Source organism: Electrona antarctica, assembly GCF_951216825.1.
Source record: "Electrona antarctica genome assembly, chromosome: 11".
Classification (NCBI taxonomy): domain Eukaryota; kingdom Metazoa; phylum Chordata; class Actinopteri; order Myctophiformes; family Myctophidae; genus Electrona; species Electrona antarctica.
This window is the reverse complement of record NC_136792.1, coordinates 10,605,331-10,660,520: the sequence shown is the minus strand read 5'-3', so window position 1 is coordinate 10,660,520 and position 55,190 is coordinate 10,605,331. Positions and strand designations below refer to the sequence as shown.

The 55,190-nt window shown below is 42.1% G+C and overlaps 1 protein-coding gene across 2 annotated transcripts; it reads left to right on the top strand.

Annotated features, from left to right (window-relative positions):
• Window positions 1-20,395: 20,395 nt before the first annotated feature.
• On the top strand, window positions 20,396-46,426 carry tmprss4a (transmembrane serine protease 4a). Of its 2 annotated transcripts, none has more exons than XM_079514538.1 (14): window positions 20,396-20,465; window positions 20,511-20,732; window positions 28,175-28,229; window positions 32,400-32,543; window positions 33,458-33,610; window positions 33,898-34,024; window positions 34,532-34,645; window positions 37,000-37,043; window positions 38,268-38,430; window positions 39,662-39,828; window positions 42,170-42,265; window positions 43,490-43,632; window positions 45,223-45,375; window positions 45,685-46,426. In XM_079514538.1, the coding sequence occupies exons 4-14, from the start codon at window positions 32,432-32,434 to the stop codon at window positions 45,694-45,696; spliced, it is 1,284 nt and encodes a 427-aa protein (XP_079370664.1). In that variant the 5' UTR covers window positions 20,396-20,465; window positions 20,511-20,732; window positions 28,175-28,229; window positions 32,400-32,431; the 3' UTR covers window positions 45,697-46,426. The 2 variants fall into 2 exon arrangements, with proteins under 2 accessions (XP_079370664.1, XP_079370663.1); XM_079514537.1 differs by having other exon boundaries at window positions 20,511-20,736.
• Window positions 46,427-55,190: the final 8,764 nt, after the last annotated feature.

Here is a 55,190-nt window from a genome sequence, read left to right as displayed (position 1 = left end):
CCTCCTGGGGGATCCCGAGACGTTCCAAGGCCAGTGAGTCGTTTCCTCCAACTGCGCCTTGGTCTGCACCAGGGTCTCCTCCCAGTGGGACGTGCCTCGAGGACCTCCCTAGGGAGACGCCCGAGAGGCATCCTAACCAGATGCCCAAACCACCTAAGCTGGCTCCTTTCCATGGCGAAGAAGCAGCGACTCTACTTCGAGTCTCTCTCGTGTGACTGAACTTCTAACCCCATCTTTAACGGAGATGCCAGCCACCCGTCGAAGAAAACTCGTGCAGTGTATTTATTTAGACATTATCTGATCAAGTTTGGTATTAAGCAACACAAATGAGTCACGATAAGATAAATAACACACATGCATTTACAAATTGCTAAAGACATATAGAAAATATCTGTTCCACCAATCAATATCTCCCCCCCTCTCCCCCTCTCTCTCTCTCACTTAATGAAATTACACAATATATTACAGAACATTATTTATAAAACTGTACAATTATGTTTTTAACTGGGTTGCATGTTTATTAGCTCTGGCCCATAGCCTAATGCACTTTGCTGCCGTCGCATTTAGGCTATGGGACTGTTCTCACTGCCGTCGCATGAAATGCAGACGAGCCTCTCCTCTTATAGCGAAAATATTAAGAACGTTTTACCTCCTCACCAATACAAAGTCGGCTTGTGTAATTAGAAAGCCTACTTTCCTTAGTGGACACACTCTGAGCCCCCCCACCACACGTATAAAATGTACTTTTTGGCCAGAAACTAAATACTTTTAGTTTACGTGTGGTGGGGGTCTCAGAGTGCTTCCACTAAGGAAAGTAGGCTTTCTAATTACACAAGCCGCCTTTGTATTGGTGAGTAGGTAAAACGTTCCTGATATTTTCGCTACAGAGGAGAGGCTGGTCTGCATTTCATGTGACAGCAGGAAGAGAACAGTCCCATAGCCTAAATGCAATGGCAGCTAAGTGCATTAGGATATGGACCAGAGCTACAGTACATGTTTATGTGCATGTGGTGAGACATACACACAGTAATTAATGCCTCTTTGGCCAAAAGTGCAGATCAGGTTATACTCATGACATAAAAAAAAACACAATAAGCTACAGTATGTGGAAAATAAAAAATAAAATAAAAAACACATGTAATAAGGGGTAAATTCTGTTTCCCCCCCAGCCACATGGTGAATAAAAAAGATGCACAGCGAAAGCATAGTGAGATATCATGTAAACACGATGTGCGAAAGACATGCAAAAGCGAACAGCGGTTAATTGATGATGCAGTGTGGGTAAGTGGCAGCAACCAGTGTGCTGCTGTGGTTGTTGGCCACTTCCTTTTACGATTTAACCCATTTTGGGGCGGAAACCCCTTTTGGTGTTTTAAGCATTATGTTATGCTTTAGCTATTGAAAGATAGCAGATCTACAAGCTCATGAACTTTTAGGTCTGCTATTTTTGAAAAATCGTGAAAATGTGGCGCAAATCTTTGAATGTATATTCTTTCAGAACGTTTTTAACTCAAATCCAACCCCCATCTTTTCAGATGGGGGTTGGATGCCAATTACATATAGTTTTGGGGTCCTTGATATGAAATATTGAGCGTCACTGATACAGAAACATAGGTATTTCAGAAAACAATCGACGTCAGGCCTAAATGGCTTAAATGCTATTTCACGGCACGCTGCTGCTGATGGAGAAGAGGGGGGGAGCTTTCTTCGCGCCCACTTTGCTGCTGATGGGGAAGAGAGGTGGAGCTTTCTTCAGGCCCACTTTGCTGTGAATGCAGATGTCAGTCACAACACAGAACACAGTGGTGTTAAAAGTACTCACATTTTGTACTTGAGTAAAAGTATACTATCAATACTGCGATATAGAAATACTCTGTTACAAGTAAAAGTCCCGGAATTCAAAATGTACTTGAGTAAGAGTATTAAAGTATTGGTATCAAAATGTACTTAATGTACCAAAAGTAGAAAGTGCTCATTATGCCAGAATGTCCCATTTCGCAAGTTTTCAAATGTTTAAATGTCTTTTGAAAATAGATCAGATCTACAAGCTCACAATGCGTCGCATCGCATGTTCGCAACGCATTGTGAGATTGTATATTTAGGGCTGAAGTGCAGGGTAATGTATATATTTGTAGGCCTAATAATAATCAAAATCTACAAAGTAACTAGTAACTAAAGTTTTAAAAATAAACATGGAGTGGAATAAAACAAGTATACAATACTTGGATCAGCGATGTAGTGGAGTAGAAGTGAAAGTATTGGGAATTGAAAATACTCAAGTACAAATACCTCAAAATTACAGTACTTAAGTAAATGTACTTAGTTACTGCAAACACACCATGAGAACCGTATAAGAAAATGCAGAGGAACAATGTTTGCAGGACTTGAGGAAATGAAGAGAATGACTCACGTGAGCACTTTGTTTTTCATTGTGGGCTCTGGGGAGAGGAAATGAAAGAGAGAGTGAGGGACGGGAAAATTCAACTTATTATTTATAAAGTCCAACACACAATCACACACAATGTCATTTGATGTTTTATATTTAAAGATATATTCAGTGATTTCACTTAATTCAAATATCACTTATTGTTTCTTATTTTTTGGATAATCCTCCCTACTATAAAGTGTGCTGACCATATAAGGAGTTCCTCCCTGTCCCCAGTGAGCCCCTGGGGTCAAAAAAACCTAGTTTCGGTTTGGGCTTTGGGTGGCAAAGCCTTCATCCAATCAGGATGTGAGGGGCCTTCCTCCAATCATTATTGAGTGGGGCGGGCCTTGGTGCAAGTGCGGTTGGTCTGTTGTACTTCCCCCACTGTAGAGCGTGTGCATGTGCACATCTTGTTACCGGGGCGGACCGGGATTTTTTCCAAATCACTGAATGCTCCTTTAAGGCCTATTTTATTTGGATGCATATCTCATTAAACACAGACCTTAAGGGAGCAAGATGCTTCTGTAAATAAATATCTACATACTTTCTTTTTCTTATACATTTTTATCCCACGAATTTGTAACCCTTTTTTTTTTTCACGGCCGGTGCCAATTGCCTGAGGCTGTAATCCTGGGCGCTACTCTCACTCTGCCAACCTGGGGAGAGCCCCGAACTGAGCTCATGCTTCCTTCAATGCACGAGGAGTGAGCAGGCCGCTTCTTATCACCCGACGGGGCGTTCCAGGCTGACCAGGGGGAGGCAGTATAGAGACCAGGATTACTGCATGTTTTTGTGAGGGTCCCTATCCTATAGGGGACACAGGGAGAACATGCAAACACACAGAAAGGCCATTTCGCCAACCAGACCTATAGGGTATGGGCGCTGATGACATGGAGGAGAGAACACGGCCTTAGTGTTCCCGGCAGGAATCGAACCCGGGACCTTCAAGCTGTGAGGCGACAGCGCTATACCAGATCTACATACTTAATATGTGTTGCAATGGAAAGTGTTGTGATATTGCGGATCTGCTATTTTGTCTCTTTGAAAATGTTTGAAAATAGGGGTGCACGATTATGAAATTATGACCGATATCCGATCTCCGATTATTTGCATCTGCCGATACCGATTCTGACTGATTCCGATATTATACCACGAAGAGGACCGCAATGAAAACAAGCCTAGGCCCTATAGAGGGCCTTGGCCCAAAGCCTGTTAAAAAGTATTCAATCAATAAATAAATAGCATATACTCTTTTCACTGTTTTCACAACTGAATGAGACGAGTACACAAATTAAATGTAGAATTATGTTTTTAATTAAAAAAAATTGGTGAAAACAAATCTGTATTATTTTGAGACCGTTCCAATACCGATATGGCATTTTTATGGCCGATTCCGATTATGCTACCGATTAATCGTGCATCCTTATTTGAAAACCTATGAAAATGTTTAAGAATTCTGCCTATATATGACATGCCCAAAATATAAACCCCATGGATGCAGTTAAATGAAGAGTTTTAACAACTCCACTTACGCTTTTTCTTGATCTTTTTGCAGCATTTTTTGCAGCTCTTGCATCTGTACTTTGTACAAAATTGTATGAATGCAATAGCGAAGAGGATTCCCAGGACACTAAACCCTACAGCAATTCCAACCGCAATTCCGCTTCCTGTAAACATAGCAGACAGGAAGAGAAATTATACTTAAAATATGAATGAGAGTGTTATGCAATACACACGTCATTTGAATGACAGCAAAATCACTTATTCTTGGCTTGGCACTAGACAAGACATTGGTTACACAATTGAAATAACAGTCTGGCAGACTTCGTGTCCGAAATGGTTTCTTCAAAGTGCTCTTTAAACTGTTATCTAAATGGTAAATGGTGCATTTATATAGCGCCTTTATCCAAGGTGCTTTACAGAGATTGTGCATTACATTCACCCATTCACACACACACATTCATACACCGATGCCGGAGGAAACCATGCAAGGCTCACAGCTGCACATCGGGAGCAATTAAGGGTTCAGTGTCTTGCTCAAGGACACTAACTCTGGGGGAGCCCGGGTTCGAACTGGGAACATTACGGTTGCCATCCGGTCACTCTACCCCTGAGCCACTGTCACCCTATGTCTCTATCTCTTATATTGTATCAATATCCACTGTGAGGTGCATGGGATTGAAACATCTCTGGGAATGTCTGACTTGGATTCACAGCTCATTCTTATAGCTAATAACTGTCACATTGGCCACGGGAGAAAAAGTCAGCAATCCCATCAAATTTTAAATCTCCTGCTAATATAGCATTTATCTTTTATTGTATTTCTTAACCCATTTTGGGCGGGAACCCCTTTTGGTGTTTTAAGCAGTACTTTAGCTATTGAAAAATAGCAGATCTACGAGCTTGTAGGTCTGCTATTTTTGAAAAGAAACTTGAAAATGTGGCCCAAATGTTTGAATATATTCTTTCAGAGCGAACGTTTTTAACTCAAATCTTTGCTTCTGGGTGGGGGGGTCCCTGGAACAACATATTTTCAGATGGGGTCGGCGGCCAATTACATATATTTTTGGGGGTCCTTGAAAATGTTTTAGAACCACTGATATAGAAACATAGGTTTTTCAGAAAACTGTCAGGATTTAGAAGACATTTGTAGAATCGATCTCAGGTCTAAATGGGTTAATTCACAAGATGCCTGGCAAAATACTATGTCCATTTGTTTGTCTTATTGTTTTTTGTGCTTTTTTATACATTTTTTGGTTGTTCATTATTAATCAAATTTAAGTTGAATGTTTTTTTTTTAAATGCTCTTCAAAGTGGAGTCAGATGAACTTTGTTTGATTTATAAATAAATCAATGCTCACACACTGAACACTGTTAGGTTAGATGGAGCGTGTGTGCGCTTGGACATTCATATAGTGTTAGTTTTAATGAGCATGACCAGAGATCACACACGTCTCTCAAGTGAAAGGTCAAAGCCATCTCAGTATATAGAACCCCCACATGAAGTGCCATGTTTTCATTTTTGTGATAGTCAGTGTGCCATTATGCCATATATAATTATGACGCCACATCAAAATTAAATATTCCCAACTGATTTTGATTGTCCATAGAATACACGTAACAAGCTTAGAAATATGTTCAGGATGTAAAGATCATTAAACTCAGAGCAATAACCCACCTAATCCCTCCCCTGCAGTCATGAGTTAGGCGTTTGAATGAATGTACAATTATGTGCAGGAAATTATCATGTAATTTGTAGATGTGAATGGACTTAATTTAACTGACTACACTTTTTTGGAATATTCAATTTTAAAAGAAAAACCTTCTCTCTCTCTCACACTTATGCCAGTGATCACCTTCCCCTGTGCCAATGTTGGCACCCGTGCCTAAGGTTGCCTACCACTGGTTGATGGTACTCCAGATATGCTCCTTCTCACATAGTGTTGCTAAAGTATCCTCAATCAGTGTTCCAAAAACGTTTTCATTTCAAGGACCGCCAGTTTGGATTAGGCCATGCACGGACCGTCAGTTTGGATTAGGCCATGCACGGACCGCCAGTTTGGATTAGGCCATGCACGGACCGTCAGTTTGGATTAGGCCATGCACGGACCGCCAGGTTGGATTAGGCCATGCACGGACAGACCGCCAGTTTGGATTAGGCCATGCACGGACCGCCGCGTTGATGCCTTGTTTTTCTTTATCCTTACAGGTCCATTTGTACAGTATACTGTCAGAGTTACAGACCCATCAGGGTCCATTTTGGTTCCTAACTATCAATCCGTTAGCTGCGGGGACCACCCTGGAACTCTCTCAAAGACCCCTGGGGGTTCTCGAACCCCACTTTGAGAACCACAGCCCGAAATAAAATAAGAAAATCAGGGTGAAATGCTTGTGTATACAATAGGCCTATGCCATTATAAAGCACAAATTAAAATGCAATGACTCACTACAACACGCAATGCATTTTGCGTTGTTGACTACAAATAACAACCTGTCCATTCTAAGTGCCCTCTCCATCCACTTCAGAAGGCCTAAAACTCATTGTCCTGCATACGAGTCAAGACAGCTGTTGTGACAACACTGTATAGAGAACAAAGCACTAAAGGGATTATTTCATAAGTGAAGTAAAGTAATAAATAAAACATTCATTTAACGTTAATTATTATCATTATAATACTAATCCTACTAATAATCCTAATTATTATTATAATATAGCATGAAGACAACATTTTCTTTTGTTGAACTGTCCTAAACATTGCAGTGCAGGCTCAAGATCAGAACAAAAAACGTTATTACACTTCAGTAAAACGTTATTAAAAATGTTATATATATATTTTTTAACTTTAGTATGCCATATCTGAATCAAAGTTGTCAGTCACAAACTTACCATTGTTTCCCATTGCCGAGTAATAGCCAGGGATGATCCCTAATTTATTTTTAACGAACCCTCTCCTTGTCTTCCAGGTGGTATTGTTGTAGATGTAAAGTTGCTCGATCTCGGTCAAACGTATATGCGTAATATCTGTTACAGCGGTCTTTATAAAACACACGTAGTGTATACAGAAGCACCAACACATTTATGCTCTGCTCTTAGCTGTTCCTCATAAGTGAAAGTCTTTAGTATATGTCTTGCTGCTCATGCCATGTCCTCATACCCAGCATTCCTTTAAAAACAGGTCAGTCGACTCTTTATGTCTCCCACCCATGTTCCACTGTGTTCTACCTGTCTAAATACTTCCTTAATGTTAACGCCCACAACACCCACAACACCAGAGGGAGTGCAACAAACCATGTACAACCCAGATTCGGCACAAACAAGGGACTAAATTATTTTCGCTCCTATGCCACCAAAATGTGGAACTCCCTACCAACAGTCATTAAGACATGCGAATCCCTTGACTCCTTCAAAACCGCTCTCAAAGGGCACCTACGGACGGCTGCAATTCGAAACTGGCCCCCGTAAAATCGGAATCCCCTCACTGTATATGTTTCTTTTCCCTTTTTACCTCCTTTATGATGAATTCCTGTTCTGTTCTTTGGCTATATAGAAGTGTCTATTTGTACGTCTCTAAATGTTTTTGATGAATTGAACAAGGTGGACCCTCTTGTAAACAAGTGTAATGCTTTATTGGGTCGTCCACTCACAGTTAACAGTCTTTGTATTGAGTTTTGCTTGAAATGTAGCCTACTGCAATTCTGCAAACTGTTAATAAATATTTCAATCAATCAATTCTAGCTTCCCTTTGGGCTACTGACATTTACCTGTAGAATGACCATGCAGGGCCCTCTCTAAATATATATAAAGTATAGGATATAGGCCAAAGGGCTTGTTTGAAGCTCTGTGCCTTTTGAATAAAACTAATAACTGATATTGAACTATATTATAACATTTGAGGTGTAGCACATCAATATGGCTTCTCCTTTTCATTACAAATCACAAAGATTGAGGTAACTACAGTACACCTGACTCAGTTACACTATACAGTATAGCGACCTCAAGTGGATGCATGGGTAATTACACTTCTTGTTCAGAAAAATAATACTTGCTCGTGCAGCTTTTACTGATGATGAGGCAGAGGCATAGCCAATGCAATGCACCGTGCACAGTATATTTGATTGTCGTTCTCGGTGGATTGAGCACACCTCTAAGCACTAAGCAAACCAAATATTTGTGCCTAGCCCCAGTAGGTTCCCTCAGCAATACTTTTTGCCCTGCATTTTGTACAATGTGTTGGGTGAGAAGTCTCTCTCTCTCTCTCTCTCTGATTGTTACATAATAATAACAATGGCACAGCAGACAGGGAGCGTGAAGGCCCACGCATCCTCCACTTTTAGGTGAATAACCTACTCATGGTTATCACCGTAACATTTAGTAAAAAATCACACCCGTGTGAAGCGAGGGGCGCTCTTATCATTATACATCATCATACATCATCTCATGAACTGAATTTATGTTGATTGGTTGGTTAAATTTACGTCATATTTGGCGGACATTTGACCTAATTTCTCCTTTCATTGTCAATGGCAAATATTGAGACGTGTGGGGACAGAAGCTGTATATAGGGCGCCCCTCGAAAACAGAAGATGTGAACATGGGGAGAGCGGTGAATCGCTTATCACCGCGGCTTATGTTTAGCTCAAGGTCCATAGCAGGGCCGTGCAGAGAGCACTAGGGGGGCAGGGGCTCAAACTCCAAAAAAGGGCACATGTGTGGGTGCGCGTAGCGCGCGCCGATTTTTGGGGGTGGTCTTTTTGTGGAGTCCTTCACTTGTGCCATTTCATGTCATTGGACAGTAAAATAAGAAATATGTTGTCATTAGTCTGAAACTAAAACTGACTGATGGCAGATTAAAAGATAATTCATTATGATAGTGGCATTTATCATTACTTGTCAAATGTTCGTCTTGAAGGGCCAATGGTACTTATTGGCCCCCCACACAAGCCCTTATTTGCCCCCCACACAAGCCGTTATTGCCCCCCACACAAGCCCTTATTGGCCCCCCACACAAGCCCTTATTTGCCCCCCACATAAGCCCTTTTTGGCCCCCACATAAGCCCTTATTGGCCCCCCACACAAGCCCTTATTTGCCCCCCACATAAGCCCTTTTTGGCCCCCACATAAGCCCTTATTGGCCCCCCACACAAGCCCTTATTTGCCCCCCACACAAGCCCTTATTGCCCCCCCACACAAGCCCTTATTGGCCCCCCACACAAGCCCGTATTTGCCCCCCATATAAGCCCTTATTGGTCCCCCACACAAGCCCTTGTTTTCCCCCCACACAAGCCCATATTGCCCCCCCCACATACGCCCTTATTGGCCCCCCACAAGCCCTTATTGGCCCCCACATAAGCTCGTATTGGGCCCCCCCCCCCCCCCACACACACACACACACATGACTTTATGTGGCAATAAAAAAAAATAAAAAAAACTTTGTTTTGCCCTTTCCCTCGGGAAAAAAATAAAAAAAATAAAAAGAAAGGGCAGGTGCTCAAGCCCCCCTAGCCCCCAGCTCTAATGCCATTGCATTTAGAGCTATGTTACTGTCGACTTCCGGGGCTCACATAAATGCAGACCAGCCTCTCCTCCTCTCCTCTGTAGAAGAAAGAGTGCGTCCACAAGCCTACTTTCCTTAGTGGACGCACTCTGAGCCACCCACCACACTTGTGTGGGCCAGAAAGGGATTATTTTTTTCACCCGAAGGAAAAATCTTCTCTATGAGGGCTTTCTCTTGGCAATATCGATAACTAAATGTATTTATTTTTTCTGGTGAAAACAAAATCGTCAAATTTTCGCCAAAAAGTGCATTTGCAAAAAGGGCTCAAAGTGCGTCCACTAAGGAAAGTAGGCTTTCTAATTACACAACCTGTCTTTGTATTGGTGAGTAGGTCAAACATTATTTGTATTTTCGCTCCAGAGGAGAGGCTGGTCTGCATTTCATGCGAGGCAGGAATAAGCCTATCTCACAGAATTTCCCCGCCCCCTTAATACGCCCCCTTTCGGGGTTAGTGGTGATAGCGTGACGTCACTCCATAGACGCTACATGTTAACAGAGGTAATTTAAGAAGTCTACAACTTTTGTTTTTTCAAGGTAAGGTTTGTTCTATCTGTTCGAGCTGATTTACCATCTTGTTTGCTTCATAATAATATTGGTCTGTCACATTTTTACATTAGAAAATGTACTTAGATTCTCCAGAGAAAAAAACGTGTAAATGTTAATGTTAAATGACACCACTATTTACCGGAAGTGGGCGTGGAAAGCGGGCTGTGAGATAGGCCTATAAGGAAGCCAATTAGTTCCATAGCCTTGATGCAACGGCAGCAAGGCTATGGACCAGAGCTACATCATGTTGTAGTTTTCCAACCACCGTGGTGAGTATGGTTAACCCCTCCCCCTTGAAATCACGTTGCATTTCTTGAAATGAATGAATTTCAAGGGGGAGTGGTTAACCAGGCTAGTGAGTATAGGTTTGCACCTACAACTGGAGTATGCACATGGGCCTTAACCCATTTAGGCGCGCTATGTAGAGCTTGTAGATCTGCTATTTTTCAATAGCTAAAGTAGAACATAATGCTTAGTTAAAACACCAAAAGGGGTTCCCGTCCAGAATGGGTTTTTAACAAGGAGGTAGTCCAATAATTAAATGGCAGAGGTTGGACAAAATTGAATTATTTTGTTTCTCACCTGATTCTGGCCAAATTTAGTCCAAGGAGTGTTTTTCATGCAACACTAATGCTTGGAATGGATTCAGAATCATGAAAACCCCCTAGATTGACACGTCACATGCTACTTAAAGCATAATGACATTTAGAAAATACTGCCTTATGATAGGTTGTCAATGGTGGCATATTGGATTAAGGCAAATTTAGGGTATTAGCAGTGAGCAGATTAGATTTTTTTTAATCTTGGCTAGTAGACCTAATGTCCTGTCAGAATCAGTTGAGAAACAAAATGTTGTCCAACCTGAGAGGATTTTTTTTACTTTATTTACTGGACTGAGGAGGAGCTGCAGCACAATGAAGCAGGTGCTTGTGAATGACCAGTGGCAGACTGGTGAGGCAACACTTGACCGTTTCTCTAAACAAGCTGAAAACCTGTATCATTAAACAATGGGTGCAGTACTTAAGTTTAGACAGTTAAAAATCACACCCGTGTGAAGTGAGAGGGCGCCCTTATCATCTTACAACATCGAGGATGGGTTTTAGGTGATGTAATGATGATGTAAAACAAACGGTGTCAAAACAAACATTGCATTCTCTTTATTGTCAGCGGGATTTAATGTTTGTGTTAGGGACGAGAGGACGTACATTTTCCCTTCATTGTCGATGGCGTTTTTAAAACAAACATTGAACTAAAAACAAAAATGAAACCTGTATATAGGAGCCCACAAAAAGAAAGCAGTTTACAGCATCATCCATCCCTGTGTCATATACTGTATACCACACCCAAAGACAAGCAGCTGGCCTCCAGCTGTGAGCTTCAGAATCCTCTGGCCTGTGGCCCCAATCAACAACGAACATGATAATCATCTTTACACATGAAACCTTTTTCTCATCAAAGAAAAAGCAGCCTGATTGCTGTCGGGCAGAAGCCGATCACAGGCCCGCCACCAGGCATACAATACGCACAGTACGCACTGTACGTAGGGCAACACGCTGAGGGGCCCATGTGGATCTGCAGTGCCCGCCCGGTATAGCAGTGAGTTTTTAGTGTAATTTAGCACCAACAATTAGAACAAATCAAAGTCATAATTCATGCCCTACTTTGTCATACTAGCGTGACATCCAAAAGTAGCAACGATTGCGATCTACAAGCTCACAACAACACGCTGTCGGATCGGTTTGTGTGCACAATGGAAATTATATCGTATACGTATGATATCAAATAGGTTCACGGGGCGGATGCTTCCTTTAGTTATTACATCACACAATGCTTCCTTTAGTTATTACATCACACAAGGAAGTCAGTCCACTTTGCTTGTCATGATTATGTCGAGTCATTATTGATCACCGCGGTGTACTTACTTTATTTGTTTATTTAGAATGGACACCACATATTAATGAACAATACATATCAATGTAACGTAAAAACACCGTATTTAGCAAAGATGCTAATTTGCATCCGCATCTCGCATCTCACACACACACACACACACACACACACACACACACACACACACACACACACACACACACACACACACACACACACACACACACACACACACACACACACACACACACACACACACACACACACACACACACAATATTACAGAGGGAAAACATATAGCATAATACATAAAAACTAAAACGAAACCCCATACAAAAGTGTTCATGATGTCTTGACGGTCATGGAATCATTGATGGTATATTAGTTACTCTCTTGAATCGAAAACAATGAAGCTGACCTAGATTTGTTGCATAACTTAAGTTGCTCCACTTCTTTACATTTAATACCATCCATCAGTTCAGTGGGTGAGGGCGAGGTACAGTGACACAGTATACTATAAAGAAGGATTGTGTTTCCCCGAAGGAACGCGAGACGCATGGTTATTTCCCAGAGCTTTATTACTTAAATCGAGTTTTTTCCTCTTTCCTTAATCCTTAAGGAAAGAAGTGCCACTTCTGAGAAGACAAAATGTGTGTAGTAGGCGTGTCTGTGCAACCCGTGGTAATGGGGTCACCATGAGGTAACAAGATGAAGTAACACGCGCGCGCACACACACACACACACACACACACACACACACACACACACACACACACACACACACACACACACACACACACACACACACACACACACACACACACACACACACACACACACACACACACACACACACACACACACACACACACACACACACACACACACACAATACCATCAGTTCAGTGGGTGAGGGCGACGCATGGTTATTTCCCAGAGCTTTATTACTTAAGTCGAGTTTTTTCCTCTTTCCTTAATCCTTCCCAAACATACCATATTTCGGACAAAGGGATAAAGCTTGGCAAAGTGCCACTTCTGAGAAGACAAAATGTGTGTAGTAGGCGTGTCTGTGCAACCCGTGGTTAACTAATGGGGTCACCATGAGGTAACAAGATGAAGTAACTTGGTATGGTATACAGATTGGGAAGGGGTGGGAGGATGATTGGAAAATGGGGGCCATGTATGCAGACACATGGTATTTGTCCTATGGGTGTGTACTATCCTGTTTAAACAAGAGGGAGAGCAAAGATCAAGCAAACTCAGAGAGAGCGAGAGAGAGCGAGAGAGAGGAGGAAAAAGTGTGGAGTGGATAAGCAGCTGTACAATGTTCATGACATTTTTGACTTACTATAGTTGGATCATTTGGCATTTTGGGAATCATTATTGTATTATTACAGATGTGCGGTCATAACACTGGACTAACAGACACACCAGGAGTATTTCCATCTACAAAACCAGTAAAGGATTTATTCTCTATACCTCAAGTGATGAGACCATCAGCTGACAAGGACTGACAGCCACACACACACACACACCACTCACGTGAGTACCATATTGATAATGACCAATAGAGATTAGTTTAACTTCACATTTGAATTGTCCTGAATCCATTTTTATTTTTCATAGAAGTTCACGTATATGGTAGATTGAGACATGAGCATTACAGCATAGAAGACACAAGGATCTGATTATCAAGGAAAAGTCAATACAGCACAGTACTGTACTTTACTTGTGTATTTCCATTGCATGCCGTTTCATATAACTACTCCACTGCAATTAAGAGGTTAGGTTGTAGGTTACTATTTACTCCGTGACATTTAGTTGACAGCTATAGGCTACTATAGTAACTTTGCAAACTACAATTATGATTACAAATTATAACTCAACTAGCCTAATACATTGTGTTAATTATATGGGTTATTGTAAGTTACCCAGAATTTCATCTAAAGTCATTAAAATTAGCTTCATCTTAACGAGCTTCATCTTACTTTTTAGTAAAGTATGTATATTTTCCTTCTAAATACACAGTATGCTTGTACTTTTATTTAAGTAAGATTGGAACACAGGAATAGAAACCGTGTTATTGCTATACTTTTACTTAAGTCAAAGATCTCAGTACTTCTTTCAGTGGTCACAAATTATGTTACATTTGTGAAGCACTTTGATATAGCTCCCATTAAGATTCCTGCTAAACTTTAGTAACCCCGCCTTATCAGTAGCCTATGTGTGTGTGCTAAACTTCAGTGAACCTGCTTTATCAGCATGTCTGCTAAACTTTAGTAAACCCACTTTATCAATGTGTCTGGTAAACTTTAGTGAACCTGCTTTATTGGATACAGAGAAAGGAAGAGAACTACTACCAACAGTAGAAACTGAAGTGCAGGAAATGGCCTGCAAGCTCAATGCCAAGAAAGCAAAAGTAGTAGGACAAAACCATTGCCACTGGCCTGGGCCATGGCTCAGTGGTCCAGGCACCTTGGCTGGTAATCCAGTCTGGCAGTGTGCCGCGGGTTCGACTCCCGATCCCGACGGCCTTTACTGCATGTCTTCCCCCCATCTCTCTCCCCATTTCCTGTCAGCCTACTGTCTCTCCATAAAAATGCCCAAAAAAAATAATAATAATAATAATAATTGCCACTGCCGACGGAACGGAACATCGCGTTTTCAGAATATCTCGGGGCCTGGACTGCTGCAACGGATCCAGGGCCCAGAATGCCCTGCTGCATGGGAGAAGACCTCAAGAGGCGGCTGTTCATACAGTAGCTATATAGTGGAGTCGGTACTGCCCTTTAGGGCCGAAACATGGATACTCACAGGACAGCAAGAAATGCATCCGACACAAGAATGCATGCTGATGTGGCACTTAATTGGTGTCACGTGGATCACATCAGCAACGTCACGTGGACCCCTACGGGGACCTATACCACAGGGTCACATGCAGACAAGGTCAGTGAGAGAAGGATGAGGCTTGGTTGGGCACAGAGCCAGCCAGGCACCCGCCGGAACTGTTGGCAAGTAAACGGACATTGTGGGAGCCAACTACCCCAGGGCTCATGAGCCAGAGGCTCACCACCTACAGTATGTATAGATACACTATGAGCGGAGCTAAGCAGACTGCAGAGCTCAAGACCCTGATGCTAGGGTGGAGGTTGTGGGGCAGAGGTTGTGGATGGCAGCGATTCAGCAGTCCCGAGTTGGGGTTGGCTAGTCCGCACTCCTGCATCGCATCGGGTCACTGGCTTAATATCAACAAGTTATAAATGCAAGATGCTTACAGGGAAAGTTCAGGTTTTTTTTTGTTTGATTAAATCACTAATCCATTTCTGTCTATTCAGTGTCTCGGAGGGCTGTGGACAGTTCAGAAACCTTGCCAATCAGTGACAAAATTGGTAAGTAGCTTTGGTCATTTCAAACAAGATTACAAAATATGTTTTATGTTTAATTAATGCAGAACAATGGCTTCTATTTCAGCAATATTATTAGCTTGGAATCCATATTGATGTAATTGGTAGGCAGGTTTATGAACTGTCTCCAAGCCCACCAATGAGGACCATAGAGTGTAGACAGAAATTGAGTCATCTTAAAATGAGCATTTGTGAGGACCAAATGGGTGAAGTGGTTCTATAATAAATGAATTCATTACATATTAGCCATCATATTTCCCTGACTGTAGTAAGAGTAGTGTTCCAAAGGACTTGTATGTGCTTTATTTATTTTTTTAAAGCATATCAGTTAACATGTATTTACATTCTTTCTAATTAATAATCTACCTACAGTAGTCTATGCACATTGTCTGCTGTCCATATGACCTTCCAGTACCAGCAGGTAGTTTGAGTCTGATATTGATCTCTCCGATATTGAATGACTGTGTTTTAGGCTCCGGTGGCCAGTGGGGATATGCAGGGGGGGAAAGAAGAAGTTTGGTTTGACTAGTACAACAATGGCCTGAGACTTGCATCTATAGAATAGATTCTGTATAGCAGTCTGTCTTACATGACTCTTAATCCTGTTCGTTTATGGAATATGCAAACATACTGTAATTTATTTGTGTTGTGAATAACACTGAAGGTACTGTACACAAAATTGTAACCTGCCGTTTTTATTCTTCTTTCTAATTCTTTTTTTGGCCCAAAAAATTGTGTTTGTTGTCATGATTTGCCACGACAAGAGTTGGCTTTGTACGACGCTTAAAAGGTCTTTAAATAAATACATTTTGAAAAGTCTATGAGGAAAATTAACGGAGAATAATTTCCTGGGCCCTGGTAGGGGGCAGGACTGCGACGCTCTATAGCCACGCTCATTAAAAAAAAATAAAAATAAAAAATCTGGCGAAGTGAAACAAAATGACAATTCAGGCTGAGTGTCAAGCTAATTGGAAACTGCTCACACCAAAGACAGGTGTAACAGGCTCAATTGTTGGCTGACGGCAGCCAAAATTCCGGGCCAAAAGCACTCGTTGTATTTGTGTAGCTACAAACAGATACCTTTGGTGCATCCAACTTGTCATAATACAGGCTGTCAATGTTTGTGGGGATGACTGATGTATCCTGTGTGCATCGATTAAGTTGATGCACAACAGGTGTGTTTTCTAGTCTGTCACACCACACCATATGCATTCACATTATGTCCGATAGAGAATGGGTCGGAAATGCGAGCCCGATTGGTTTCAATGGGCTTCGGTGGGATTCAGCTGCTGCCACGTGTTCCAATGTGCCGCAAGGCCCGCAAAGGGGCACTCACACTCTGCCCCTTTTCTTCCATTAGAATTGGTGTGTTTGGGGAAAACTTGCTTGCTTGCCACCGATATGCAAGCGGGCCACAATACATTTAACTCAGAGCTTAAATCAAATGAGCTTAAATCATAAAATAGCTTTTCATGACCATAGACATTAGACACCACATTTCAACTGTGGCTATACTGTAGCCTATGTCAATGTTGCCTCCCTGACCGTATTATGAATGGCAGCTTAATTGCCATAACTTCACTGCAAGAAATAATGCCTGAGTTGTATATAACTACCTGAGACTCAAAGTTATTTCTGTTTAATAACCATTACTGTTACTGTTACATTCCCTTATATGTCTAGGGGTAATTAAAGGATGCAACAAGGCTGGCAAGTGAATTGTTTATTCACAGTGCTTCAATAAGGTTTATAACAATAGACAGAAGGTATGCAATAATACAACAGTATGAATATATATACACAATATGGGAATATATATAGCTATCCTTCTATCTAGACAACCTGTACGGACTAATAACGATAGTTTCTGGGTTTCCAACCAACTTAAATATAGGGGCTGAGCCCTCTACTCGAGTGTTATTTAAATTATATAATGAGAACAAAAGGCTGTATGGGGCAACCTCATTATCTATGTAAGATATAGGGCTATATCTTGCGCCACCCCTTAACCCTTATCCCTAAACTTACAGTATTTGCCATTTTTTACTATTTAAAAAAACCTTTAAAATAGTTCAAATAGCTGATCTACAAGTTTTGTTTTTTGTTTGATGAATGCATTTAAGTCAATGAGAGCTGGGTAGATACATGTATGAATAAACACTATGTTTGAGTGATTGCAACCTTTGTAAATTAATAGGTTCAGGAAAGTAAAATAATTAAGACATACACTCATACAGTATCCCACATTGTTTCCTGCTGTCTGGTTGTCTCCAGCCCGACTGGCCTGTGGGCCCTATTTTAGCCTATTTTTGCCAGGTGCTTAAAAAGCAGCCTGCACTACATTTAGCTCTACTAGTGACCGTAAAGACGACCTTAGTGGACACTTTTTCATGAAGTGTGTCTCCCATTTCATGAATGGGAGACTTACACATAAAACCCATAGTCTGAACGGCATAAAAACCCATACTCAGAACGCCGCAACGTGAAGCTTTATTGGCTGCTGTTGTGTAAGGGGTTAACACCAGTGACGGAGCGAGTGGCAACAGAAGCTAATACTTAAAATCTACATCGACATGTGAGCTTGTAGATCGGCAATTTGAACTCTTTAAAAATGTTTTTCAAAATAGTAAAAAACAAAAAAAAGCAAAAAAAAGCAAAGAAGTTTAGGGATAAGGGGTAATTAAGGCACTGGCGAAAATAGGGCCGTCCGTAGGTGCCCTTTGAGAGCGGTTTTGAAGGAGTCAAGGGATTTGCATGTCTTAATGACTGTTGGTAGGGCGTTCCACATTTTGGTGGCATAGGAGCGAAATTAATTTAGTCCCTTGTTTGTGCCGAATCTGGGTTGCACATGGTTTGTTGAACCCCCTCTGGTGTTGTGGGTGTGGACATCGTTGACATTTAGGAAGTATTTACATGGGTATCTTGGTGGTGTATCGTGGACCAGACCCATATTGCAAGTTTCTGTACTCTTGTCGTCGACCCTAAGCCATTCCAGCCTGTCAAAGTGGGCAGGGGTTCGGTGGGTTCGGGGAGTGAGGCCAAGTAGGAGCCTGACCAGTTTGTTTTGGGAAGTCTGGAGCCTTTTGAGGTGCTGTGGTACCTATTAGTTAGTTACTGCGAGAGTGAGGTCTACCCAACACCAACTCGGGATTCCTGGATCGCTGCCCTCCAAACTCTTGAACCATAGGTCACACAATCTGCAGTCCCATCATGGTCATTTGACCAATAAGCCTGTTCATAATGTTTTACACAAAGACAAAGTGATCCCAGCGGAGCACTACAGATTCTGGGATAACCAACGAGTCCACTGTCTCTGCAGAGCGGTCGAGGCATTGTGCAGCAAGGTCGCTTTCAGCAGCCCAGGTCATGCAGTACAATCAGGTGTTGTTTAAAACAATATAGCTTATTCACTTTGTAGGACAAAGATGGCAGTCTGTTTCTTGCCCTCCCAAGCGGTCTCCTTTCCTCTCTTATGTCTTTTGCCTAGTCTCCCATAACCGGTCCCATATTGTCCTTGAGCACTGTGACACATTGAGATAGTGACCATAGCAATGCATGAAAGGACCATATCTATCTATTGGCAATACGCGGGCTGGTCAATTAATTGCACAGCACTTCATATACTTTTTTTAACACGCGCGCGTGCACGCACGCACGCACACGCACACGCACACGCACACGCACACACAGTCAGTATCTGCCCACACCTTTATTAATAATGTTGACAGATAAGAAATGTCCTTACCGGTTTTTATTTCTGACACGATACATTATGAGTCACGGTTCAAAAGGTTTCCTGGCGGACAGCCAACTGACTTCTGATCATCAGTGTGTCACAAAACAACAACTCAAACACATCCAACAAACTGTAGTGTGTGTGTGTGTGTGTGTGTGTGTGTGTGTGTGTGTGTGTGTGTGTGTGTGTGTGTGTGTGTGTGTGTGTGTGTGTGTGTGTGTGTGTGTGTGTGTGTGTGTAACTTTATTTGTGTAGCTCATTTCCACCACAAAGACAATTAAAATTGCTTTAAATAAGGCATGAAAGGCAATAAAAAAAAAAGAATACCAGGAACAAAATCTATTTTTAAAAAAGTGATAGGGAAACTAAAGGTCAAAGTGCAGAGTTTGTATTTATTATAAGCAATAAACTCATATCATCATAATGGTTCCACCGTTGTGAGCTACAAGCACACGTCACGCTGCAATGCGTTACGAGCTTGTATAGAGCTGCTATTTTCAGCATGCAACCAAGCATAAAATGGCTTGTCTTTTAATTCTACTGATCTTATAATTGTCCAAGTCCCTCAATAACAGTTCAGTCTATAGCTATAGTTTGTTGATGGGATTGTCAATATATTTAGTCTTAGTTTTAGTCATCGTAGCTTGGTTTTTATTTTGTTTTTATTTGGTGTTCGTCAATGAAAAAAAGGTAGGCTATTGACGTTTTTCGTCATAGTTTTAGTCAACGAAGAGAGAGAGAGAGAGAGAGAGAGAGAGAGGACAGAGAGAGAGAGAGAGGACAGAGAGAGAGAGGACAGAGAGAGAGGACAGACAGACAGACAGACAGACAGACAGACAGACAGACAGACAGACAGACAGACAGACAGACAGACAGACAGACAGACAGACAGACAGACAGACAGACAGACAGACAGACAGGTTTGATTTGAAAATAGTGGAGCGGGAAGGAGGAGAGAGAGAGAGAGAGAGAGAGAGAGAGAGAGAGAGAGAGAGAGAGAAAGAAGGGAGTTAACACAGGTAGAGTGAGGAGGGCTCAAAGTGTCAGGTTACGTGGAATAGTTTTGCGTTTGTTTTGCCAGCAGGGGTTGGGTCATCACAAAAAACACACACACACACAATTCTGGCAGGCAGAGTGTCAACACAACAAAAGAAGCAGCACACGGTAACCCTTATTACAGCCTCGGGATTTCATAGGAAGTCAGCAGCTCAGGCACCACGCAGCGTGGATACAGTTACAGCTACTGTACAAAGAAGAAGGGAGATATACAGAAAGATAGAGTGGGAGAGAGAGAGAGAGAGAGAGAGAGAGAGAGATAGAGAGAGAGAGAGAGTCGGAGAGAGACAGATATAGAGAGAGAGTGTAGGAGAGAGACATACAGAGACACACATAGAGGGAGAGAGATAGTGGGGGGGAGAGAGAGAGAGAGAGAGAGAGAGAGAGAGAGAGAGAGAGACAGAGAGACATATAGAGAGGAGTTTGAGAAGTCATAGCAGCACAGGAGCAGAGGGAAGTTAAAGGAAAAGTGATATTGGGGACTAGGTAGACTAGTGAGAGGAACCCAACCTCCAGTGAGGTAGGACAGTGTCCCCTCTGTCCGTGTCCCCCCCCCCCCTCCCCCCCGTGTCTAGCGAGGTGAATCTGGCCCAGAAAAGAGCGGACATCTGCATCATGTGGGTGAGTGGAGCTGAAACTATAGAAACATTTGTACAGTACGTATACAGTATGGGGGGGGGGGTAACTATGCAGCTGAATGTGGTCGTCATGTATTCAGTTTATGGTTTTGTTATTACTGTAATTCAAATCTGGTGGTTACAATGCTGCTGCTACATGACACTGTCTATATTCTTGGATGACACTATATACAGTATATTAAATTGCACGGTGGTGACACAGAAATAGTTCTGCCATCATCACCATTTTTCTCTACTAGTAGATATTATACCAACTTCCTATTACTTAATGCCATGGAATATTTGAGTTCTGCTTGCGAGCAATGTGTGGGTTTTCTCTGTTTTGTGTGTGCAGATGATGATGATGTAGAAGTATATTAGGTGTGTAGCATGCTGTATTTGTCTCTCTGATGTACTGTATTGCGATTGATCATAAGATACCTGGTCCATATTCTGTAGATTTGTTTAAAATTTGCTTAAACGTGACGTCGTTCACAGGCGGATGTGGCAACTGGTTGAGGCTGTTATTTACCCTAGAGCAGCACTAACAACAGTGTAGTTAAAACAACAATATAGATAACTTTGCAGTAGTGCACACATACAACTGTACAATGTACATTACCGTACGTACACACATACATTGCACATTTACACACATGATACTGCACATATATACGGTTTGTATGTGATTGTATATCTTTGAACATCTGTGCAGCGTGCACGCTGGTCGCAGATCTCAACCGTTGATTAGAGTCACGTCCCATTACTACACAAACAGGCCTTTTATTATGACTTCCCTCTGTGCAGTTCAACACGCAACAGAGCTGAGAAGCAGTGTTGTTTTCGTCGACTAATACTAAGAGGAAAACTGTTTGTCGACTACCTTTTTTTTCACTGGCAAAAACTAAATGGAAACTAAATGAAAACTAAGCTATGGTGACTCAAACTAAGACTAAATATATTCATCAACAAATAAAAACTAGACTAAAATGTTTAGATATCCAGTATAAGATATCCAGTATAAGTCATTTTACACTTGGTTGCATGCTGAAAATAGCCGATCTACAAGCTCACAACGACACGTTGTGAGCTTGTAGATCTGCTATTTTCAGCAAGTGTCATTACGACGGCATCAAGGCCCGACAAAATACATTTTAGTCGACAAAATCAACTGTAGATTTAGTCGACTAAAATCTTATGATATTTAGTCGACTAAAACTAGACCAACACTAAAACATTCCGGGTGACTAAAATGTGACTAAAACTAAGTGAAACCTATTCAAGAGACTATGACTAAAACTAAAATCAAAATGTGCTGCCAAAAACAACTGCTACCCAGGCTCTGATGTTAAAACGTTGACCCAGTTATGCTCTCAGAGCTAGTCCATCTGAGGCCTGCATTTAGCAACCAGCCAAACAGGACCAACAACAAGGCTCCCTGAGTCAGACCTTATGTCACACGATTGGCAGTTTCGTTTTTTTTACCACACCTTAATATACACGGCAACAGTGTTGATTTCGTCGACTAAAACTAAGACGAAAAGTGTTCGTCGACTACCTTTTTCCACTGATGAAAACTAAATGGAAGCTAAATAAAAACTCAGCTATGATGACTAAAATTAAGACTAAATGCATTGACAATTTCGTCAACAAATAAAAACTAGACTAAAATGTTAGGAAGGGACTAGTGGGCAAGAGATCCAGTATAAGTCATTTTACAGTTGGTTGCATGCTGAAAATAGCCGATCTACAAGCTCACGACGCGTCGCGTCACAACGTGTTTTCAGCAAATATAAAAACATTACGACGGCATCAAGGCCAAACAAAATACATTTTAGTCGACTAAATCACCTGTAGATTTAGTCGACTAAAATCTCATGACATTTATTCGACTAAAACTAAACTAACACTAACACATTCCAGGTGACTAAAATGTGACTAAAACTAAGTGTTAATTTAAAGGGATAGTTCACCCCCCAACATGACTGTCTGTCCATTACTCCCCCCATGGAGACTTGTTTTTTGTTTTTGTCACATTCCTAAGCCAATCATTATGACCAGCTCTGCTCCCTATACTCCCTATGGAGACACAAAGGACTCTCTGTGTCTCCATATGGAACCAGCAGACTCTATGGGGAGAGTAATGAATGAACTATTCCTTTAACTATAACCATATTTCCCATTGTCTATGACTGGGAATATAACGTCCCACTTTTCTATACCAAGTCATCCATCGCTCATCCATCCATCGCTCCTATATTTAAGTAATAATCCATAATCTGATGACCTAGTTCCTCCTCGTGGTGGCTTGCAATGAGATCTGACTAACATCTCATAAATGTGTGTATGTAGTACTAGTCCATTACTTACACAAATACACAAATAGTCACATACAAGATTGTTTATCAGCATAAACTCTCATGGTTTGCACTTAGACATTGGTTTACAATCAGTTTCATATAATTGAACAATGAATATGATATCGAGAAAGGAATACTCTTTAGAGGTCACTCCCCCTCTCTCTCTCTCTCTCTGACACCATTTTTACACAAAAGAAAAAGCATGGCTGTCTAACCAAATTATATCTTCAATTCAATATAATGATATGATATCGAAACACAATATGTTTTTAGAATATAATACTGGTGTTGCATAAAAGGCTTCCTGAGGTGAAGTCTGCTGTGTGAGAGAATGGATCTCTCCGGAAGGACACACACAGCCTTTGTGTTTCATAAAGATTATGGACCAGTTAAAACACATTGTGGATCCATCTCTGAGACTGGGTTATGTAAGAGTGTGTCTGCTGGCAGCGCAGATAACCTAAGAGTGTAGAGTGACCGGCCGCCGCCCTACCTACTCCCACCCTACCCCCGCCATAACCTAAACTGCCGCCCAGGCAAGTGAGCCAGTCCCACCGCATTCTTCAGTTAATGTAAGGCCTATACTCCAGGATAGGTTCATGTTCCACTTGTTCCTAGAACTCATTCTACCAACTTTGGTTGGTGTGTGTGTGTGTGTGTGTGTGTGTGTGTGTGTGTGTGTGCGCGCGTTTCCCCCCTTTTTTGTAATGATAAACCACACCAGACTGGCCATGACAGGGACACTCAATGCAAAAGGGGGAACTTACCCAAACCTGAATAATGAGCAGAACAAAAGGGCTAAACAGCAGGTAGCCGGAAGCATGCTTCTTCTAACACCGTCTGAGTTACTTACCACCTGCTTAACACCTAGTCAGGTTGTTGTGACAGACACCAACAACAACACTAAATGACGAGTCATATTCACCGCTAACAAAATGGCAGCAAACCAGCTGTCAGTTTAAAAACACACTTGATGTCACCGAGTGTCAGACCTGTTCTACTGTTCTGCATGAGACAACAGAGTTGTTCTGACATGGATTGCCACCAAAGTGAAGTACCACAGTGTGAACGAAGTGTGTTTGATTCGCTCACTGACTGGAAAGTGGAAACCCCAACGGTTTCAGGTTGAAGAGTTTTTTTTTTTTTTTTGAAACTTTATTTTTATTCTTTTCCGTTTTTGTGAACAAGCAAGTTCTCTCGGGCATCACAGTACAATATAATTGTTACATTTCAATTGTTAACATTCAGAATGCAACGAGTCATCCAGTCCAAATAGATTGAGGTCCTATGCTAAGATGGTGTCAATCTTTTCCAGTGTTTTCAAACCGATCATTCGCTTTAGCAAAGTCTGTTTTTCGCACATTGATATTCTGTTGATTCATTACCATTAATATTTTTATGAATATAACCAGACCTTAATATGTGACAAGAAGATAGTACCAATAATAGCCTTAACTAACATTACAGCAATGACAAATGTTCATACAAGTTTAGTCTCACCTATTTTCCTTTCTCACACATACATCCAATGGTCATTCATCAGATATCTATTTCCGTGTATATTATCCGTTTTAACCAGTATTTGTATGATTTTTAATTATTGGTTTTCACTATCAACTATCAATTTACTTATCTTAATTGGGTTCTGTAGCTCGTTAACATTAAGTCTAATTATCGTCTCATTATAATCTGTGCTATCCTATGTCGTACAAATATTGTCATTGTGAACCCAAGGTGGCCTTAACTTCTCATCATTATATACATTAATATAAAGCTTTAAATCAAGAAATAAAGAAACATATAAACAAAGACAGGACTTCCAGCTCGAGGTTTCTTTCATAAAGCAATACCTCATGAGTGGAAAGGTAATCTCCTGGGTTCCAGGAGGCCCTTCCAACACTAACTAACTGTTAGAAAACAGGAAACTAGTGTACAGTGATATGACATCTGTTGAGCCCCAGCTTGGTCTCCCAGACAACAGGTCTGTGCTAACATCGAATATCTGAGTATAAAACAACCTATCAGACAGGTATTTAGTATTCAGTCAAGTATGTCCAAACAAAGGTAGTATTGTAAAAAGGGGGAAATAAAATATAAAAGCAAAGAGAGGTGAACATTTTCCATGTCTTATGTCTCATTCTGAATTCAAAGATATCTCCCAATACTTCCCATGTACTTCTCCGTCGTAGATCAATCAGCGTTATGAGTTATGGTGATGTCGTCATCTGGTGGCGGGGGGGTTAGTGGAGGGGGGGTTGCGGTGCGGCGGAATTCCTGGAGCCTCTGTGTTGCCCTTCGCAGTGCGTCTCGGTCATGTGGTGTCCTCTTCCCCCAAGATGTTTTCCTCAGCTTCGCCAGGTTATCTGCGGTGGTAGTTGTAGGGGTGGAGGTGGTGGTGGGTCGAAGGTTTTCCTCTTCCTCGGTGCTCATGATCCCCCTCTTCTTCAAATCCTCTCTTGCTTCCTCCATGCTGTTGTAAGTGGTGCTGGTTCCCGTGGGGCGACCGGCCCCATCGTAAAACACACGTAGTTTTGTCAAGGGGGGGGTATGGAAGGCGAGTCCTTTTTTTTTTAGGAGCAGGCGGATCGGGGCATACGCGGCTCTCTTCTTCTGTATTTCTTGAGGGTAGTCATTATCAAAATAAGCTCTTTTGCCATTCAGTAGGACAGTTTTTTTCTTCCATGCTGTATTGCGTACCAGCTCTTTGGTCTTGTCCTCCAGAAAGCACATGATGATTGAACGAGGGGTGGCGGTCGGTGGTGGCTTGGGACCGAGAGATCGGTGGCAGCGCTGTATGCCCAGGTCAATGTCTAGTGCTAATTCAGTTTTAATGAAGTTATTAATGAACCCCATCATGTCATTCCCCTCGCTGTTTTCTGCAACGTTGTATAAACGTAGGTTTTGGCGTCGAGACCTTGTTTCTAAATTCAGTACCTTCTCTTGCAGTCTCTCGTGGTCTTGTAGTAGTGAACTCATCATTTGTTTGGCGTCTGAGCTCCACTTCTCGACGCTCTCCACCCGCCGCTCTGTCTGTTCCGCGTTGTCCACGGTGCATTGTAAGTCGGTGACAAGCCTAGTCAGTTTGTTGTTGAATTCTTTCTTGAGGTCTGCCATGTCTTTGCGCATTTGCTCGAAAAGAGATTCTTTAAAGCCCTCCAACTCCTTCCTAACTTCGGTCCTCATGGCTTTTATATCAGCGCGTATCGCCTCCATGCTTGCTTGTAGGCACGCCATGGCGTTTCGCCCTGGTGCGTTTAGCTCTGGGTCCACGTTGCCGTCGCAACTCTTCTCCGTTGTTTGTCTACCTTTCTTTTCTGATCTGGTGGTTGTTTTATCACTTTTAGTCTTTCTTTTGTCTCCCCCTTCCATTTTTGTGTTTATTTTTCGGTATATAGTTGGTTTTTAGGGGAAATAAAGTAGACCTTGCTGGGAGCTGGTGTTCTATGCTGCTGCTCTCTTTGGTGTCATACCGGAAGTCGAAGAGTTTTGTTTTTAACTGATTTTGTTGTAAACAGATTAATTTTTCTTTTGTTTCATTGTTATTTTTGCTGTTCCACCCCTTTTAAACTGGCACACTATGAATCAAAGTGTTTTATTATAGTGAACCTGCATCATAAGATGCCCTGCCCGCACAGGCTTACAAGACACACACAGAATGTGCATACACCAAGATACACTACAAACAAAAGACAAACAGTTATGGATACATCGTTCTCCAACGCAACTGCCATGCCTTCTCTGTGGATTCTCCTAAAGCAAATACGTCCTTAGTGAACAGCCAACTTAACATACATGATCAGTGGCAGCGGTGGCCGAACGGATTGCGGAGCGGTCTTGATACCGGAAGGTCGCCAGTTCGAATCAGCGGTCCGACACGTTAAAATTACCACCGCTGAAGTGCCCTTGAACAAGGCATTGAACCACTACGATGAAATGTTCTTGAGCTTAGCCCAGATACCCTGGGTAAATATAGTAATCATTTCATTTAATTTAATTTAATTTCATACAACATAACATTCAGACATCCAAACCCCCCCAAATAAAGACTTTTACATCATGGTGCACTGGACAGTGAAAAACAAAATGAAACTCATCCTCCACAACTCCCAGCTCACAAAGAACACACATGTAGTACATGTTACTGTCTGCTACTTCCTGTGAATAGAACAGCAAATGTTTCCATGGTTCTAACACACATGTTGTCAAAGTGTGAGCCACTGCCGAGTGCTGACTATTAATTAGACCCCCACATTTTAGGGGTCATGGAAAAGTTTGGAAACCCCTGTAAAATATAACTGACCAATATTGATGAGCTATCATAGTATTGCACCTGTCCCTCCTCTCGTGTTCATATTCAGTAGATTGCATCCGACTGTAAGGTAATCTTCCCTGATTATAGCTTCAATTGTTCCCAGTAGTTGTTGACACAATAGCTTATTGTCCAGGCTGAGTCCATCTGTACTGTAGAAAGCCGTAAAGACCACCACATTAATATATTATGGGAACATGCCTGCAGCCACAGGATAACTACAGTAAAGCCATTAAGGGCACGCCGTGTTCCGTGCTCATGTCTCCAATATCCTTCCACGCCTTATTGGGACAAACTCGCAAAGATTAAAACATTATACTACAGTCTCACGTAGACATGAGTGTGTACATTACAGACTGAGGGGCTTGTTTTTTCTGTCAAACCACGTGCTATTGTTCATGTGACGGCTATACCGTATGGCATAATATCTTGTCTCACAGTGGCGTGCACAGACATTTAGAGGGGCAGGTGCTCAAGTTAAAAAAGGGCACCTTGTGCAGCGCGTGGAACCGGCCGGTTGCCTTAATCTATTTTGGGCGGGAACCCCTTTTGGTGTTAGCATTATGTTATGCTTTAGCTATTGAAAAATAGCAGATCTACAAGCTCATAGCGCGCCACCGAGTGGCGCGCTACGAGCTTGTAGGTCTGCTATTTTATTTTTATTTTTTTCAAAATGGCACATTGCCAAAAGGGCAGGGGGTGCTAGAGCACCCCCTAGTGTCTATCTGTGCACGCCACTGTTGTCTCATGCATGTTTCCCATTTTCCCATCAGACAGACACCCAGCAGGCTGAGGATACTACAAAACCGCTGAATCCTAGGCAGCAAGGTAAGACAAAGATTAGTTCATGTTGGTGATGCGAGGGTAACCTAATACCTAATAAGAGAGATGTCTATTGGAAAAAAAAGTAAAGTCTTTAGCTCCAGGAAATTTACTTCTCCAAATGTCTACTATTCCTGTCTCTGTAGATAAATGTTTCAGCATTTTGCTCATTCTAGAGGGAGGGGTTTTGGGTATAGGCTGTTTATCTTTAAACTGTGACATCACACAATTGTAGTCGCCACCTTTCAGTAGGATGCCAGAGCTATATTGCAACATCACATTAAATATTGTTCTGATAAATTCAGGGTCATCTTCATTGGGGGCATAAACATTCATAAGTGAGATTTGTATGCCATCAATTGTGCCATTTAGTAAAATGTATCTTCCCTCTGAATCTTTATGAAGTGAATCTAACTTAAAATGGACCTGTCTATGTATAAGAATTGCCACCCCTCTTTTCTTTCCCGATTTATGTGATGAGAAAAACACTTTGTCTGCCCATGATTTTTTTTATTTTTCATGCTCAATGTCTGACAAGTGTGTTTCCTGTAGAAGTGCTATCTGGCATTTATATTGTTTTAACTGGTTTAGGATCTTCTTCCTTTTGACTGGGTTATGTAGACCCTTGACGTTATAGCTCAATACCTTAATTAAACCCATAATTTAGTCGTGTTAAATTGAGGATATTCAATATAGACATCGCTGAGAGCCTCCGTAGAGATGATTGGGATGTAGGTGGGGCACACATGGGGAGGACCGCATTTGAATAAGGTCTGATAGAATATATGATTGTGGTTGGAGAGGTGAGAAGCATCAAAAGAGCATTGATAATCACAGGATAGGCTAAGATATAGTCATATGCATAGAAACATAGTTGTAAAAGTAGCAACACAGCTGAGCTGCAAGAGAGGTATTTACGTGTCAAAATCATAAAAATCTTCATAGAAAACAATAAAGTAAGGACATGAAGTTGCTGTTGCCGAAAACATTACAGTAATAACCCCTCGGAGTAGGGGGGATTGAACAAACAAAACTGGAAAAAATAGAAAATAAACACCAGATACAAAAGGCATCTAGAAATGGACAATCCCTGGGACCTAGTCCCAGGCTGCAGGACAAAGCTAGCAGCTAAACGAACACAGGTTCGGTGGGCTTCACAAAACCCAAGTGGGAGAACGAAAACAGAGCCATAGAGGCTCCCACAGAGCTAGTAGTAATTTTGGAACTAGCATAAGCGAAGGTTGTAGCTATACAGTCTAACAAACAAATGCACATGTCATTCCTTAAGAACAAAAACAAAATATATATATACAAATACAGTAAACATTAAAAATAAAATAAGAAATACAGTTAGGATAAGTGAGCGGCCTAAGAGGGGGATGCTGACGGAACTATACATGAAAAAGAATAGATAATAATAATAATAATAATAATAATAATAATAAGGAGAGAAATAATTTTAGTGCTTTACAAAAAAAAAGATATGAATTGTCCATTGTGGAGAGGCATAAGAAAATAAATAATGTAAGGTTTGTAATTAAAGTGATTAATACTAATACCAATAGTACTAATAATACTTATTTGGAAATAAACAAAAGCAAATAAATGAAACAGAATGTAGCAATCTGGGAATATGGACAGATGAGCAAAGGCAAAACCAGTCAGACGACATCCAAACACTCTCTACCCTAAGACAGGGTAATAGCACCCCCCTGATTTGGGAGTTTCAGTCCTCCATCCTCCTTAGATAGCTGCAACGTTTTTAGCCTCACTCTCGGCCCCCATCAGGAGAAAAAAAAAGAAAAGAGAGAAAACAGGGAAAACAGGAACGACAGGATGAGAGAAAGAGCAAATCAAAATAACAAATAAAGCAACACAGGTGCGAGAAATGATTCACATGTTACGGATGAGTTGTAGAGTACAGTTGGCCGCTTTACGGTAAGTGGCAAAGGGATCATTTTGGCTGCACAAAGACAGCACACTACTAAAGGTATGTATACATGTGATTATGTGGGTCAACTTTACACCTTTTGGTAAGGATACATACAGTTATGGAGTAGATTCGGTAGGTGTGTCGGTTGGCTCGGATGATTCCGTTATGGATTTGGCATAGGCTAACGCCAGGGCTCCACCGGACGCGTTGCGTCTGCGTCGCGTCGCGTCAAAAAACGCACCGGTTCAATTTTAATGCACGCGTCGCGTCTCCGTCAACGCGGGCAGTGGAGCCACCCTTCATTGATTAAAAAGGGAACATTCCCTGACGGTGACGGAGACGCGACGCTGACGCGCCCGGTGGAGCCCGGCCGTTGCGTTGCGTTGACGGAGACGCGACGCGTGCATTAAAATTGAACCGGTGCGTTTTTTGACGCACGCGACGGAGACGCAACGCGCCCGGTGGAGCCCGGCCGTTAGCAGCGTCCAAGAATTCTTTTTCCACATTGTTGTAGGTGACGACGAAAGTAGATGGGAATTTTATCCCGTAGCGTACATCTCTGCGATTTTTTAACAGCAGGCGGGCGGGCGTAAAAGCACTTCTGGCCTTAGCAATGCTCTCTGGAAAGTCAGGGAATACAGCCATAGACTTGCCTTTGTGTTGAAGTTTTCTTCCGTCGCGTGCCATTCTCAGGATATCCTCTGCATCTCCTTCGTTGTGTAGTTTGGCGATGATAATCCTCGGTCTGTCTCCTGGCTTCCTCTTTGTCAGGCTGCGATGCGATCTGTCTACCCTTATAGTAAGGGCATTTTATCAGGTATTCGACCAATCTGGGAACTAAATCGTTACCAAGAAATGTCTTCACCAATGTGTTTCTAAAGGTGTCTAATAACATGTACTAAAAGTTTGAAATTCAACTCCCGTGGGAAAATTGAGTTATTAGCATAATATGTGACCATACCCATAACATCCTATATAAGGCAAAAAAGTCCAAATTTCATCATTCTTTAAGTATCATGTGACATATGAAACTAGGGTGATTTCATGATTCTGAATCCATTCCAAGCATTAGTTTTGCACAAAAAACACTCCTTGGGCTAAATTAGGCCATATCCAGTTGACCAAATGTGCTGACCTCATCACGTTTGTGTGGCCGTTTTCTCCCAAGGAGTGTTTTTTGTGCAAAACTAATGCTTGGAATGGATTCAGAATCATGCAAACACCCTAGTTTCATATGTCACATGCTACTTAAAGAATGATGAAATTTGGACTTTTTTTTCCTTATATAGGATGTTATGGTCACATATTATGCTAATAACTAAATTTTCCCACGGGAGTTGAATTTCAAACTTTTAGTACATGTTATTAGACACCTTTAGAAACACATTGGTGAAGAAATTTCTTGGTAACGATTTAGTTCCCAGATTTTCATAGATTTCTCTTACTATTACGTCTCTGTCCAGTTGAAAAAGTTCCTTCAGAAGTTTAGAGACTGCCCCGGGTGAACTCGAACCTGGCGTCTCATCGATTCCTGCAATTCTCACATTTCCCCTCCTCATCCTCGATTCCATGTCCAAATTCTTCTTGTTTAAAGTCTCTACTTGTTTTCCAAGCACATCCACAGTGGCTTGGTGAGTAGTAACTTCATCTGACCACGTTGATAGGCCGCCCTCCACGATGTTGAATGTAGATTTTACTGCATCAAGTTCTGCACGGAACACGCTGTTGCTGCTAGCAATTTCAGATCTAATTGCCTGCATTTCGCTTCCTAGTTTCTCAAAATCAGCAGCCAGTGCATTCTTTAATTCTTGTCGTAGTATCGTGGCGATATCTTTCCTCAAGGATGCGATGATTTCCGCCTTTAGCTCCGTAGTATCCATTACCAGGCTTTCCGCTGGGCTGTCTGCGTTCTGTGAGCAGGCGGCGTCTTTACTCGGGCTCGGGGAGGTGTATGTGGTTGCAGGCCTTGAACCTGCCGGCTTGAACTTATATTTTCTCAGATCGTATGCCGCCATCCATAGTATTTATATTTCTCTCTACCTGTAATTCAATCTCTCATTGACCAATTCAGCAGGTTATACTGCCACAAACCCGCTTAAAAATAGTATTTAATTACACTCTGTGGGAGTTCTGCAAAAACACGTCTTACTCCATCATCTTTGACCCTTTTAATATCTTTCTGAGTATCTCGGTCTTCTGTCCAACCAATCATCTCACTCCGCTCTTGCTTTCCTTCCTTCCAGTGATACCACGGCCTGGCCGTCACCGAAGGCCCATGACGGCTCAGAAACCTCAGAAGAACTCGCCTTCTACGTGGAAGCGAGTGGTGCTCACCGTCATCACCGTCATAGTGGTGCTTGGCATACTGGCCACGGCTGTGTTCTTCAGTGAGTCACTAGGCCTACTCCAAATATAGTGCACATGTTGTGACGCTTGCACTGTTACTACTGTTACTTGCGCAAGCAGAGCGCGCAAGTATTGTGGTCGTGCTGGCGTTTTTATGCGTATGCTCGGAGGTATACTAGATGTTGATGGTGACGTAATTAACCCATTTAGGCCTGAAATAAAATAAAAAGTCTTCTGAAAGAATATATATTCAAAGATCTGTGCCGCATTTTCACGATTTTTCAAAAATAGCAGACCTACAAGCTCGTAGCGCGCCACTTGGTGGCGCGCTATGAGCATGTAGATCTGCTATTTTTCAATAGCTGAAGTATAACATAATGCTTAGTTATAACACCAAAAGGGGTTCCCACCCAGAATGTCGGGTTATAATTCTGGCTGTTGATGGTGACGTAATTAGGATATGTTTCAGTGTCGGGTGAAATCTGTATGTAAATCTGTAATCTTTATTACGTCACCATCAACATCTAGTATACATACCTCCAAGCATACGCATAAAAACGGCAGCCGACCACAGTATAGTACTTTCAACTTACATACATGTATACATACGTTACCTGTTACCCAACCAATATTGAAACATATCGTAATTAAGTCACTATTGACAGCCAGTTATAACCCGACTTTAGTATTTAATTTCAATTCAGTTTTACAGAGAGGCTGAGATTTGAAAGTTCGTAGCGGTCGGCAGTACTTGCGTGCTCTGCTTGTGCTACTTGTGTGCAACGCGCAAGTAAAGGCACTCGACAGAGTGCAGTTCTAGTTTTAATTTAATGTTCACCCCCTCAATATAGGGACGCTAAATTCTAGTCCCCCGTCATGAAAAACTTTCATGTCAGTCACTTTAAAGTTTTCCTGCTTTCCCTCCTGCTGTGTGCCCTTTCCTTTAATCTCACAGCCAAACAGTTGATTGAGGCCAAGTACTTCTACTGCTCGCAGTCAATGAAGTTCATCCCATTAGACCAAGCCTGTGATGGGAAAGAGGACTGCGCGTCAGGGGAGGACGAGGTCACCTGTGTGTCCAGCTTCAAAGTCAACAGCACCTTCCCAGGTAGGACAGGAACACACTGACAAACATGGCACTCTTTTTGTGCCATTGTTTGTAAACCAGTGATCTATTCTACGGTACCTACACTCACTTTGAGAAGATTGATAACTTGTCTGTCCTGTCCTCTCTCCCTCATAAGCCATGTTCATACTCCATCGTACGATGTGTGTCGGTTTCCGGAAAGAACTGATCTTCACGCTACGTGTTGTTAGCTAGTAGATCAGCTCTTTTTGGGTAACCAAAACCGTTCCTGCGATGGATTATAAAGTCGCCTTTATTCTTCTGTCCAGTGCGTCTAGTGTCCGATAAGCGTATCGTGCAGGTGTACAGCACGGGCTTAGGATGGAGGAGTGTGTGCAGTGAGGGCTGGACCGAAGCGCACACGCAGGCCGCATGTCAGCAACTGGGATACACCAAGTGAGTTAACACATTTTAAAAGAACTAAAACATAGCTATGGATGGACTGAGAATGTGAGGTATACCGAACCATGTCTTTGTAGCGACGTCGAGATGAGGAAAGTCCTACAGCCTACTTTGACCATAAATGAAATTCATCCGCTAAAAAGTAACAGATTTGAGTTTCATAAAGAACAGAGCAATGTTATAATAGTTTTAATTTGAGTTAGTTTTAGTTCGTTTTGACTTTTTATTAAATGATTATTACATTGTAATTAGTTTCTATAGAGTGGATTTGCTATAGTTTCTTTTTGTTTTGTTTTTGAAAATGTTTTAGTTCAGTTAGTTATTGTTAAAAAATATATATATATTCTAGTTTGTATTTATTTCAGTTAACGAAAATGTTTTTTTCAATTTGAGTTATTTTGTTATAATAATTAATAACCATTTAATAATCTAATTATACATATATTAATAACGATATAATCACTTCTAAAATGAGTTGGGTTCTCCTCCTTTGTGTCGTAGTAAACCTCACAGCACCGCTGTCCCAGTGTCAGAGCTGACATCCTCTCTGAGGGCGGGGCCCTTCACAGTGCCAGTGCCAGGGCTCACCCCCCTGCATCTGAAAACCATTGACCGGTGAGAGACACATCATAAAAGTACTCGCATGTTTTAAGTCTCAATACTGCAATGTAGTAGACATTGCAGTATTGAGCTCAGTGGCCTTGTGGTTAGAGTGTCTGCCCTGAGACTGGGAGGTCAGGGTTCGATCCCCGGCCGGGTCATACCAAAGACTCTAAAAATGGGACCCAGTGCCTCCCTGCTTGACACTCGGCATCAAGGGTTGGATTGGGGGTAAGTCCCTGTGACATATAGCGTCATGTCCAGGGGGTGTACTTGTACATCAAGCTGCCTCACGCTACAGAAACAGGAGATAGGCTCCTGCCCTATGGGCCTCATGGCTCGGCAAGGCTACTTACTTACTGCAATGTAGATATACTTTGTTACATTTAGAAGTCTCAAGTTCAAAATGTACTAGAGTAAAAAAAGTACAAAAGTATCGGCATAGAAATATACTTAAAGGTATAGTGCAAGTCATGTTTTTTGGTTAAAACAAAAAGTGTTGTTAAAAGGTTAAATTACTATATTCTGATAGTAATCATTGCTATAGACTAGAACTAAAAAATACATCGCATGGATGCACCTGGGACGTAGCTTCAGTGATGTTTCCTGAGGTCAATGGGGTTTCGGGTCTTCCAAGTTCCAACATCATACCCCTCACTCAGGCGACCCAGCCGGGGTTGATCAAATCCCGACTTACGTCCCAGTAGCTACCCTCGATCAGTCCATCAGGGAATGAGCAAGGCCACACGATTCGTTGCTCCGGAACTACTCTGCCGGGACTGGGAGAACCAAAATCTGGCGCGTGGAAGGACTAGGCTCTGTGGGTTGACTCCTGTCCGGGGCCCCTCCTACGTCTCACCAGGTCCACTCCTGCTCTCACCAGGCCCAGGACCTGTGCGTTGCACCAGACTCCCAGCACCAGGCACTCCATTCAGGAGTGGTGGATTATAATGGCCCTCCTAAAGGCCAGTAGCTACCCAGTAGCTACCCTCGATCAGTCCATCAGGGAATGAGCAAGGCCGCACAATCCGTTGCTCTGGAACTACTCTGCCGGGACTGGGAGAACCAAAATACTAGAGTGACTAGAGTGTTTGTTCAGTAAATCTACTAATCAAATGATTCCCGAGCGCGGCACGGCTTCAGCTCACCACTCACCACAAGAGATGGGTCAAATGCAGAGAACAAATTTCACTGCGGTAACGTGTGTGACAAATCGTACGACTTTGACTTTGAGTAACAGAGGTCTCCCTGTCTCTCCAGCACTTTAATACACAGAAAAAACATTTTCAGGTGACAAAAGAAGAGAGAGTAGTTATTTATGAGCTTAATTCGTAGTGTTCCAGTTCCAATTTTGTCTGCTCATTTCTTTGTGTCATCACTTCCAATTCCACTTGTTTAATCTGCATCCTGACTGCGTTCATTATCCTGATTGGATAAAATTGCTATCCCAGTTTCAGTTTCAGTAAATGCATTTCCTGTTTAATAAAAAGCTGGAGAGACATGGAGACTCCTGTTACTGAACAAACACTCTATAGCAATGAGTACTATCACAATACAGAGCTTTTTAACATTTATTTTATCTAAAGAAAATCACTTACACTACCTTTAAAGTACCAAAAGTAAAAAGAATGCATTGTGCAGAATGTCCCATTTCGCAAGTTTTCAAATGTATTAAACATCTTTTGAAAATAGCAGATCTAAAAGATTGGTAGATCAGCTATCAGCTAAGAAGTGTATAGAAGTGGGTAATTTATGTTTTGTAATCAAAATCTACAACATAAAAAAGGTTTTCTAGTAATTGTAGTGTAGTAAAAGTACAATATTTGTCTCAGAGATGTATGCATTTGGGGGAAACAGAGAGCACGACGCTGATCTGTTCCCAGGGCCAGAGCTTGCCTTTCCAGCATATGGGTGGTTCAAAGTGAAAGCAGTAGTGATACAGTAGCCCATATAGGCGTACAGTAAAAACGACGTACAGTATGTCGATGACTGGGTGTGTGTGGGAGTAACTCCAAGCGAGTACAGTTTAACACGGTTATCTATTGTTGTCTGTTTTGTTGCTTTATTTAGTGACCATTGTTGTGCCCTTTCTTTATTATATAGCTGTTGTAAAACACCCAGTTATTCTATCATATACGGTTTTACCGTCTCTCCCTGTCATGGAGTTTCATGGAAAATTCCAGTTTCTGTTTCCTTTCTGTCACTATGTGAGGGAACAAGATGAAGTAGTTGTATTTAGGCAAAGACAAAACTCACACACTGATTAACTGGGGAGGCTCTAGGTCAATATTTGTGTCTTAACTGTGTTGGCAATTTGTGGTGTTATAACATATCTGTGTGTCTGTGTGTATCCCTGTGTATCCCAACAGTAAAGTGTGCCAGTCACGGACCGTCATTTCCTTGAGCTGCTCAGGTGAGGCCTTTCCCTATACTACTTTCAACCTGGTGTCACTATAGACAAACATGTATAGAAAAAGCAAAACTCGGTCATGTTCAGAGTGACCCCGTCATACGAAGCCTTCCTTTATGAACAAAAACCAATAAGTCTCTGAATGGTATACAGTACTTGACTTCCCCATATTTTGTAATCCAATCTGCCTGGCCTCTGTTCCTATTTAGCCTTGGAAAAGTCTGACAGATAAAAACTCTAGAAATATGAGAGAACTGATATGGCGAACGGAATAATGAAATGGTCTACTGACATAGAAACATAGTTTTCTTTCTCAGAAAACTTAGAAGATATTTTGTAGAATCGAACTCAGGTCTAAATGGGTTAAACCAGTGCTTCCCAAACTGTGGTGCGTGCACCCCTTGTGGTGCGTGAGCGCCTTCTAGGGGGTGCTGTGGTGCGTGCACCCCTTGTGGTGCGCGAGCGCCTTCTAGGGGGTGCTGTGGTGCGTGCACCCCTTGTGGTGCACGAGCGCCTTATAGGGCAGGGGTTCTCAACGTTTTTGGCCGGGGACCCCCGGAAATGCTTTGGCAATGTCTCGGGACCCCCGCCCCGCCCCCTCCCGACCCCCAATATAAATTGACTGCTACAATAACCTTAAACCATTTTGGGCGGGAACCCCTTTTGGTGTTTTAAGCATTGTTATAATTTAGCTATTGAAAAATAGCAGATCTACAAGCTCATAGCGCGCCACCGAGTGGCGCACTACGAGCTTGTAGGTCTGCTATTTTTGAAAAATCGTGAAAATAAAATTTAAAAAAAAAATTTGGGGACCCCCTAAAATAATTTGGCGACCCCCCGAGGGGTCGCGACCCACGGGTTGAGAACCCCTGTTCTAGGGGGTGCGTGACATGAAAAGGCTAATGGTGGTGCTATGGTTTAATTTTAATTAATTATATTATGCCAATATTAGGGCAAGTACATGCAGAATATAGCCTACGCTGCATATATATGCCATATTCAGGTTCATATATCTATAGGAAATTTATGTCTACTGTATATAGCTTATGCAATTTATATTTCCATGTGGGGGGGGGGGGTAACAGGGGGTGCATGGTCAAAAAGGTTTGGGAACAAAAATGTACAAAATGTAGAAAACAAAAAAATACATGAAGGGACCCATAAAAATGGGTCCCGACCCTAGTGTTCTTAATGGGGGATGATGACAGTGTGACTACCCTTTGACAGAGTGTGGAAAGCTCGGGGCTCAGGACCGCATCGTGGGCGGTACGGACGCCCTCATAGAGGACTGGCCGTGGCAGGTCAGCCTTCAGCAGAGCGGACAGCACACGTGCGGAGGGTCCCTGGTGTCACCGCGCTGGGTGGTCACCGCCGCCCACTGCTTCACGGGGTCAGTATATTACCCGGCGTTGTTTATGGCAGCAATGTTTTGATTTTAGTTTTAGTCGTAGTCTTTTTGAATAGTTTTACTTTAGTTTTAGTCACATTTTAGTCACCAGGTATGTCTAGTTTTAGTTGGCTAAATATCATAAGATTTTAGTAGACTAAACCTACGGCTGATTTAGTCGACTAAAATGTATTTTGGCAGGCCTTGATGCCGTTGTAATGACTGATTTTACGCTTGCTGAAAATAGCCGATCTACAAGCTCACAACACGTCGCGCTGCGAGCTTGTAGATCTGCTATTTCCAGCATGCAACCAAGTTTAAAATGACTTATACTGGATCTCTTGTCTACTAGTCCCTTCCTGACATGTTAGTCTAGTTTCTATCTGTTGACGAAATTGTCAATACATTTAGCTTAGTTTTAGTCATAACAGCTTAATTTTCATTTAGTTTCCATGTAGTTTTCGTCAGTGGAAAAAGGTAGTCGACGAACATTTTTCGTCTTAGTTTTAGTCGACAAAAACAACACTACCCAGCGGTGGAAATGAAGGACCACTTCTCCACTTTTCAACTTATCTTCATAAAATTGGTCATCACTAATGTTCACGATAAAATAGCACAATAAGCCGTTAGGCCGTCCTGTGGTCCGACCGATGCCTCTGCTGCTGCTGTAATGTGTACTTTAAAATAAAAGACCATCTCCCGAGAACATCACTTCATCTGCCTCAGATTTATTCCTCATTTTAGCCGAAAGAAGAATCTCTAGAGCTCTTGCACACAGAAGACGTCCCATTTAGACCAGAGGACGATTCTACAAAATGTCTTCTAAATCCTTAGTTTCCTGAAGAACCCATGTTTCTATGTCAGTGGTTCTCAAACATTTTCATATCAAGGACCCCAAAAATATATGTAATTGGCCGCCGACCCCCATCTGAAAATATGTCGTTCGCTCTGAAAGAAATTTATATTCAAAGATTTGCGCCACATTTTCACGACTTTTCAAAAATAGCAGACCTACAAGCTCGTAAAATGTATACAAATCTTTTGAAAACAGCAGATCTACAAGCTCACAATGTGTTGTATCATGAGCTTATAGACCAGATATTTTCACATTGTAATGAAGTAAATGGAGTGAAATGGAATGTAAATGTTCTTGGTTACTTAAATTTACACCAGTGCTTGTGTCTCTCTCTCTCTCTCTCTCTCTCTCTCTCTCTCCCTCTGCTCTCTACTACAGCACTAAGAAGGAGGTGAGCCGTTGGAGAGTGGTGTCCGGTCGGACCTATATGGGGACACTGGGAGGCTCCTACGTGGACAGGATCATAGTCAATGCAGACTATAATGGAGCTCGCAACGACTACGACATAGCCATGATGAGGCTCTACAGTCCCATCACAGTGGGAGGTGAGGAAACGTACAGAAGCACCCCGAGTGGAATAGTATTAGTAGTGGCGACCCGCCCATAAGCGGGTGCCTCGATGGGCTATAGTTCTAAACATTGGAACTATCCTTAGAGTACTCTAAGGAACTATCCCATTGAGATATAGAATGAGCACTTCCGCATTCCATTGTTACAATGGGAGTCAACGCTAGTGTTGCCTGCACTCTCTTACTATTCCATTCGGAAAGCACCATGGTTCCATAACCGTTAACTGTGATCTGAAATGATTAACCCTAGAACGGTATCAGGTACGGTCGCCTCTAAACCAACACTAAACACGGGTGCTTTTTTTTGTAATTTTCATAATGTGATGTCTGAGGTGGGTTGAGAGGATACTCAAAAGAGAAGCTGGAATCCTACTTGGTGTACTTTGCTGCCCCCTTGTGGTCATTATATCAAATGACATTTGTTATTTTTCTCATGCTGCTTGTAAAATATCCACTGAAATGTATAAGACCAAAACCACTTCACAACTTATCTTCATATAATAGGTCCTCATCATGATAAAATGGCACGATTTTTTTCTACTCAGTCTGTGTCTCATAGGAGGGTTGTGGGCAGTTTAGAAACCCATCCACCAGTGACAACATCATTAGGCAGATGTTTTACAAAAATATATCCTAAATTTAGATTTTTATTATAACGATGCCTTCCATTTTCACATTGCAACTTTTCAGGACTAGAAAGCCTGCAGTTTCTATTAGCTTGGATTCTCCATCGATGATGTCAGTGGTGGACAGGTTTCTTTTTTTTAAATATATTTTTTATCCCATGATTTTGCAACCCATTTTTTCACCCAGTGTCATGTAATCCTGGGCTAGCGCACTGACCTCATGCTTCCTTCTATGCATGAGGAGTCCAAGCTGCTTCTTTTCACCTGACAGGGGAGAGTTTCCCCGGCCGGACATAGCGCATGGAAGGAACGCGTTATTCCGACCACTTCCTTTCCCCTCCATCAGGCCCTGGCCAGCCGCCAGGGCAGGGGAGGTAGTTTAGAGACCAGGATTACTGCATGAACATGCAAACACACAGACAGAAAGGCCCTTTCGCCAACCCCGCCTAAGCCGCAATTTGCAACTCTAGATTCTTTTATAATGGGATGAATCTAGAGTTGCAATACCCTCCATTGACTCCCCACTCATCATTTTGCGTTTGCGATCTGCTTGTCTTAAACGACGTTAAACTCACCAACATTGCAGCTGTAGTCCAAGCTTGAATTATTCTCTTTCAATCTGCAAAGCTTGTTTTTCATGAAAATCCCCCGTAGACATGTTATGAGCTACTTTCTGTCAAGAAATTCTGTGCAAGTGATTCTTTTTCTAAGTGCTGGAGTTTGGAAGCGCTCGTCGTAAGTCACTGAACGTCCCTGCATGCATCTGTTTCGCATTTGCACATAATGCAGGAGGCAGCAGCGCGACCCCTTAATACAAACGAGCGCTTCCAAACTCCAACATTTCTTCTTCTTGACAGAAAGTAGCTCATAACATGTCTATGGGGGATTTTCATGAAAAACAAGCTTTGCAGATTGAAAGAGAATAATTCAAGCTTGGACTACAGCTGCAATGTTGGTGAGTTTAACGTCGTTCAAGACAAGCAGATCGCAAACGCAAAATGATGAGTGGGGAGTCAATGGAGGGTATTGCAACTCTAGATTCATCCCATTATAAAAAAATCTAGAGTTGCAAATTGCGGCTAACCCCACCTCAGGTATGGGCACTGATGACACGGAGGAGGAAACATGCCGCCAGCACCCACAGTGTCCCCAGCGGGAATCGAACCCAGGGCCTTCTAGCTGTGAGGCGACAGCACTATAACGACTGTGAACTGAACTGAACTGCCCACAGCTCTCCTATGAGACACAGACTGAGTAGAAAATAATTGCGCCATTTTTTCATGATTATTAGTGAGGACCTATTATATGAAGATAGGTTGAAAAGTGGTGAAGTGGTATGCCAGTGTGCCTGCCCCCCAAAGTAAAGCCTTAACTCTGTCTCCTTCCTCTAGACACCCGTATGCCAGTGTGCCTGCCCCCCAAAGCCTTAACTCTGTCTCCTTCCTCTAGACACCCGTATGCCAGTGTGCCTGCCCCCCAAAGCCTTAACTCTGTCTCCTTCCTCTAGACACCCGTATGCCAGTGTGCCTGCCCCCCAAAGCCTTAACTCTGTCTCCTTCCTCTAGACACCCGTATGCCAGTGTGCCTGCCCCCCAAAGTAAAGCCTTAACTCTGTCTCCTTCCTCTAGACACCCGTATGCCAGTGTGCCTGCCCCCCAAAGTAAAGCCTTAACACTGTCTCCTTCCTCTAGACACCCGTATGCCAGTGTGCCTGCCCCCCAAAGCCTTAGGGCTTGCTCCTGGGGCCTCCATGCAAGTGACTGGATGGGGATATCTAGACGAGAAAGGTGTGTTATGTCGTTTGTATTCATTTGTTTATTTGTATATAGTATAGACGTTTTGCTAAAATGACCTCTTTTACCATATAGACTTGGCCAAGTAGAACACAAATACATACACATAGAATATATAGCCTAATGTACATTAAAAGCTTCAAAATAAATAAGATACCCACAGACAGCGTCAAGTATCAATCAACAGATTCATTCACTATTGAACTTATAAGAAATTTAAAATCAGACAGTCTTTTTGAAGGGCTATATCATTGTGAGTGGAGCAGAGCACATACAAGCTTTCTTTCCCATGTCGGTCCTTGCACTTGGAACAGACAAGACCACATCTCATGAGTCGTGATCACAGTCTAGACTATAGTTAGTCAGATCTCTGTGCAAACAACGTGCAAATGTATGATGCATGGCAACAACACCACCACCTCGGAGGTCAGTCAGTGCAACCATTTAAGGGAAAAACACATCTCACCAGAGATGCAGTTAAAAATAAAATGCATGCACATATTCAGGTGAATAAAGCCCTAACATTGACCTGCAGTAAAGTCATGTCAGGAGTCAGGAGGACAAATACAAAATAAGAACAGAAACTCACACTGGACACACAGTGCAGACACACAGCCGCCCCGTTGTTCACAATCTAGCCATGACACGTAAAGTGCACCGTCCCTATGGATACTGAACACAAAGATCTAATCACAGATGCTCACACAGAGATGATTGACATTACTATGAATCCAGAATGATACACGAGGTGCTCAGATGCAGCTCGGGACAGCTTCCAGATGTGCAAAATCAATGTACAAACTTAAAATAAAAATCACACTCGTGTGAAGTGAGGGGCTCCTGGTAATGATTGTTTAACTCACTCCACACTCGTGTGAAATGAGTTATTGCAGCCACTACGTTACGAGATATGAATGCAGTGTGTTATTGTATAAAATAAAACAAAACCAGTTCTAAATTGTATTTATATTGGCCACATGACATCACATGTCGTCAATGTTTGTTTAGCAGTGCCCTAACAAACATTAAAAGTGCATAATAGACATGGCTGCCATATGATGCCATTTCAAAAGCCAGACATTGGAGGGGATAGCACGCCCCTCAACCGACAGACAGACAGACAGACAGACAGACATGCATTTGCGAACTCACGTTTTTGGATTACAGGGTTAAATGTCTTCCAGACTCCATGACACTCATGCGCCTCTATCCCTACAGGGAAGGTATCTCCATCACTTCAGAAGGCTGCCATCCCTCTGATTGCCAGAGAGCAGTGTTCAAAGCCCACAGTCTACGGTTCCGCCATAACCCCAAGGATGATTTGTGCTGGCTTCCTGGAGGGCAAAGTAGATGCATGTCAGGTAAGAGTCCATTTTGAGCCATGTAACCCGGAATATCTTATGGTGCCATGGCATAACTCCGACCCCTAATCTCCGTCTTTACCGGCCAAGTAGGTCACTAACCCTAGCTCAGTCTTTTTTTCTTTTTTTTTAAATGTTTATTTTTTTGTGGCTTTCGCCTTTATTTTATATTTTTTATGGAGGGAAAGACAGTAGGCTGACAGGAAATGGGGAGAGAGATGGGGGGTGACATGCAGTAAAGGCCGTCGGGATCGGGAGTCGAACCCGCGGCACACTGCCAGACTGGATTACCAGCCAAGGTGCCTGGACCGCTGAGCCACGGCCCAGGCCCCCTAGCGCAGTCTTAACCGGCCATGTAGGTCACTAACCCTAACCTCAGTCTTAACCAACCATGTAGGTCACTAACCCTAACCTCAGTCTTAACCAGCCATGTAGGTCACTAACCCTAACCTCAGTCTTAACCGGCCATATAGGTCACTAACCCTAACCTCCGTGTCACTCACACATACACACACACATTCCTAGTCTGTCTGGATCCAAACAAGTCACAGTCATATAGGCATATATTGCTACTTTAGGCCATTGAGCCTCCTGGCTCATCAATGAGGATCTACTTGTATAAATACTGTAGCCTATATAAAGTGTAAATATCCTAATTGAAATGCAATTGAACACCAGTTATCCATAGCAGGCCATATAGTTACCTCTTGGCTAGTAACATTAGCTCTGGAGCTAGCAGCTGACTGAAACATGTTGGTCATTACATTTCTTGCCAGCTCCCCCTTTATTCCTCTCCTTGCTGTTCTGGCAGCAGGTCCAGCCCATCAGACCACTGGACTAATGGCACTGGAAACTCAGTTCACATTAGCTAGTGGTTTAGATTCAGTAATGTTCAGACAGGACTGAGGTCATGCATGTGGCTGGCTGGTGCATGTGCATGGTGTTACACTGTATTTGGTAACCCATCCGATTCTGTGACCTGCCCTCACCAGCCTCCTGTGGTGCATTTTTGACATTTTGAAAGAGGGTTATTTTCATTATCAAACAGGTAAATAAAAGGTTTAGCCTATATTGTTGGTTTACTAAGGCCTAATGGTGAGTATAAGAGACACAGACAGAGCCAGACAATCCCACTAACCAAAAGTCTAATATCTCCCCCACTGAAGAGGGAAGCCTAGTAGGGGTTCCCAAAGTGGGGTCCAGGGACCCCTAGGGGTCCTTTGAGGGAGCTCCAGGGGGTCCCCAGCTAAATGATAGTTAGGAACCAAATGGACCCTTATGGGTCTGTACCTCAGAGAGTGTACAAATGGAACCAAATGGACCCTTATGGGTCTGTACCTCAGAGAGTGTACAAATGGAACCAAATGGACCCTTATGGGTCTGTACCTCAGAGTGTACAAACGGACCACCAGCCATTACAATTGTTCATTGGTTTTATTGTTTTTATGTACAAATATATTTCAATATTATTATTTTCTGTATAGGAAAGGTTAAGAAACTGGACATTCACTTGCGTTGTAGAGACTGGGGCGAATTGTCCAGTATTTACATATAAATAACAGAAGTTTCTTGTACTCTTGTGCATCCCAGGGAGACAGTGGGGGTCCTTTGGTGTACTTCAGCTCCTCTCGTTGGAATTTAGTGGGCGTTGTGAGCTGGGGGGTCGGCTGTGCCAGAGAGGGAAGACCGGGGGTCTATGCCAACATTGATGAGCTGCTGAACTGGATGCATACAGTTATTGGGGTAAGTGCAATATACAGTATCTCTCTCTCTCTCTGTGTGTGTGTGTGTGTGTGTGTGTGTGTGTGTGTGTGTGTGTGTGTGTGTGTGTGTGTGTGTGTGCGTGTGTGCGTGTGTGCGTGCGCGTGTGCACACTGTGTGTGTTAAAGTATAATTGGAAAACCAGTCAGATTGAAAAAGGCACTCGTTTCTATAGCCTAGAGAGAGAGAGAGATGTATAAATAAACCATATAAATCATAATACATAAACCAACTCAAATATTTAATATGTTGCTTTAACCTGGACTGACCATGTCAATTTCAACCCTACAGAAATATTCCTGATGGCTCTCACTTATTGAAGTGAGAGTGCAGAATGTGGAAGTGACAGAAGAGGAACTTCCAAAATGGTTATATCAACATCAATGCACACCAAACCTCGACAGTACACTTACAGTGCACACATAATAGGGTATGCACAAACAAAACACGTGCAGACGTGCATTTATGAACATAACAATGCATACTGTATACCGCACCGAATTGTAATTATGATGTATTTCAGGTGAGGCTTTGTGCCATTTCAGTTACTTGAGCTTATCTCAGGGGAAATATTGAAATATATAACTGTCAGTGGGTTGACAGACTAAGCTCTACAAGACCACAATGCTTATATGAGCTCTCTTCAGAGCTGCAGAAATGTGCCTGTCTGTGATCTAATGCCATAATGTATTGTACTACGCACTGAGAAGAACACAATTCACATGTTTTTATTTTGTTTAATGTGAAGTGTTCACTATACCATTCAACAAACACAGATTGGAATTATATTTAAAAAGATAGCAGCTTAACTAAACAGTGGTGATCAGTACCTGCATTCACACTTCATCAGTTCATAGATGGTTTAAGACAGTTACACACAAGGCTCAGATACCCTGAGCCATTATGTCGTTTCATAATGATGAACAGATTTTGAGTCTGACAAAGTGAAATATCAGGTCTGTGCTACATTAATGCCATTAAGGACTATTTATTGTTTAATGTGTAATGTGTAATGTCAGTCCAAAGGCCTATAGCAGTGGTTCCCTAAGTGGGGTCCGGGGACCCCCAGGGGTCCTTGAGGGAGTTCCAGGGGGTCCCCAGCTAAATGATAGTTTGGAACCAAATGAACCCTTATGGGTCTGTAACTCGGTGAGTGTACAAATGGAACCAACATTTGGTACCATTTGTACACTCTCAGAGTGAAATTAACATTGATTTTACAATATAAATTGGGGGTCCTAGAGATAGAAATGCCATTAAATGGGGGTCCGTAGACTAATGCATGTCAAACTGGGGGTATACTTGAAATTAAGAGGGTTGAGAATCACTGCTTGAGCCGTAGAAATCCTCTCTTATGGGGGAGGGGTCCCTGGCATTATGTTTTCAAATGGGGGCTCATTAGTGTCAATTTGGGGGTCCTTCCCACGATTTTGCAACCCATTTTTTCACCCAGTGTCAATTAACTACACTTCCACTGAACTCATGCTTCCTTCTATGCATGAGGAGTCCAAGCTGCTTCTTTTCACCTGACAGGGGAGAGTTTCCCTGGTTGGACGTAGCGCATGGAAGGAACATGTTATTCCGACCAGTTCCTTTCCCCTCCATCAGGCGCCCCAGCTGGCCAGCCACCAGGGCAGGGGAGGTAGTTTAGAGACCAGGATTACTGCATGTTTTTTGTTAGGGGACACAGGGAGAACATGCAAACTCCACACAGAAAGGCCCTTTCGCCAACCCCACCTCGGGTATGGGCACTGATGACGAATGAGGAGGAGGAGCTGTGCTTCTCACAATGGATGGATTTATTTAAGCACTTTAAGTGGGGAGACCCACGCATTATTTTACATGATGTGCAGGTGTTTTGAATGAAGTTAAAATTGTGTTTTATTAAAGTACATAGCTCTGGACATTTTTTATGGGCTATATATCCAGTGCAATCTGCCCAGAGTGCCTTCTATCAATTATTTTTGTTGTAAAATTGGCATTGGCTGAGATATGTAAAATGCACAATACTGTACATGCAAAGCCCCAGCATTACAAAGTAATGCCCCAGCAGTAATACACCATACAAATTATGACTTTTGAATATTTTTGTTTTAATTCAGTACATTTTGAATATTGACTGGCCTTTTGTACTACAGTTTAATGTAGAACCTCCTAAAGTGTTGATTCACTTTCTTTGTATGTGTATATGTACACTGTAGCTGGTTGTGTAGGATTGTAAATACATTTCTTGTTGGTATGATGTTGTATATGTCTGTAAATAAGCCTTGTAAATCACAATGAATTAAATTGTATTGTTCTTTGACTTAACTATTCTTTACGTTTGACTTCACTGCGGAAAACACGTATAATGTACATGAACTGCATGCTTGGTAAACATGCTTGGTGGCATGGGTGGCTGTGGCTCAGGAGGTAGAGCAGGTCGTCCAATGACCCGTGGGTTGGCCGTTCGAATCCCGGCTCCTCCTGTCCACTAAGTGTCCTTTGGCAAGACACTGAACCCCACCTTGCCTCCAGTGGTCGCCACCTTCGGTGTGTGAATGTGGGAAGTGAGGACGCTGCGGCGTCGACCGCTGGCCGCTTCACCTCCCAATGTAAGAATGAATGGAGGACCATTGTAAAGCGCTGTGAGAAAAGCGCTATAAAAATGCAATCCATTATTATTTATTATTTGTATAAACATTTCTCTCAGTTAATATGTACATGCTAACTGCATGCTTGGTAAACATTGCCACTATTTATTCCAGTGGTGCCCTGGACGGTTAAATCCCATTTGAATGTCTTATTACTGTAAACCAAAATGGTGAAAATAAATAAATAAACAAATACATTTATAATGATAATAATAATAATGATTCGGTATAAGTGACCTATAATGTGCTTTTATTATTATATTCAATCTTTAAGAATACAAATAATACAAAGTTCAAGGAACCAACAAATCCAGCTGTAATAAAATAAAGTACATTTATTTTCTTTTGTGTACAAAGCCTCCACCAATGAGGATCAAAAACATTACAATATACTGGGAGATCAGAATCGTTACATTGCTATAGTACACCCCTAAGGCTCCACTCACACATAAGAGACACGTGTCTTCTCTGTGTCTTCTGTCTCCGCTGTGTGTCGGACAGCTCGCAACACCCCCCCCCAGACAGGAGACACAGAGAAAACACGTGTCTCTTATGTGTGAGCGGAGCCTTACCCGTCAAAACAGAAGCTCTTTCCAAAATGATCAAGAGTCATGGCTGCAAAGGTTTACACTTTTATTACAGACATCAAAAAGGTTTAAGCCTTTAAAAACTGCCATCCAAAATACGTAAACAGCATGTAAGGCATATTCCGTTAGTAATCATTGCTATAAAGGTAGGCCTATATTGTACTATATGTTTCTCTCTCTTTTGTTGTTGCATACCGGTTAGTTTTAGTAAAGGTAGGGTAAATGATTTTTTTATAGTAATTGTTAAATAGCTTTGTATTCCGACAGTAATCATTGCTATAGAGTATTTGTTCAGTAACATGGGTCTCCCCGTCTCTCCAGCTCTACAATAAACAGAACATATATTTTCAGGTCAGGATACCAATTTTATACCAATCAAGAGAGAACTCAATACAGAATAAACAAGTAAACGTGGAAGTGATGACACAAAGCAATGAGCAGACCAAATTGGAAATTTAAGCTGATAAATGGGTGCTCTCTCCTCATTGGCTGAAATTGGAACCCCACCTGAAACATGTATTTTCTATTATAGATGTTCTATTAAAGAGCTGTACGGCAATGATTACTACCACCATAATAGAGCTTTAACAAAAAACATTTACACTTACACTCTCACCCTTTAACTCCAACAACCCTGAACTCAGCTGTCATAGACTTTCACAGTGCAGACACTGATGGCCTTGTTTGTCATAGTGGCTTCCACTCTAAAACCACACTGTGAGTGAGAGAAGGAAGTGCCTCCCTTTTCTCTTGTAAATTCCCTGTTATTAGCATTGGATAGCATCTCGCCCCAAAGAGATGGATCGCAACATTTGCCGCTGCCAAAGATCCCCCCCGCATGCAAGTTACTGTACAAGCTGTAGTCAAAGGGCACATTGAACAAGTAAGCCATCAGCTTGGTGCATTTGCCACGGCCGGGAGTCGTCCCGGGATGGAGCTCGTAGGTGAAGACACCGCAAGAGCCTCTGAAAGAGTATGCCGTCTTCTGGAACGCAACCGTGCACTCGTGTCCGGGGGGGAGTCGATGTGGCAAAGAAGTGGTACAACCTCCACTATTAATATGCGACCTTAATTAATAGTGGGAAGAAAAAAAGAACGTTAGAGCCAGAGGCGTAATTTTGAGGATAAAAATAGGGGTCGGAAAAAATAATTTACCATTTTGACCCCATTTCCAAAATAACAAAATGTTTAGAGTTGGGGAACATAATTATGTATTAAATAACAGAATTTGAGGTTAAATATGAACACTAGGGGACAGCAATTGTCATCCCGGGAGACCCTAAATGACAGAGGAACTGATGAAAAATAGTAATAATATCCATCCATCTTCAACCACCAAAGAAATAGAAATTACTTTAATAAAAATAAACAAATACCTGACATTGAAGAGTGTATGGGAACTATGGTTGCTCATTGTAATGATGCACTGGCGATCAGTTGCAAAGGGGTCCGCTGGAATCAATGAAGCAACTGAGGTACCAATTGCCACAACAGCCCCAATTTCTGCTCCAGTCATCTTCAATCGCTTATCTGTAGTCAAAAATTGCACAGGGCAGTTATGACAAGTAACTTAAATAAAGACATTACTGACATATTTAATTATATATATATATATAATATATACATATATATATATATATATATATATATATATATATATATATATATATATATAAATAGCTGATAGCTTACAACGGGTCACGAAGTGGCGCGTTGTAAGCTTGTATAGATCTGTTATTTCTGTGCTTTAAAACTTTGACGATTATGCAAAAATAATTGGGATTGTAATAATTGTGACAGGCCTGGTATGCACCTACGCATAAGAACTTCTACTCTATAAGCTTTGCATACTACTTGACTACTAACATGTAAAAACAAAAACAAACAAAAGAAAAAATAACTATATTCTTACCTGGAGTCAAAATGTATGTTCTTCTGGATTCAGTTCTTCAAGTTCAAGTTCAAGTTCTTCCTTGTCATATGTGACACAAATGGCAAGACATTAGGATTGTCTGGGGGCGGAGCTTTATAAAATGAGGGCGGAGCTTTGTGTCATCATAGAGAATGGGAGGCAGGGCTTTGTGTCATTATGTATAACATGGGGGCAGGACTGAAGGCCAAAAAAGGTAATAAACAGGTTAACTACTAAAGGTGTACCAAACACTTCCGTGACTGAGTGGGCTGCAGCAAGCCGTGTTACTGCAACGAGAGAGAGGGTTGCGAGCAGGGCTTTGATGCCAAAGTGTTCGGGAACGACAGTCTGTTCCGACGAGAAGAGGAGGCAGGGAGTTAGCAACTCGCACTGAAAAGAGGGATGCAATGAGAACGGAGTGCTGGCCATTGTCATATGTTTGGGGCGTCGTCCACGCTGAGAGTAGTGCAGTCATTTATTAAAGTTGATGAACAGGCTGGTTGAGAACCCACACATATGTGTTAATTGTGTGTGCTCAGCGGTAGCAGTTTGTCTTTGATGTGATCACGAGTCAGTGGTCACTGCTTTAGCCATACTGAATTAAGCTGTAGGTTTTATTGATAATAGGGAAAGATAATGTTCTTGTATGATTTAATCTGTCTCTACTTTTATTGTTAACTTTGATATAAATTGCTCGTAATAAAGTCCATATTTTATATATTGCATTTTCTAATAATAAGTCTGTGGTCCGTCTAATATGTACCTATAGCCTCCGGTTACAGTTTGGTGCTGTGAACAGGGATATAATTAGTTTTTGTGACCTAGCCTAGGCTATAGGGTCTGTCTGTCTGTGTGTCTGTCTGTGTCACACACAAACACACACACACACACACACACACACACACACACACACACACACACACACACACACACACACACACACACACACACACACACACACACACACACACACACTAAAAACTTAACTTAAAAAAAACGTAACTTTAAAATGTACGTAATTTATTCTAATTGTTGTTATTGCAATTTACAAGCTGCGTTCGCTTCCCGCGTTCGCATGTCACTTGTGTAAAAACTATCTATCTATCTATCTATCTATCTATCTATCTATCTATCTATCTATCTATCTATCTATCTATCTATCTATCTATCTATCACTTCCTGCTTCTCAAGACAGATAGCCTACCAATAAAATTAAAAAAAATAAAGTGGTCAATGTTAGATTTAACTTTGACTACCAAATACAGTTCTGACTCTTCAAATGAACATACTTTTTCAATTCATTTAAGTTCTATGACACAGTTTTTCTCCCTGATCCACAGACCTCCTCCTCAGCTCTGATCAAAGTTGGGCACCCTAATCAAACTACTATTGTGACACTGCATTCCTTTAAATCCTGACATGGCCTTCATGAATCACTCATCATGCACTTAATTATCTATTTGAATCTCAGGTATGTATCCAATGCATTGTTTTCTCATCAACATAGAATACAGTACCACACCTTAATGGACTGACACCAACTATTTAAGCTACGTTGACAAACACAAAACTAGTTTAGCTTGTAGAACTTCCTGTCTCCTCATGTCCCCAAGTAACACTGTCCTGAAACACTGTCCTGAAATGCCATCTGCAATAACCTAATATGAAGTATACTGCACACCCATTCACCTTTGCAGCTAAGTGTCCCTTTCTCGGACTGCAACTGTACTTACTGTATAAGACCCATTTATTGAAATCCCAAACATGGAATATATTTGGACCATGCATTAGCCTATGCCACATATAATGCCTGTCTCAGGACGGCCACCTGCCAGTATACAGTGGATAACTTCCCAGTCTTGCTGGGTAAGTTAATTGGGTAACTATATAGCTAACTACTTTAACCCTGACATCCTGATTTTGGGCATGTCATTATAGGCTAAGAAGAAAGGACAATTGCTGATCTACAAGGTCACAACATGCCGTAATGTGTTGTGAGCTTGTAGATCGGCTTTTCCCCAAAAATAAGTGACTTATTTTAAAATGTGTAGTGCAGTGGAATAGAGTAGACACGTCAAGAGTCTATTAGTACTGTAGGCTATACATTTGTGTTCTGGTAATATCATTGATCACTTGTTTTGCATGTCCGTGGCAAAAATAAAACATTAATGCAAATGTCGATCACATTCACAAGCTGTCATAGTGATGCCCCCGGGTGCAGATAGCTGCTGTACTATCATGGTTATTGGTGGTGAAGGCAATACTAATAATGTTAGTCTGGATATATCAAATCCTGTGTTGAGGATCACACAAGAATAGCATACACTTTATGAACAAAATAACACCCAAACCAGACAATTAATTAAAAGGTTTCATAATTACAGTCTGCTTGAGGTGTAATGCAGCTTTAAACAAAATAGCAGACAGTGGCACTGGTACATATCTGAACTCATCTTCTCCTCCTACAGTGCGTGTCAACCACATTAATCCCCATACCCATCTAATGGCTAAAAACAAGTTCAGCTTCATACCAATCGTTGCATAGAAGCATCATGGTTTTGTTATGCGTACACACCCATGGTACTGTGCCAAGAGAACTCACAAATCAAAACGCACACGCAGTCAAGTTGTCTACCAATGTTAACCATCTCAAACCCTCACTCTAACCTAACCTCCCACGGGACAGCACACCTAAACCTAAGCTGTCAATCATTCAACTCAATGGAAGACGATTTATTGGGCTGTAAAACAATATGCCCATTTTGACCTATTTTGTTTTTCTTGCAAATATAAACATTATCATCAATCTTAAGTGTGAGGAGCTACAGGGCTGACAAGAGCCTAGTACAGAGCCTATTATAGTCTAGTACAGCCTAGTACACCCTAGTCTAGCCTATTCCAGAAGGATCAAGCGTAGTATAGCCTAGTACAGGGGTTCTCAACGTTTTTGGCCGGGGACCCCCGGAAATGCTTTGGCAATGTCTCGGGACCCCCGCCCCGCCCCCTCCCGACCCCCAATATAAATTGACTGCTACAATAACCTTAAACCATTTTGGGCGGGAACCCCTTTTGGTGTTTTAAGCATTGTTATAATTTAGCTATTGAAAAATAGCAGATCTACAAGCTCATAGCGCGCCACCGAGTGGCGCGCTACGAGCTTGTAGGTCTGCTATTTTTGAAAAATCGTGAAAATAAATTTTTTACATTTTTTTTTTTTTTTTTTAAATAATTTGGGGACCCCCTAAAATAATTTGGCGACCCCCCGAGGGGTCGCGACCCACGGGTTGAGAACCCCTGGCCTAGTACAGCCATATAACTTCCCCCCTCTCCTAGTCTATTCTCCACACTAGGCTAGACGTGGGTATACTGGGCTGTACTATAGACTACTGGGCTCTAATAGGCTGTATTCAGCTCTAGTAGGCTGGACTAGGCTCTATTAGGCTGTACGAGACATTGATTGATTGATTGATTGAAGAATTTATTAACAGTTTGCAGAATTACAGTACATTTCAAGCACAAACTCAATACAAAGGCTGTTAACTGTGAGTGGACGACCCAATTAAGCATTACACTTGTTTCCAACAGGGTCCACCATGTTCAAATCATCAAAACATTTAGAGACGTACAAATAGACACTTCTATAGACAGAACAGGAATTCATCAAAAAAGAATTCATCAAAAAGGAGGTAAAAAGGGAAAAGAAAAATATACAGTGAGGGGAAAAAAAGGGGGGGGCGGGGGGGGGGATTCACGTTCAGCTCCGTTAAATTGTTTGTTTTCCTTGGAGGAGCTGCGTTGGGTCCCCAAGTCGGCTCCGTGGCCGTACCTTGAGTTGGCTGTGTGGCCGTGACCATCTCTTGTGTTGTCCTTGCGTTGGGTCCCCAAGTTGGCTCAGTGGCCATACCTTGAGTTGGCTGTGTGGCCGCGACCGTCTCTTGTGTTGTCATTGTGTTCGTGTTTGAGGGATTCCGATTTTACAGGGGCCAGTTTCGAATTGCAGCCGTCCGTAGGTGCCCTTTGAGAGCGGTTTTGAAAGAGTCAAGGGATTCGCATGTCTTAATGACAGTTGGTAGGGCGTTCCACATTTTAGTGGCATAGGAGCGAAAAGAATTTAGTCCCTTGTTTGTGCCGAATCTGGGTTGTACATGGTTCGTTGCACTCCCTCTGGTGTTGTGGGTGTGGACTTCGTTAACATTAAGGAAGTATCTAGACAGGTACATGGGTATCTTGGTGGTGTATCGAATCTTGTGGACCAGACCCATTGCAAGATGCTGTACTCTGTCGTCGACCCTAAGCCATTCCAGCCTGTCGAAGTGGGCAGGGGTGAGGTGGGTTCGGGGGGCTAGATCAAGTAGGAGCCTGACCAGTTTGTTTTGGGAAGTCTGGACTATAGCCTAGAAATGTTCATGTAAAACTATTCGCCGTGCACACAAACTCATGTAAAAACTATTGCCCGTGTACACAGTGGTTAATTTCAAGTGTGAGGAGCTACATGGCTGACAAGAGCCTAGTACAGCCTATTAGAGTCCAGTACAGCGTAGTACACCCTAGTCTAGCCTATTCCAGCCGGATCAAGCGTAGTATAGCCTAGTACAGCCTGTACTAGGCTCTATTAGGCTGTACGAGACATTACTGTACTATAGCCTATGTAAAACTATGTACACA

Bases quoted from the DNA above. Each gene is read 5' to 3' on its own strand.
- tmprss4a (XM_079514537.1), top strand. The intron at 38,431-39,661 runs GTCAGTATATTA...TCTCTACTACAG, and splicing joins GCCGCCCACTGCTTCACGGG to CACTAAGAAGGAGGTGAGCC. The intron at 39,829-42,169 runs GTGAGGAAACGT...TCCTTCCTCTAG, and splicing joins CAGTCCCATCACAGTGGGAG to ACACCCGTATGCCAGTGTGC.